The sequence below is a fragment of the Rhipicephalus sanguineus genome, chromosome 9 (genome assembly GCF_013339695.2).
Source record: "Rhipicephalus sanguineus isolate Rsan-2018 chromosome 9, BIME_Rsan_1.4, whole genome shotgun sequence".
Taxonomy (NCBI): Eukaryota; Metazoa; Arthropoda; class Arachnida; order Ixodida; family Ixodidae; genus Rhipicephalus; species Rhipicephalus sanguineus.
In genome coordinates this window covers 26,382,662-26,438,858 of record NC_051184.2, presented here as the reverse complement: position 1 = coordinate 26,438,858, position 56,197 = coordinate 26,382,662, and the positions used below count along the sequence as shown (strand labels likewise).

General features: G+C 46.7%; 1 protein-coding gene across 1 annotated transcript; it reads right to left on the bottom strand.

Moving 5' to 3' along the window:
- Positions 1–4,464: 4,464 nt before the first annotated feature.
- LOC119404817 (vitellogenin-6) lies at positions 4,465–52,183 on the bottom strand. The gene is made up of 25 exons (XM_037671488.2): positions 51,958–52,183; positions 49,187–49,329; positions 46,696–46,830; positions 45,428–45,565; positions 44,666–44,830; positions 42,640–42,779; positions 40,995–41,175; positions 39,678–39,874; positions 36,941–37,109; positions 36,241–36,405; positions 35,330–35,530; positions 33,654–33,871; positions 32,149–32,255; positions 31,464–31,738; positions 29,909–30,029; positions 28,657–28,876; positions 27,992–28,283; positions 22,520–22,729; positions 18,881–19,150; positions 17,980–18,117; positions 15,708–15,944; positions 8,832–9,126; positions 7,182–7,339; positions 5,885–6,121; positions 4,465–5,083 (listed from the first exon to the last, which is right to left on the bottom strand). Exons 1-25 carry the CDS (start codon positions 52,007–52,009, stop codon positions 4,925–4,927), a joined length of 4,623 nt encoding a protein of 1,540 aa, XP_037527416.1. The 5' UTR covers positions 52,010–52,183; the 3' UTR covers positions 4,465–4,924.
- Positions 52,184–56,197: the final 4,014 nt, after the last annotated feature.

Below are 56,197 nucleotides of genomic sequence, written 5' to 3'. Positions count from 1 at the left end.
TTGTCCTTCTTTTGCATCCCGTACACCACGTACGGCTCTGAACTGTTTTTTTTTTCGGTCTGGTCACAGCAATAGGTCTCTTGTAACGTGCTGCTAGAATAAGCTCTCTGCTTTAATCTCACTTTGAACTGTCTGCTTTATTTCTGCAACTGTTTACACACTTATATTTCACTTATGCTAACTGTTTTGCGAAGGCGATTTTCAAAACAAGATGTAAATATGTGGCCGCGCACTTAGTATCCAGTACCAAACATCTTGCTGACTGCTTAGTAAAACAGCGAAATTAAGTTTGAATTATAATTGTGGAAATAATTAGGAGCCACCTCAAGGTTGTCAGGAAGGAGATTCGAGAAACATTGCTATACCAAATGATCCGTTTTCTCATAAACGTTTTTCATAGGCACTAAATATTTTTATTTTCTTACACTAACAGGTAAGTTCACGATACTTCATGCTTAATTGTCATAGCTATTAGGGGCGCCGCCTGTATCATGTTTCAATACTTATTCACGATGAATGTTTCATACAGAACGGCTTTTCTATTTTATTTACATATATATATATATATATATATATATATATATAATATATATATATATATATATATATATATATATATATATATTTGTTCTCCTTTTTAGGCCTCCCTAATTTTTTTTACGATTACGAATCGCCAGGTAATCGGAGCTACAGGAGGATGTAGCGTGAATAGCAGCGGTGTGCTGCGACGATTTTTGCAACGATACTGCCACGCGCTCTTATTTCTTTATTTTGATGTGATTGGGTTTAAACCGCAAAAGAATTTGTAGCAGCGCTCGGCTCAAGCCGCGCCGCGATGTTTCCGAAGCTTCGCAGTTGTTTCAGATTGCTCTGTTAAGATTACACGCGAATCCCAGCCGCGGCGGCCACATTTCGATGGCGGCGAAATGCTCGAGGCCCGTGCACTTAGATTTAATAACAATAATATCTGGGGTTTTACGTCCCAAAACCACGATATGATTATGAGAGACGCTGTAGTGAAGGGCTCCGGAAATTTCGACCATCTGGTGTTCTTTAACGTGCACCTAAATCTAAGTACACGGGCCTCTACCATGTACTTAGATTTAGGTGCACGTTAACTAACCCCAGGTGGTCGAAATTTCCGGAGCCCTCCACTACGCCGTCCATCACAATCACATCGTGGTTTTGGGATGTAAATCCACAACAGTTATTATTCAAATTATACGCAGGATGCGAGAACTGTAGCACCATTCGGGAGCTTACGCGAGCACCAGCGGTAACGCTGGAAGGTTCTATCGCTGATGTGACCATGCGTTCCGCCGATGATCAGAATAACGAAGACCAACGACATTTATTGCTGCTATCAGTTTACAGCGTGCTTTGCTTGTATTATGAGTTACTTAGTTTTCTGAGCGCAAGTTTGCCCAGTGAGCAGTTCCGTCTCTACCAGAGTGACTGCCGCCTTCTTCATCGTCACCACCACGTGACAATACAATAGGTATTAGGTATTTCTGGGGTGCACACGTTCTCTCGTTGAAGAAAAATCGTTAAAAGATTGCACGGTAGTGAGTATATTGATAACGAACGCTTTACGCGAGCAGCTAAGTAGAACATGAAAAGTCATTGAAGTTTTATGAGCTCTATGTATACACAATGCGTCACGAAAAATGTCGCTATCAGCGTTGTTGCTGCTGTACACCGGTGATTCGGTATTGCGTAAACGGTCTTTTACAGGCAAGGTAAAACTCCACACCGGTATTTGCGCCATCGTGCGAAGGCTTCTTAATAAAGTTCTTGTGATTAGATGGCGACCGGCTAGCTGGTCGCCAAGCCGAGCAGCGACTCCCATCAAATACAAAAATGACAAGCAAGAGCCGCTGTTAGTGAAGAGCTGTCCTGTTGAGTAGCCAAAACAAACCACAATAAGTTCTGTCGGAAGTAAGAAGGACAAAACTTTTGAGATACTAACAGACATTTCGTTAAAATGAAACAAAATTGGTCACATTATAGAAATTTTCAGGAAAACATTTTCATCCATAGATGTTCGCTACTACATTATGGGGGTGTATAATAACAAATTTGCGAACGTATCGAAGTATCTTAAGATACAATTGGAAAGTATCGTATCGGATACAATTATTTCGGTAGTATCTTGTATCTGTATCTCCAATACTTCTTGCCTGAGTATCTTGTATCGTATCGCGATACAATTTCAAAGTATCTTTGCCCAGCCCTGATACTACATAATTGAATATTAAATACGCGAAACGTACGCTAAACTGGCAATTATGTGCACCATTAAGCATGTAATTGAACCGGTTGGTATGATTCATTATTTCATTTCGATTGGTGCATTCCTAAAACTAGTAGTCGGTGATGGTTACTAATCATGCAGTTAAATTAATCCCATCGATTTAGATCATAGGCAGTAGTTTCTGTCGAAGCTCTTCAGATGGCTATGGCAGAACGGTTTATCTGTAAACGATGTATTTGTTCTCTTTCTAGCGTTTGCTACGCGCCATGGGCATCCCCGGAAACCGCGCGCCATCCTTTGAGGCGAGCGCCATACTGTCGGCAATGGCCGCGACGCTGGTGCTCATGGCTAGCAATCTACTTCTTATTTATTATTTACTTCTTATTTATATTTGGTTTATATTCTTAGTGTCACCTTTTATAGCGGTATTGGTTTTCCTTTGTATCCTAAAATTAGCTTCTGTTGCTACGTGTTGCTACAAAAAGTAACGTAAAATGTGAAATCTCGTTTCGAGTTTCGTATTCGCAAAAATCTCGGACGCCATTCTTTACGTTTTTGTGGGATCCCGGGTGATGGCGCTGCATGTACCTAACTTCACTGTCAAATTTCTTCTATTTTACTTCACATTTTGCGTTACATTTAAATAGAAGCAACACGTAGCAAATTAACTATTTTTAAGAAACAAAGGAAAACCAATACCGCTATAAAAGGTGACAGCTGCGATTCGAACCCGTGCCTTTTGAGTGGGAAGCGGGCATTCTACCCCTACACCACTTTGGCGGAGCCGCCCGCAACTATAAAGCGACGACACATTGCAGACTACCGATCGCAGAACCACAAACGGATTGACCCCGTTTGGGCTTCACTTTTCGAAGCTCGTTCCGAGCACTCCCCTGGTCGAGTACAGCTTCATCCGTCTACCCATGGTCCTCAGCTGCCTTACGTAAAATTGCCTACTGAAGGTCGCAATCCTGATGCTTGCTAAGTGCTGCGCAAGAATTAAGTTGCAAAGTGGAGTCGCACTTATAGGACATATTTCATTATCCTCAGTCTGCGGCTCGCGTGAGGCGTGATGCTATATGTCACAGGTAGGATCCACTCCTGAAATGTTATTGACAACTGGGGAAACCGTAATCCCGTAGCATTTCTAGTAGCTGCACCTGGCGCTCACTTGCGGGTTATTGCCCTTGCTATACTTAATGTCGATGTTTGTTACAGACCTCGAGGGTTTCAGTAAAAGTGATTGTCATATACGCCAGGGGTCTCAACGCACGCGACTTCCCGTTAGCGGGCCGGCCCGCACATGACTATCTTCCTCCTAGATTCGTTCTTTATTTTCTTGATAAGTCCGTTCATGAGCTACACAGACGTGACTGCTGTCGAGCTTTTTTTTTTCTTTTTTTCCTGAGGCACACCATGCAGTCGCCGTGTGTTAAAGCATAATAGTGGAACCAGAACACTATATTTCAGAATCGCCGTCCACATTTTACCCATTCAGGAGATCGGTATCGATATGTTGCTGGAATCATGACCTCAAATACCCTTCAGAAATGGCTCATATATGAGATACGGGCAACACTTTCTTTCAAATGGCAACGTTAGCTGACATTTTGTTCAAGCATCCCCCTCCCCCCGTCGGCCCCCTCCTGGCTCCAAACTTCTTCACAGTCCCGGTCCTTGTAGGAGACAATTTGCTGACTGCGGCCCGTAGCTGAGGTAAGTTCGACACCTCTGTTATACACGCTGCAAAGATGTCGCTGTTTAGTGTTCCAGTCCTTAGATACAGACTGAAATGGGTACCGCGAACAGAATAAGCACACATTTTCGAAAATATTTCTTAAGAACACTCTTTATTCGTTCTCTTCTCCCCTTTTGCCTGAAGGGATTCTATTTCTCCGTCAAAAATAGTGTTTGCTATTTCCTACTTCTTTATTTATATATATAGACTACGGCAAATGTCTTGTCCTAGGCGAAAGTAACCTCGCACATTTCAGCTGGCATGCAGTAGCAACCTTTTGTAAGCACTGTCGTTTATTGTTTTACACTCGCTGCTTGTTCCAAGTTCTTCATATACCGTGAAAAGAATGCGTAGCGGCCACAATAAATATACCTCGCAAAGCGGCATTACGTTTACTCTGAGACACCTGGGTCACAAAGGAAAAAAAACAGAAAAAGAAAAGTTTCCAGAATTTTTTCTCATGCTCGAATCACAATTGTTATCTGTCGATCCTTTCAGTTCCTCTCATCTCTGCACGTTTTAATCCGGCTGCATCCCTTCTCTCAAATAAACAGGCCAGCAAGATATAAACAATACTGTCTTGTAATACATCTTCTGGGAGCGCAACACCACTACCGCGGCATGGGAATGATCAGTACGCGAAACTTCAGTGAAACGTACCAATCCCTGGCAGTGTTACATCTGTGTCACTATTGAAACCTTCCACTCCGATGTCGACGGCAGCGGTGACGTTTTCCTCGATGAATTGACTAACCCCGACGATAAAGGAAGGCGAACTGCTCGATTTTATGATGTAACGTTAAAATACAGGACGAACATTTGTCCATGCGTTTTCTATGTCACTCGCATATTTCACGCGCGTGTTTTGATGCCCCTTTAGAATGCCCTCCGCCTGTGGCTGACCGGTGATGTTTGGGTACGAAGCCAAGAGTTCAGGGTGGGGTGCAATGTCCTGAGGGCACCACGTAACTCTTGGCGAAGCTAAGGGTGTCATTGTACAGGTGAAGATTGGAGCCCACGAGTTCGTGCTGCCTGTCGTAGTTGTAGTCGCCGCACAGACCGCAGAGCTTGCCCCGGTAGAAAGGCGCGACCTGCGAATTGAAAGCGCGGAGCGGAGACGAAGCGTTTCAAACACGCGTAACGCTTTGAACTGCAGCCTTTTCTAAATTATTAAGGCGTAAGAAGAACCTCCAGCGGAGGTACTAACTCCCTGAACCGAATTATTTGCCATGAATAAACGGAGGCGCTGCACCTCGGACGCTAGCGAAGAGAAAGAAGACACCACAACTGCCAACGTGAACAAATCATATTTAGTGGGAGCCCAGCCTAGCAATCTGCCTGAAATTAACAAAAGTTTTTCTTTCTTCTTCTTCTTCTTCTTCTTCGTAGAGTTTGTAGTTTAATATCCGGGTTGTGTAAACCGCCAGGTAAGCAATAATGGAAATATTACTTCTTTTCAATTATTCAGCGCTGATAGGATGCAATTCTAGTATAGCGGCAGTTGAACTTCGCGTTCGCGAACGAAGGTGCACTCTGATCACAAGCATGCTAGGGGTTTCATTCCACCCTCGAGTAATTCAAATAGCTCTTCGATGACTAACCTCTGCTGAACTTAGTAATGAAGGAAAAAATGCGATCACATGACATGAACTATGGCAGGCAATATTATATGAAGTATGTCGCGGCTAACTTGCTTTAAAGTCTCGTTTATTGTTGTGCAGACGAATTAGACAACACAACGTGTCTGTGCAAGGCAAGCAGTTGTGCGTTTTACTGCGTGACGTCAAGACGACGAGTGCGGTAATAGATAGTAGAAATTTTTTCGGACGATACATGAAGATAAAGATCAGAAAGTGGTTATTTGGCCAATACAATAGATTGTATAGGCTCACCTGAACGAACAGTACTTTGCTGTTAAAGAAGACGTCCAGTCCGTAAGACTTGGAGAGCAACTCGTACATGCCGATCTCCTTGGAGACCGTGAACAGTTCAGCGCCTGCGACTGTGTGGGTGTAGGTTTCGCTGTCGCTGACGGCTACCGCGACTCCGTCCACGTTGACCCCGGCCAGGTCTCCTTCGCCCGCTGACAGGACCTCGATTTCCGTGTTGTGTATGTATATCTTCAGCACCTGTTAATGCAGAAGTTTGGGGGAACGTAGAAACATGAGGAGATGAAAAATTCTTGATCACGGGTTGTCGCTGGAGTCAACGTTTCGGGAAACGGACTTGTCGTCTTCAAGGCTACAAACTTAAGACAAGTCCACTTGTCTAAACGTCGGCCCAGTGACACCGCGTGTTCAAGAATTTTTTATCTCTTCAGATCCTGTTTCAATCGTTATAACAGAGGTTCGTGAACTTCGCAAGAAACGTTCTTAAGTTTGGAGGTTATATCCATCTGAAGATATTATTGATATGGGCCGAAAAAAAGAGATAACTGATCTCCAATGATGAAAGACGATTTATATTAAAAATATTCTAATTTTACGCTACCTCATTTGCTTTTCTTTATTTATATTTATGATGCAACATGCGCGGTTACTTCTTTACACACATTCGTTCAAGTGATAGATTAACGTGTTTTCGGGCTCATTTTGTTTAGAACATGCAGTCCTCATTGTCATATTACATAGAAACAGAAAGTGAATGTCTCGTTTTCAGAAACTGACAACATACCGTGTTTCTCTTCACGGGTACAATGTCGGCGAATGGTCAGTGTCTCAAAATAGTTGATACGCTTTTGTACGACTGTCAATACTTTCGCCTTGGGGAAATATCAATCGAATTAATCGTACGTATCTCCAATCGGTTCTGCGGATTCCGCAGTACCGATTCGCAATATTGTGTGTCTGTGTGCATCGACTTGTCGAATAAATCGCACTCGCGATGCCAGTTGCTACTTTCATTAGTAGCTCAATCGGTAGAGCGACCGCCCCGGAAAGGCGTTGGTCCCGGGTTCGATACCCGAATCAGGACGAGTTTTTCGGCTGCTAAGAAAGAAATCCCTGTTTCTCAGAAATCCCTGTGTATTTCCTTGAGACTTCCCGCTACAAGCGGGTGCTTGTCAATTTCCCTATAATAACTCGTCCGCCATTTTGCGCGATTTCGCAAAACTGATTCGCGATAGTAATGGTAGGCGGTGCGAACACTTCCTTTGTTTTAACTACAATGTACTGGTACAGGCTTGCTTACCCTTGCGAAAGATTGATTTGGCAGTTCCCTTGCCAAGACGACGAACCTCCTGTTGACAGAGCAGTCTCGGGCGACCACCGTGTAACAGTCAGTCTTGGGCAAGTCTACAATGACGCCGTCGAAAGTCCTCACGCTGTGGCCTTGAACGTCACAGTGCCCTGGGTATGAGGGAGGATATAACGCTTGGAATGTTTGCCAGGCTGTGTAGAACGATATTTCAATCTTAAGAAACGAAGTCGACGTGGTCGTATAATAGGAGAAATGAACCTATAGTAGATTGATGAGTTCTTTTATGTCGAGATATTTTATGTTCATGGATGTATGAAACTGAATGGCTGCTTTCGTAGTTTCTGGTGTTGAAAAACGTTCACTGTTCCTTCTTTAGTTCAAGAAACTGTTCTTCCTCTTCTGTTAACGCTGTGGCACGAAATATACGAAAGATCTTTTTCGGAGCAACATGGGTCTTGAAATTTGTTTTAAATTTCTGATTTACTTTGACTCAATTTGCTGAGTTTATGTACATCTGTGCGCAAATTTCAAATCTACAACTGTTTTCCTACTGCAATACGTAATTTTTTTAAAATATCAAGCATTTTGTGTGCTTTCCGAGAGCAAGTTCCATTTTTGAAAGTGAGCATATAGAACATAGTTATACCGAATAAAGCAGCATGCCGCAACAATCTGGAATTGGCGCCGTACGCAACAAAACAAGTATGGATGTTTTAAACATATTTGGACAAAAGTTACGATATCCTGAACATTCCCGGGTGAGTCAAATACAAGCTGGGATGCCAGGCTACGGGTGCAGCGATCAGGTCACTGCACATCACCCTAATCACTATAACGTAGTTTGTCTGCTCTCTGGTTTTTCGTGTCTAAGAAGTAATGTAGTGCGCAGCATGCATGGAGTGGGGCGGGAAGGGAGACAGGCCACAGCGCAGTCCTGTACTTTCGTTGTTCTTCACGTAACTGCGCAGCACATTACATCTTTACAGTGTGAGCTAACAAGAGCTTGAAGTAGTTGGATGATTGGCGAAGGAAGGGGTTCGAGGGTTAGATTCTAACGCCAAAACTTGCTTTGTGATCAGCACTACGTGCACATGTAACATACCGCCCTCTGTAACACGGGCATTCATGCAAGCTACCCATGCGGCTCGGAGGACCCCTTTTTCTTCGTTCAGCGAACTGGGAGCGCGGAAAAAACACAAAGGACGAAGCGAGGAACCACATAAGACGAGCGAGACGAGGAGGACCCTTCCCCCCTTGAACAATGTTCTGCCTCGGCCTCCTTGAGCACAGGGCGGGCTCAAATATCAGAATCAACTAGTCCTCAACGAAATCCTGAACGACGTATACTTCTCCCTTCCAGCTTGTAGCTTGTGCGCAGGAACATCTGCTGTTATGCGGGTTCGGGCGCCCCCTTTGAACAATTCCCTGCCTCGGCTCCTTGAGCACAGGGATGGCTTAAACAATGGAAGAAACTGGCCCTCAACAACCACACTTCTCGTTTCCTGCTTCGAGCTTGTGTGAAAGAGCATCTGCTGCTGTGGAACGCTGCGAACTAGCCCAAACCGACATACACTGAGCATTCTTGCATACACTACGCTCACTACAGTGCAGGCTTCGGCTGACGTATTAAAAGGAACTCACGGTGCCGGTAGTAGGGCGAGTACTCGGCCAAGTTGGTGTAGCGGAAGCCGTAGAAAATGTGCGGTTCCAACAGGTGCGTTTTCAAGGGCACGTTGTCGTAGTGGTGCGAGTGTCCACTGGGATCGGTGACCACCACGTCGGCGTGCGGCTTCTTCGCGGAAACCGGCACTTGGGACTCGACGTGAAGCTCGCCAGACGGTGCGGTCATGTGCGAGAAGACGATGCTCAGGAAGCCCGGGTTTACGCTGTGAGGCCTCGTGTACGCCAGGTAACGCCGCAGCATGTGCGGAAGTAGCTGCGCGGAGAAGCGTTTCTTTAGTTACAACGGAACTTCGCTATAACGAATTAAAAGTGACACAGACCGTTAGGTGTAGAGGAACTTGATTCAGTGGAAAATGAAGACTTGAGGGCCTTCGAGTCCCTTCTGTGGTGCTGCCTGTCTCCCCTTAATCGTAACTTAGCTGAGTACTGCGTCATTTGACAAGGGGATCACCTTCATTGTGTAAGACCAGCTCAAACGGCACCACGCTGCAATTAGTTCAAACGTTCGTCTTTTTCTGTTGAATTTGGTGATCCACTTCTTGATTATTATTGAAAAATAAACTGGGTGGTCATATACTTTGATATTTTTTCAGCAAGTCATTGTTTTCGGCAAATAAAATTAAGCAAACACTAGCTGCAATCGTCACGTAAAACAAGGAAACAACTTTGCAATGCTTTGTAATCGTTTATTTGGATTATTATTATTATTATTATTATTATTATTATTATTATTATTATTATTACACCACCTTCCGCCGTGACCGAGATTTCAGTGAAACCAAACAGAAAGGCGGTGGCGTGCTGATTGCCATTGACAATTCACTGAAATCCGTTAGACGGAAAGACCTAGAAACTATCGAAGAATCGATCTGGCTAGAAATCAACCTTGAGCGCCGTGAAAAATTGTTGATTGGATGCTTCTATTTACCGCCCAGCATTTCCCCTGCCTCGTTTCACGATGTCATGTCTTCTATTGAACTTGTGATATCTTCTCATAGTGGGCACAGAATTATTGTTCTTGGGGATTTCAATGCACCTGGAATTGACTGGAGCACGCTTACCTTTTCTCATTACAATCATTTCACAGAGAAAAAGTGCAGCCTGCTCTTGGACTTTCTGGCGTTTAATTCCCTAGTGCAACATAATTCAGTCGTCAATTCCAGTGGCAACGTCTTAGACCTGTGTGTGTCAAACGATCAACCCCTTGAAGTTTCCCGCTCCAACATCTCTCTTGTACGTCCGGACAAATTCCACCCACCACTTAACGTAAGATTATCTGCATCAGCCGAAACAACGAGCTACAGCAGTTACGTAAACAAATCTCCAAGATTTGCGTTCAAGCGAGGTGATTACACGGGCCTCTATCATCACTTGTCCACCGTTGAGTGGTCACAGGTTACTGACAAACCTAATGTTGATGACCAGGTTGATCGGTTTACGGAGCTTGTACTGAGCAGCATGCTTAATTTTATTCCCCAATACACACATAAACAACGTAAATATCCCCACTGGTTCTCATCTGAACTTATCAGTGCACTGAAGCATAAAGATCGCGCACACAGGAAATCTAAATGTTCTCCATCGAGCGAGTGGAAGGAAGAGTTCAGCTTTTTTCGAACTCTCGCTAAACGCTTATATAAACGGGATCATAGTTCGTATATTGAATTCTTAGAAAAAAGCGCTTCTGACAGGCCAGCTGAGTTTTGAAAGTATGTACGTAAACGGTCCAGCAAAAGCGGAGAGTCTTTCAGACTACTAGACTCAAATGGGGTAGAAGTGCATGCCGTCGCTGACTGTTTTGCCGCACATTTCTCATCCGTTTATAAGGCCTCAGACTCTAGCACTGATATCAGACAGCCTAAGGCAGTTCGCTCACCCAGTGCTTTGTCGCTGGATGAAAATCTTCTCTGCGAATGCATTAAGTGCTTAAAACCATCCTTATCATGTGGCCCAGATGGCATCCCCTCCGCCATACTAAAAGCTTATAGTAGTATATTTGTCCCAGTACTGACTACGATATTTAATAACTGCCTGGACACTTCCACATTTCCTAGCATGTGGAAAACCAGGGTGTCGGAACGAAATGTTTTTCGTTTCGGTTTTGGTTTCGTTCCACCGCAAAAAGTTTCGTTCCGTTTCTGTTCCGAAACGAAAAAAAAACGTTCCGTAACGGTTCGTAACGTTTTTTTTAATGCAAAAATTTGAATTAATGTACTCATAAAAACATGGTATTTGTGATATAGTTACTTGCCCTCCTCTTAATTAAGAAAGTGGCAGAAAGGTAAAACACGTTCTTTCTACGTTCTTCAGAGGAGTAGAAGAAACTCTACCACGAATTCCTACCAACTAGCACAAACCAGTACTATACCCTTCAAAGTCATAATATTTATTTTCTCAAAAGTCAATTAGAATTTTTTTAGCGGGCTCAATGCTTTGGGTCAAGGGAGTGAGCACGATCTCAAAAGCAGCACGTCAGTGAGTGCACTCTCTGTGCGAGACCGCTGACCTGAATAAAAAAACGCCAGGCCTGCGCTAAAACCGCAGCACAGTCACAGCGAAAGCTGGAAGAGCGGCGTTTCTAGAGCCCGTTAAGCTCTCTTGGGGCTACAATACAAGTACACTAGAAAGGTACCCACTACGCCATAAATCACAATTTTTGTGAAGTTTGGAAGCACCTACTAAGCCATTATTCGTCATTCTGTGGAGAAGCGAGGCACCAGCTACACGTCTGTAAGGCATTATGTGCACTTTGTTCACGCGACGACTGATGACGATGAAGAATTATGGCGCAGCCCTTTGTAATGGGTTGGAATGTTTAAACGGCCCACCAGTTATGTAATTTGCATTGGGTGACGCCCGGTCGCTATTTCCCTCTCCCGTCATGCTGTATAACATACGTTGACGTGGGAAAGAGACGGGGGGGGGCGAAGAACTTTACTGAGACCCCGAGGAAATGTATCATGCGCTTATGGGCTTCCTTGGCAACCAATACAAGTGCCCTTGCGAGGAACCCACTACGCTATAAATCATTGTAATTTTACTGAGACCCAGAGGAAGTGGATCATGCGCTTATGGGCTTCCATGGCAACCAATACAAGTGCACTTGCGAGGAACCCACTACGCTATAAATAATTGTAATTTTTGAGAAGTATGGCAGCAGGCACTCTGCCATTTTTCGTCATTCTACGGAGAGCGTTGGTACCTGCTAAACCCATGTAAGGCATTATGCGCACTTTGTTGATGCTGTGCCTGATGACGATGAAGAATTATGGCAGGGTCCTTTGTAATGGGTTGGAAGCATTCAACAACCTACTCGTTGCGCAATTCGCATTGTGTGACGCCTGGTTACAGAATTCGCGTTGTGCGACGCTTGGTGCTTATTTTACTCTTCTACCACGCTATATTGCATATGCTAATGTGGCTCCTTTCCGACATGAAGCCTGTATAGGACCTTTTAGCAAAGCAGTTTCAAGCACCGGCATGGCTCAGAGGTTGAATACTGGGCTCCCACGCAGAGGGCCCAGGTTCGAACCTCGTTCCATCCTGGAATTTTTTTCTTATTTAGTTTTTTTTTTTCTTATTTCGAGCGATACTGGTTACGGACACCAGCGGCGGCGGCGGCGGACAACTACGGCGCCAAAAACGGCCGGTGAAATGATCTCATAACAGCTTTAGCTGTAAAAATTCGGCAGGCCTGCGCGGAACACGCAGCGCAGTCACAGCGTAAGCTGGAACAACAGCCTTTCTAGGGGAAACTAATACAAGTACACATGCAAAGTACCCACTACGCCATAAATCATAATTGTTCTGTAGTAGCGAAGCACCCACTATGCCATTTTTCTTCATTCTTTGGAGAATCGTAGTACCTGCTGCACATCTGTGAGGCACTATATGCACTTTGTGCTGTGGCTATAATGACGATGAAGAATTATGGCTGAGCCCTTTGTAACGGGTTGAAAGCATTTAACGACTGACTCCTTGAGCAATTCGCATTGTGTGACGCCAGGTTGCTATTTTACTCTTCTGCCACGCTATATAACATATGTTAACACGATTCCTTGGCCGTCATGACGCCTGTGTAGAGTATTTTTGCGGAGAAGTTACAAGCAACAGCGTGACACTGTGGTGGAATACTCGACTGCCACGCACAGGGTGCGGGTTAAAATCCATTCGAATCCTAGAAATTTGTTTCTCATTTCATTTTTTTCTTATTTCACGCGATAGCGGTTACGGACACCGGCGGATGGTGCCAAAATCGGCTGTTCTGATGTCATAACAGCTTTCGCTGTAACAAACTTCGGTGCCGACTATGCCCTCTCCACGCTGACCTGCGTGACAGGCGCGCAAAAGTCCCCTTGCGTTAATATAAACATATCTGGTTGCCACTGTTTTCGTTTTTCGCACAATTTCAACATATCTTTCCTTTGGAACTCCTGCCTAAGGTACGCGCTAATACTGTACTCTGAGATGTGCATAATTGCTCACGTTGCATGACCTCAGTTCGGCATTGCCAAGTTTTCTCGTGAACCGAAAAACGATTGAAAAAAATTTCGGTTTCACTCCGGAACGAAATAATAGATAAAGTTTCGGTTACGTTTCCGTTCCGGTCAAAAATATCGTTTTTTTCGTTTTTCGTTTTTGGTTTTCGTTCCGTTCCGACACCCTGTGGAAAACTGCTCGTGTTTTCCCAGTATTTAAGTCGGGCTCTAAAACAGATGTTTCTAATTATCGCCCGATTTCTCTACTATGTGCCACATCAAAGATCTTCGAGCTGGCTCTTCACAAAATATTGTCTTTTAGTGTTAAAAGCTCATTGATTCCTAATCAACATGGTTTTCTCGCTGGCCGCTCAACTACCACAAATCTTGCTAGTTTCATGACGCAGATCTCCACACCTATTTCTCAGAGAAGACAGGTTGACGTACTCTACTGTGACCTGAGCAAGGCTTTTGACGTAGTCAGCCACACACTGATTATGGTTAAACTTGCGCAATTTGATGTTGACCTGTCGGTTGTGAATCTCCTGCAGAACTATCTGCTCAATAGATATTGTTATGTAGCGGTAAATGGCCAAACGTCTTCTTTGTATAAAGTGACTAGTGGGGTCCCTCAAGGGTCAGTATTAGGCCCACTCCTATTTTTAATTTACGTTAATGATGTTTCTTTTGCCATTCGTAATTCTTCTTTCCTCTTGTATGCCGATGACATCAAGATTTTTAAGGAAATTCATTCAGTTAACGACTGTCGCTTGCTGCAGTCAGATTTGCGCTCTTTTTCCGAATGGTGCAACGCTAATAACCTTTCTCTGAATGCCTCGAAGACAAAATTCATGTCTATCACTCGCAAAACATCTAGCGTGTCATTTCAATACTCTGTCAATTCTGTGTCCTTATGCAAGGTTTATGAGATCAGTGATCTTGGTGGTGTTGTTGATAGCACGTTAAACTTTTCTGCTCACGCTAAGCGTGTTGCTTTGCGGGGTCTTCGCACCCTAGGCTGTGTTTGCAGATTGTCTAGAGAATTCCGTTCTCCTATGCCCTTCCGAAAATTGTACACCGCGCTGTCTTCCTCAACTGGAGTATGCGTCCGTGATATGGAATGGCATTGCTCAATCCAGCGGTAACACCATTGAACGAGTCCAGAAAAAATTCCTTAGCATATATAACCATCGCTTTGCTAAAAAATCTCGTTCAAATACTGCTGAATTATTATCATTGCCATCACTTCACTGCCGACGAAATCGTTCTGATCTCTTGTTTCTTTACAAGCTAGTCCACGGTATCATATCCTGCCCTGTACTTCTCAATTGTGTTAATTTTCGAATTCCGCGTAAGTTAACCAGAGAGAACAGACCGTTTCATGTACCCGCCTGCTTCTTCCAACACTCTACCGTTCACAGAATACAAAGTCTCTATAATGTTAATTTTCTTGATCTTGACATTTTTCATAGTCCACAATCATTGTTTTTATCCGAGCTTTGTACTGTTTTGACATAGTATGGCACAATGTACAAAGTCTTCCCTTCTCCGTCTTTCCACATAGTTGTATATATGCAATCTAATTTTTCATTCCCCTTCAATATTTCTCGTGTTGTCTTATTTTACTCCTCCCCTTTTGTGTTCATTTCTCTTTGTCTACGTGTATTTGCTCTTTTTATTTCTGAAGACTGTCTGTATTGTATAGTTTATTTTTATTGTTTTTTTTTGCGTGCGCCTGCACAAAGACCTTACGGTTGTTCCTGGGCACGTTAAATAAATGATTGATTGATTGATTATTATTATTATTATTATTATTATTATTATTATTATTATTATTATTATTATTATTATTATTATTATTATTATTATTATTATTATTACTATTATTATTATTATTATTATTATTATTATTTATTTGTTTGTTTATTTGCTAAATACATAAGAGCTGAAAAAGGAGCAACAGTATAGAAGGCGGTGACGACACGACACATGCGTAGGTGTTGTCGCGTTCATGTCTCTTCTCCTAGCGTCTCTTTATTTATCCGTGAACTACCAACTCCTTTAGAAGTGCATCCTTCAATTTTATTTTGAAGAATAGCGACTCATTTGCACTGTTATCTTACAATAGCATAACGTGTGCTACCACACAGAATACTCAAATATGCCATTACTTACTCGCGTGGTTCTTTTGGAGTTAGCTTATTATGTGCTCGTGACGCAGCAATGAAAAAAGGACTTCAAATATTCTGCAGCGAAGCATAGCTTCTAATCAAGCTTCCATAACAAAAAATGCTCTGCTGTATATCCGGCGTACAGTGCAGTCTTAACGGTGCCTAACGTAATGAATAACACTTACCGGTTTCGGGTTCCTGTACTGCACGTCGAGGATGAGCTTTCCGAGGCGGCTGCTGCGGTACAGATAGTGGAGGCAGTGGTGACCCAGCGGAATTCCTTGCTCCCTCTCCTTCGAGCACTTCGCGTGCAGTTCTCGCAATCTGCTAACTCGCTTGGAAGTAAGCGCAGCACCAGCTGCGTTGGCTTGTATGTCCTTGGCGTCTTCGTCGGTGTGCGTGTACTTGCCGTTGAAGTAAACCTGTAAAGAGATTCGAAGCAGCGAGGGTTTGGATGCGGTAGGAGACTACCTTATATGCACAGCGAAGAAAGTTCTTAGAAAGGTGGTTATGGTCGGTATATGCTTTGATCTTCCTATCTTGGTGATGGTTGTGTGACTGTGACGTGCAGTGCGCCTGCGCGTGCTATAACGCGGCTGCATATATATGTGCCCATCTCTCGATCTAAGCGAGAAAGAAGCTATCTTTTTGAAAGATAGCATTTAGACATGTAGAGTTTAGAATGTGCGATATTCTTTTTACCTCTCACTAGGGTTGGCACGTGTTCACAGGTGCTGGCATGTTTTCATAGTTCGATCGCGTTAGTGCAGTTCCGGCGCATGCCTTGTCTCTGTATTTATGGCACATGATGAATTGTTCTGCGATGTCTCAATTTCTGTTGTGGGATTACCTTGTTCGGCAGCGTATATAAATCGGCGCGGTTTCTGATAATAAACAGTTGGAAGTTGGCGCCCGTGTCTGTCTGTTCGTGTCTTCGCTTCATCCCCGTCTTCTTTGCGTCATTACAGTTTAACCTCAAGTTATGAACCAACTAGCTCAGCAACAAGCCCTGTTATGTAGGGAGACTTTTCTGAGTAAAGATTAGTCGCAAATAGCGCTTGTCCTGTGCTTCTGTGTTCTTTCCTAGTACCGTATCGACTTCGCGCTATTCAGTTTTTAAGACCCTATTCTTTCATGTGTCATCGTGCTTTGTCTAGCATCTGTAAGGTATACAAAGAAACTAATAAGTATTCATTACAGTACTGTCCTGTGCTTCTATCGTGAAGCTCTCATTGTCTCCTCACGGCATGGTGAGATTTTTTTTTTAAGTTTTCATCGTGATATAGTAGCAAGTTCTGTCAAAACGTGACGTCAGGTGTCGTTCCGCGCGTTACTGTGTGTGACGTGCGTTCAGCGCTTACTCTATTTCGCACTCAACTTAAAAAGCGATCGATTTACCAAGCCCTAGAATTCTCATCTCGGAGTAGGAGACGCTCGGAAATGCAGAAAAATCCAGACAAATACCTATCCGCACTTGGGCCTATGGCACGCAATGTGGCCAACGGTATACGCCGGTCATGTCCATGATGCGGGGGGGGGGGGCGTCTCTTCCCCACATTATGTGGGAGTGTATGTCTAGGCCAACAAACATAAACTCTCCTCTGGTACAGACCTTACTCAGGGAGCCTTGGGAGGCCGTCCTCGCTCGAGCCGCCTTGAAGACCCAGAAGGGTCTCTTGGGTCAGGCTAAGCGTACAGCAACGGCCACTGGAGTCCTGGACTAGGGACCCACCTTTGCTGCTCCCTTATCTCTCTTATTTATCGAATAAAGTTTTTCAATCAATCAATCAATCAATCAATCAATCAATCAATCAATCAATCAATCAATCAATCAACAAAACGTGAATAGCGACCTTCGTCGTCAGCGTCAACACGAGTGATGCAAAAAATCGTCGTGTCGTGACGTCACCCTATGACGTTATCACACGACGGTGATTTCACCTCACAACTACGTCATATGGTGACGTCACGGGAGCGTGAAGGGGTGAGCAATACAGTCGACTGAGAAGAAAAGAAGGTGGATTTTACCTTTGAGTCGCCTTAAGCGAATGCGTAAGGGACCCTGTTACTTTATTTTTTCTACACAACGACCGGAATTGCGCGCGGGTCGGTGGATTAAAAGATGCGTAGCTCGAGGGCCTGTCTCCGATCCGTACTAAAATCTACTGCAAGTGTACCGTAGACGAGTGGGTTAAGGGAGGTAATTTCGCCCCATTACACACAGAAACATCTGCGCAGCGGGTGTTGGCAATCAATGGAGGGCGTCCCCATGCTGTGTTAGAAAACAATAAACGTGCTAGTTGATTTTCTTTTTTTTTCGTAATGATATGGAATTAGAATATGTGAAAGTAAGCTTACAACATGGGCACGATTTACCCAATGCGTGATTATTTCACAGTACGTATAAGCAAGTCGAAAGTTTCTTTGTTTTCTTATTGTGTGGCGTCTGTTTCTCACCGAAGCGTCGTTAACGCAGTTGCTGCCGTAGTAGAGCTTCGCGAATGCATGGATCTCTTTTCCTTGGTGGAAGGCCGCGACTTCACCAAGCCTCGCTGCGTCCGGCTTCGGGAACTTGGCGGAAGCCTCGAGGCATACCTGAAAAGAGCAGCCGAAGGACAACAGCTCTTACATCGCTGTTTACATCGCTATCTATGTATAGTGACGTCTCAGAATACAAGTATATTTATTTATTTATTATTGCGATAGCAATTATGCGCACACTCGAGGCGCATTTGTGCCGGTGCCGTCATGTTCCGTATAAATCGATAACGTCGCCCCGCGCGTCGTATGTTATATATGTGCGCGTGAAGCTCGCGAATGCTGCAGAAGGGCACGGCTCAAGCAGAGATGAAGTGCACCGGCCGGCTCCGTCGGGTGAAGGAGCATGGAGGGGTGCCGGTTAGGGGAGGGGGGGGGGGGGCTCTTTTGCCCGTGCAGCGACTGCGAACTTTGATCAAAGGGCGCGGTCGCGCGCGCTATGCCTACAGATATGAGTGCACGGCTCATAGCTTTGCACGTGTTGTGCTTTTACCGCTTACTTCGCGTTTAATCACGAAAAGAGACAGCAAAAAAGCAGCTTCGCTCACTGGAGCGGCCGTATTCGCTTACGCCATCGTTTTGTAGATTTGCGCTTGATCGGGTCCTAAGGGAGTTCCCTGCTAGCCTTGCTTCGTATAACATTCCAATTTGTTGCTATCGCATTCATTGATTCGCCCCTACGGCGAAACCGTGACTATGTTTTGTTTGCTGCGTTTACTTATAGCGACGATCGCCTTATTTGACAAAAAGACTGACGGACTGACAGTTTTCTCATTGAGTCATAAAAATTCTCACGCAGTCGAAGAAGAAAGAAACACACCTTTGTGTGGTTATGCTCGGATGGTGCGAAGGGTTGCCTGTCGTAGTAGAACAGCAGCTTGTGGCGGAACAGGTCCTTGCTGAATGAGTACCGCAGCTCCCACGAGAGCTTCTTCTCCCAGCTGCCGCCCCTGTAGGCTAGGCTTCCCAGCAGCGCGTGCGTGTACGGACGCTCTTCGCCTTCCGAGGTGGGCACGTCTTCCAGGCCGAACTGCGTCACCCTCTCCGCGTCCTCCGGCTTGTAGAAGTGGTGAGACAAGTCCAGCTCTATCTGCGAGAGGGCGCATTTCCAGGTATATACGCACTCGCACACTCAAATGTGCTTCTATCAACGTTGTGCATTCATCAACAGGTAAAAAAAAAAGGGGTGGGGGGGGGGGGGGTGCTGGGCTGGGAGTGAGCAGCACTGAGTCGTAACCGTTCTTCAAACAAAGCTTGTTATGAGTTGCAGATTTTGGGTGGCGGCGTTGTCGTAGGCGAAAAACGTGGCGCTAGTGAGCGTACAGAAATGCGGACCTCGAAGGTGCGCCGTCACACGCGTGTTTGCATATCTCTCGATAGTGGGCTTGTGGGCGGTCAGCAGCTTCTGATATGGCAATTTTTATCGAAGCGACTTGTCATTTCATTTGTTGCTGGATAGGAACTCATGAGGTCACGTTGCGGCGCCGACACCGGAACGTGAATCATGAGGTACGATGCAAAACTGCGCAGGCGCGCCCTCACGTCATGCCTGCAACCAATCAGAGTTGTTTCGATTCGGTCGGGGAAAGAAAGAAGAAAGAAAGAAAGAAAGAAAGAAAGAAAGAAAGAAAGAAAGAAAGAAAGAAAGAAATGTAGTGCGTCAGGCACGCACGCTCCAAACTACGCGTGCCCCCATTTTCCCGATAGGGGATGGGCTCATGAAGTTTTTATTGCGATAGCAATTATATGGACAGTCTCGGCTGGAAAATGCCCGTCCCCGTCGCCGTCATTCACCGTATATGTATAAGTATGTATATATATATAGAAAAGCCATAAAGAAAAATAATTCAGAAATTCTTTCCGACGCGCGGAATCGAACGGGCGACCTCTCGCTTTGCAGCCCGCCGCGTTAGACGTTAGGCCACGACAGCACCGTCTTGCAGCCTGCTAACGACGAGCTATTTATATACACCATGTAATTCAGCATGCTTTCTTAGTGGCCACATAGATGGCGCGACGTGTGCGCGTGTGGCGCGCTTGAAAGATCATCGCCCCTCTTCTGCGAACGCCGTTGCTCTTCGCTCTACAGGGCGTGGTCGCTTTCGTGCGCTTATCTCGAGGACAGAAGGGGCGCCCGGTGGGGTGCTTCGCTTCGCTCGCTGCAGCGGCTGCGTTTGCGAAAGGAGCGCGCTGTTCAAACAGAAATAAGTAACAACTGTGACAATTAGTTCGCGCTCGTCTTTTGTGTACCTGTTCGTTCGTTTCGTGCGCCCTGCTTTATGTTTGACCAGTGCGCTTCAAGTGTCGAGCTGTGACGCATTAGTTCGCGCTCGTCCTGTGTGCGTTCTTTTCGTGCGTCCTTTGGGCTCGAGCGACGCGCTCAATTTCGAGCTGCTTTCCGTTCTTCGCGTTACATTACACTTTATTGCTATCGCATTCATTGCTTCGCCGTTGCGGCGAAACAGTGACTTTTTCTATGAAAGGCGCTGTTTCCACAACCACATGCTAGGGAAGTTATCTTGCCCCTGTCATTCTGTTCAATAATGTTTTACTAGTGGCTAGTTTTATCTGTTCCATATTTTGCTTAGCGACATGCAGTGCTACTAGTTTGCACACCACGACTGCACTTAAGTTCATGACGTCACTTTTACTTTGAACGAACGATTCTCAGCATACTTCTTTTCACGCTTGTATCAGCCGGCGATAGTCTTTTAAAGTGTGGATAAATTCGTGGCCTGATCTACATATTTAGATCTTTCCCTCATTGTGTATTGCACCCATATTGCACCCGCCTTGTTACGACCCTCAGTTATGCTTCCACATATTTTTACCGATCCTGTTCGGCGACCGCAATCTCAAAACTTACTGGCCCTCTCTTCAACTCTTCACTCGTACCTAGAAAACACGTCAATCGCATGACGTCACAAATATTGTATCTTTTCAGGCTTCCGAAAACTCTCAAGGTGACTCAACCACCTGAGTTTTTACAGAATTGCAATTTACCAGTCCAGCTATACATTCCTATTTTTGAGGTTCCTCTGTACCGACAATGAGCGTCGCATTAGAAAAGTGTTTAATCTTAGGCACAATTTCCCCGATTTTTATTGCTTTGCTCCACTAGGAGAATGCTCAGCGAGGTCTGAACGTTAACGACACTTCGTTTGGGGCGAAAAAAAAATGTTCCAACACTGTTTACAAAGCAATGTGCCCCCTTGAATGGACGAGTAGTTCGTAGAAATGTTAACACTGAACACGTTTCCTGTCACATCGCAACAGACCAAAAACGTTCCCCGCTGTGAAGAAGGAATAACATCACAATAATATTATAATTGTTGGGGTTTAATGTCCCAAAACCACGATATAATTATGAGAGACGCCGTAGTGGAGGGCACCGGAAATGTCGACCACCTGAGGCTCTTTAACGTGCACCTAAATCTAAGCACACAGGCCTCTAGCATTTCACGTGGCACGCCCTGGCAAAGTTTTCGTATAATGGGCGATTGCTAGTATATATCTGGTTCAGTGATCATCTGGTAAGGCGCGGAGCGGTTGATTTACGGGTAAACGTAAGTAGTGTGTGTGTGTTTCTTCCTCTCTTCCCGTCATAAGCACTGTTTTATACTTCGTCTACAATACACCAGCCAGCCCAATCAAGCACACTGCTCAAGATGGGTAAGCACACATTAAAGACATAGTGACGTGGAGCCGTTCCAAGTATGGCCAAGAAACAAATATATTTTTACACCTTACGCACCGAAATTCGCGTATGACTCGCACGGCCGACTTCAGCTCTGACACATCTGAATATTTCGTGTGAATTATACGCGAGAAAGTGCGACAACCGGCTGAAAAAAAGATGGGCACAAACTGATCCGTTTGCTCTTCTTGTGGTATGCTAAGTGAAGCTGGTTCCAACTTGGCGACAGAAAGAACAAAGCACTAGACAAGAATCAACTACGCTCTTAGTCATTGTGTCCAAAGACAAGATGAACGAAATCAACCAAGCCCGATATCTCGCTTTAACTCAGACTTCTGAAAAAGAAGTCAGACATCAGCAAACAACAACAACAAAAAAAAACTGCCCCAGTTTTACTCAGTGGAAAATCTGCAGAAACAGCGGAGCTGCGGTTCACCTGTGTTTCCCTTGTGATTTTCTGTGATTTTCTGTGATTTTCTGTTATTTTGTGTGGGTGTCTGCGAATACGTTATTTGTAGTGCAGGATGCACGGGAAAGGTCGTGTGGCAGCCCTGCACCTGCTATACAGTGCCCAATTCACGCTCGAGCCGCCCTTCCCCGTTTCACTGTGTGGCTGCCGCTTCGTTTGCGACCGAAGCAATCATATGCCACCTATGCGTGTATCTGGTAACCGGAGCGTGACATGCGACGCGGGCGCTCATCTGTCGTCAGGCCCAGCCCTGCAAAAACTCCGCTGCTAAATGTTTGATTGTCCGCACTCACCAAATTCACGGGGTCGGGATCAGCCGGAAGGATCCGCATGCGGAAAGCCCGCGGACTCCAACGTGGGTTGACGATGAGGTACTCGAACTTCTCCCTGAAGTCCATGCCGTGAAAGAACTCTCGCAGGTTCGCCTTGAGGTCCTTCTTGAGCGCGTATCCTTGGAAGTTTACGGACGCTCCTATGGAGCCGTTCAGGTAGGTCCTGTCGAACTGCAGCGAAGAGAAAACAAAAGAAAATTAGGGGTCTCCCGTGACCGAGCATCCCTCTGCAGCAACGCTTTCATGCTTGAACTCTATACGTTACATAGCCTTCTCCCCTTATTTTTGTTTTTCTTTTTTTTTAACTCTTAACAGGAGCAGCATGTAGGCTTGTGTACTTCACGTCACTGAAATGGGCAAATGTGAGTGAATAGAACGTCTATGCAGGTTTTCTCTGAGTGGGGCAGTGATGGCTATGGGTGGAGCTTGTATTTATGCTTAGGCTGTAACCGGCTACAGGCAGCGAGGCTTGCTTGCTAAGCAAGCTTCGCACGCGTAGATACTCGCTTTAATTTTCGACCGCCGCGGTTTTCCTGTCCGGCGTTACGAACCATTCTGCCAGCGACTGTTCTTCAAACAAGTGCATATGTGTTCTGAGACGAACGCTCTAAATGCGGGATTCAAATCAATGTTTTTCGCCTGAACTCGGCAATTCAGTGACGCTTGAAGTATAGCCGATAGTTACACGAACCGAAAGGAAATTCACCGAAGGATGAGAATGGGCTGTAGCTCATTCCGCAGGCACTCCCAAAAAATAACAGGAAACCTGCCCCTGCCATTAAAGCGAAAAGTATACAATCACAACGACATGGAGGATAACAAAGTAACCAGAGATAAAGTTAAGGTCCACGCAGTGTGCAGTGGAAATAAAAAACGCCAGGCCTACGCTGAAACCGCAGCACAGTGACAGCGAAAGCTGGAAGAGCGGCGTTTCTAGAGCCCGTTGCAAGCTCTCTTGGGGCTACAATACAACTAGACTAGAAAGGTACCCACTACGCCATAAATCACAATTTTTGTGAAGTTGGGAAGCACCTACTAAGCCATTATTCGTCATTCTGTGGAGAAGCGCGGCACCAGCTACACGTCTGTAAGGCATTATGTGCACTTTGTTGACGCGACGACTGATGACGATGAAGAATTATGGCTCAGCCATTTGTAATAGGTTGGAAGCTTTAAATGGCCCACCAGTTATGTAATTTGCATTGGGTGACACCCGCTCGCTATTTCCCTCTCCCGTCATGCTGTATAACATACGTTGACGTGGGAGAGAGACGGGGGGGGGGGGCGAATAACTTTACTGAGACCCCGAGGAAATGGATCATGCGCTCATGGGCTTCCTTGCCAACCAATCCAAGTGCACTTGCGAGGAACCCACTACGCTATAAAGCATTGTAATTTTACTGAGACCCCGAGCAAATGGATCTGCGCTTATAGGCTTCCTTGGCAACCAATACAAGTGCACTTGCGAGGAACCCACTACGCTCTAAATCATTCTAATTTTTGAGATGTAGGGCAGCAGGCACTGTGCCATTTTTCGTCATTTTACGGAGATCCGTGGTACCTGCTAAACGCATGTAAGTCATTATGCGCACTTTGTTGATGATGTGCCTGATGACGACGAAGAATTATGGCAGAGATCTTTGTAATGGGTTGGAACTGCGGCATTTCACAACCTACTCGTTGCGCAATTCGCATTGTGTGACGCCTCGTTACAGAATTCGCGTTGTGCGACGCTTGGTGCTTATTTTACTCTTCTACCACGCTATATTGCATATGCTAATGTGGTTCCTTCCCGACATGAAGCCTGTATAGGACCTTTTTCCAAAGCAGTCTCAAGCACCGGCATGGCTCAGAGGTTGAATACTGGGCTCCCACGCAGAGGCCCCAGGTTCGAGCCTCGTTCCATCCTGGAATTTTTTAGGGGCGAAGCTCCTTAAGGCGGCACCCGTTCGTCCCTCGTAGTCGTCGTGGTCGTAGTAGTGAGTAACAAGTCTTACGCTTTGACCTCCAAGGTGGTTCCGGTGGGAGATTTCTCCTGTGCGTTGTTGAACAATAAAAAATTCGCAGCGTGCGCGTTAACTAAAATCCGAATTCTTCTGTCTCTCATTCCCCATTAGCAGCCATTGGCATGTTCCAGTAGGAAACGTTAGTAGAAGTAGAAGTGTAAGTGTTAGCTAAAAGCCGACTTCTTCTGTCTCTCATTGCCATTAGCAGCCATTGTTTACCTCCAAGGTAGTGCCTGGTGAGATTTCTCCTGTGCGTGATTAAACAATAAAAATTTTGTTCAAAACGCCGTTGATTGATGAAATAAACCAACGAAAGACGCCAGATGTTTTGTAAAAGCAGAACGAAAGAACGCCAGATGTTTTTCTTAAAGTGTAGTAGTAGTACTTGTATGTAGCCACCTCGCCCGATCGTCAACGGGCGAGGTGGACCGGCAACGGCGCGAGGACCCTGCCGTACGAGAGTTAAATCACACTAAAAGACATACTTTGCGGGCGATACACTCTAGTGAGCTTTCAACTTTTCGTCTTAATGTACATGATAAAGAGATTATTTCTACGAAAAACGCAAGGCACACCTTGAGCAATATGTTTGGTTTTGGGACGCTAAATGGAACCATGAGGCGATGCGAAGCCGGAGCACTTGCACGATCGCGTTCCGTTGGCTTTCGTTGGGCATGCTACCGACCTCGCGTCGTGGAACGCGCGTCCTGTCTTCCCTCTAGCCTTGCCTTTAATTCGCACAGGGCGAGCGGGGAATGCGGTCGCTCTTTCGCTCGGGAGCGGACTTCTTCCTTGCATTTCACCGATCACAAGTGATAATGAAGGGACCACGTAAACCAACAGTACAATAAAAGTTTGATGTTTAATATATACACGATGTTTCACACTCTTTATATTATGTACTGGGCGCATTTCACGGAAGAGTTTCACGGTTTACAGATGATTCCCTCCGTAGCTTCGCCCCACTCATCATCATTCACCCCGTGGATATGCTGTGATTTTTTCTTATTTCGTTTTTTTTTTCTTATTTCGATCGATACTGGTCACGGACACCGGCGGCGGCGACGGCGGAGGACAACTACGGCGCCAAAAACGGCCGGTGAAATGATCTCATAACAGCTTTCGCTGTAAAATGTGTGGGGAACCCTCGATAATCGCCAGATCACCACCATCGCCTATGTCAGCACCGGCGGTGACAAGGCACAGCAACAAGGGCCACTACGCATGCGCCCGGATGCAGACCACCTTCACAAGCGGGCACGGAGAGCTGTCAAGGGGGAGTGCTCGGCGAACTTGCTTGAGGTGTGCGTGTGTGCGCGGCGTGCGGACCGCCGCGGCCAAGGTTAGCGGGACCGGCGCGGAAGTTGGGCGTCGAACCTAGTAGTAATCTTATTATTGTGTTTTGCCCCTGTTGCCATAACGTTACAGTTCTTACTAATAGTTTTCTTAAGGCATCCCGACGTCGACGAACGGCCCATTTCTTGGAGTAGACACCGAACCCCACAACTGGCGCCCAACGTGAAATCGGCCCCGTCTACTGCCAGCGATAATGGAGGCCGCACTTCAAATGCTGCTGGAGACGATGGAGCGACTCGACTTAGCTTCCGCAGTGTACTGCGCGGCGAGGGGACACGCCGAGTCCGCTAGCTACCTAGCAGCAAGGGGCGTGGCGATCCCAATCATCGGCGTTGGAAGAGGGCTGCTGCGCTCGCTTGGGCAACCGGGCACACCGGCGCAAGAGGTGCCAGAGGTCGAGGTGGTCGACGTCGCGAAGAAGGACGATGCCGACGGCGGTGACGCGGGAATGAACAAGGGCGAGTACGACTCAAAGGGAAACGACGGGAAGGCCGCCAGGGAAGAGAACGTTTTGGCTGCAACAGAGGGGGGAGACATCACCGACGAGGCCGAACCGGCCTTGGTGATGCTGGCCGTCGACAACGTCGACTTGAACACGGGCGTGGCCGGGACGATGCAGGAGGACCTAGCCGCCGCGACGTCGAGTGTGTCGACGTCAACACCTGTCGCTGCTTCCTACTCGAGCCCGGACGGCAGACCAGACCAAGGCTCTCGTCAAGGCACGGCGCCTCCGGTCGGTCAAGAAATGGTGCTGAATTACGAGCCAGAGAACAACATCAAGGACGGCGGTGACGAGGAGGACGACCAGGCCGCATCGACGAAGAACGAGGGTACAGATACGTCGGCACCAGCCGAAGATGCCGGCGGTGACACAATGGCCACAAAATGGCTGCAGCTGTTTTGGAGGCCAAAAAGGATGCCGCTGAAGCCGGAAATGCCACGACCAAGAGGACCACGGCGCCAGCGACAAGGGCTGCCGGTACGTCTACTAATGCGCGGCTCAACGCAGCAGCGGACGAGGAGCCCGTGCGCAACCTGTGGAGCAGTGGTATGGCCAAAGCCAAGCAAGCAGCCGACGTGAAGGCACTGTTTTGCAAGCGCGGTAAGGTGGTATCCACCAAGTTCGGCACTATCGACAACGCACCTAGTTTCGGCTTTCGCACAGAGGAAGCGGACGACTACATTCAGCGCTGGCACCGCACCGAAGTGAGCGTACAAATGCTCTTCTTCGAGCGCACGAAGCACGAGACCAGTGGTGCCCTGCTCGAGCCACAGCCCATGACCGAGACCGGAGCTGCTGCGTGGGACACCGCCAACACCGAGGACGTCGTCAAGGGAGGCGGTGAGGCGACGCCTTCTTTGGAGAGGGGGAATGTGTGGGGAACCCTCGATAATCGCCAGATCACCACCATCGCCTATGTCAGCACCGGCGGTGACAAGGCACAGCAGCGAGGGCCACTACGCATGCGCCCGGATGCAGACCACCTTCATAAGCGGGCACGGAGAGCTGTCAAGGGGGAGTGCTCGGCTAACTTGCTTGAGGTGTGCGTGTGTGCGCGGCGTGCGGACCGCCGCGGCCAAGGTTAGCGGTACCGGCGCGGATGTTGTGCGTCGAACCTAGTAGTAATCTTATTATTGTGTTTTGCCCCTGTTGCCATAACGTTACAGTTCTTACTAATAAATTCTTTTCTTAAGGCATCCCGACGTCGACGAACGGCCCATTTCTTGGAGTAGACACCGAACCCCACAAATGGTAGGAGTGGATCGGAGGACGGCAGAATGAGTCGGGAAACAAACAGAGGTAGCAGATATCCTAATTCTCATCAGCCGAAAGAAAGGGACCTGGTCTGGCTACGTAATGTGTACAGACAACCGGTGGACAGTAAGAGCAAACAGAATGGTTACCAAGGGATGGAAAACGCAGTCGAGGAAGGCAGAGAGTGAGATGGAGTATCAAAATTATGAAGCTAGCAGGGGTAAAATGAAATCAGCTCGCACGGGTCAGGGTAAAGTGGAGAGGCCTTCGTGCGGCAGTGGACTAAAACAGGCTGAGAATGATGATGATACTAACCAAGTAGAGGTCGTCGATGTTGTGAAGCGCGAATCCTGGCAGCGACGTGGGCTCCTCGATGGAGCTGCGATCGTACGGAAGCTGGAAGGTGAACGGCACAAAGTGGTAGTTGAACAGATCGACGGGAGGCGACACGTGTCGCTTGACGCTCAGCTTGCGGTGCACCGGGTCCAGGGTGAGCTGCAGCTCCAGGGGCAGCGATAACAGCTGGCGCGAATCGTATCCCGAGCCCAGCGACGTCCGGTTGAAGGTGAGCGCAATGCCGAGCATCTTGTACGACCGGGTCTCGTGCCTGCCGAGGTTGTGGGGAAAACGAAAGTATTTGAGACGCGTTGAATGAAACGGGATTTGCGGCGACACAAACACATCATGGAATGTAGTCATAACATGTCCTGAACAGCAGGGACACTAAAGTGAAACGATGAATTGGTTTAGATTGATACACTTTGGAAGATAGTTTTAGAATGATACACTTTGAAAACTCTAATGGCTTTAAGTTCACCATGATAGGTTTATTAATAAAGAATGAAATCAAGGCCATTTTTAAATTTGGCGCCGAAATCTCCGATTGTGACGTCCCGAATTTTAAACTATTTTTCTTATTATTTGTACTTGTTTCGTACTCGGGGATAGCACTCATGTGTAAATCCAAGAACAACGCTTACACAAAGTGCCGTTTGAAGTCCACCACGAACTTGCCGTCCTCGGTGTGCTCAAAGTCCAGCTTAGCCCGGTTGCCGTAGGTGAACTCGGCCGTCTTGATGTCGAAATAAGTGGGGAAGCCAACTTCGGTGGGCACTAGGACGATCAGGTCTTCGACGAGGTAGAAATGCTTCGAGTGTTCCTCCTCCCCGAGCACGTGGCCCAACGCAGCCGCCGGGGGCTCTGCGAAGACGACGGCGAATCTGTCACCCAGCCCGCTAATGTTGTAAAGGTAATTTACTTGCGAGGAGGTATACTATAAGTAGATAGCTGCGAGAGTGTGCTAAACTCCGAGTTGAATGATAAGGAGGCCCGAAAGTCGCGGGTTCGATCCTGGCCGCGGCGGCCGCATTTCGGTGGAGGGGAAATGCTAGAGGACCGTGTACTACGCGATGTCAGTGCACGTTAAAGAACACCAGACAGTCAAAATTCCCGGAGCTCCCCACTGCGGCATGCCTCATAATCACATCGTGATTTTGGCTCGTAGAGCCCCATATGTTATTATTATTATTATTATTATTATTATTATTATTATATTATTATTATTATTATTATTATTATTATTATTATTATTATTATTATTATTATTATTATTATTATTATTATTATTATTAGCGCGGTATATTTGCAAGATCCGAAAAGCAGGACTACGTGAAACTGCCTAGGTACTAGAGCGGCTCTTCTTGTTGCTGCTGGAGTTGCTCAAAAAAACACTGGCTGATACCCACGAGGGTTAATTATCACCTTGCACTCGCAAACGATGTTATCATGATGATGATATTCCACGTCAGTGGCTCACGCCCATCCCGGGGTGTCGCCCAATCCTGTTCTTGTTCACTTTGACAATCGCTAAGCTGCTAGCTTTGCCTACACGTGCGTCTGTTATCTACAGTCATAATTATAAAATCATGCTGAATAGTAATCATGCAACTCTTCCTTGCCGAGTTGCGTGCTTCTTTCTGTCAGCAGCGGTCGTAGTCGTTGCATGTAAGGCGAGCTAGACCATGTTCCTGGCTTTTACTAAAGAAAAAAAAAACTCCGTTCGCTGACTGTAAAGCTGCCTCCGATGGATGGTGTAGACATACGCGCACTAAGCACCAAATCATTCCAATTCTATACAGAGTCGTGCTCGAAGCTGCGCGTTTACATTAATGACACCCGAAGCTTTTCTGTACTCGTGAAGCAAGAACGGCCCCTACTAAATGCTTTCCTTACCGTTAGACTGTACCGCTGCGAGAGCTGACTCGTCGAAATGCATCAGCTTCACAGTGTGGCCAAAGAGTTGAAGGTTGAGCCGTCCGTACACTGGCTCGTAATCGCGGTCGGCGATGGGAAGCTGAAACCAAGAAAAACGTACCACTCCATTATAGTGATTCTGACTCGTCAAATATCCCTTAGTTTAATAATAAATCATAGCACTGAAGCTACGTGGACCAGAGCAAGGACGAGAACGCGCGCTTCCAATGGACCCAGGACACGGTTCGATAGCTTTGTGGTCCTTGTGGTCTCTTTTACACGTTATGATCCTAGTAAGAGCTTCTAACCAACCTCAATATTCGCTCTACTTAATTCTTAACGTAGTTTGTTTCGCATATTCCTAGAGCCAGAATATATAACATGGTTGATAGCACTATAAACTATCTATATATAACATGGTTGATAGCACTATAAACTATCAATACATGGCGATGTAGCCTATGTTACACCTATTAAAGGCTTCGCCAGCATTTAACCTCATTTCCTAAAGCTTACTCCAATGTGTGGGGAGGCACGTTATTTCTGATGACGCAAAGGCACATTGCTCATACTTTGTCGGGAAGTACACGAACCCTTGCGACTCGAAATCGACTATGAATAGAAAGTGAAGCTTGACATCGGGTTAAAGTAGGTGGGAGGCGTGTCTGCCACCGTGTAGCCGCTGTAATATTGTTGTTTGTTTAAGGTAATCATATTTTACCAATACCCTCAAGTGTCAGAAACGAACGTCTTGAAGCCGTGTATGATGGACGTAGTTCCGTTTCGTGGTTTTCTTTCTTTAGCGTGCAAGTGAGGCCCTCAGGCACAATCAAGCTGCATGTCACCGCTTTTCGCCTGGAGGACCCTCCGGCAAATGTGTTGGAAGTGCATTCTAATTGTGAGGTGTTTGAATAGGAATTAACAATGGGTCAGACTGGGTGCAAAGGCGTACCAAGTTCTGATCAGTACTAATAAAGACTTCGAAATTGAATGCTCTCAGACTGTAATCTGGGCCCCTGGACATGAGGGGCGCAAATTACACCGGAAACCCATGTGCGGACAAAGCAGCTTCACAAACCACCGAGCCGCCACGGACACTGCAATATAGGACCCAACACCCACAGACCCCCATTACGCAACAATTCATAGAGAATAGAAGGTGTACGTGGACTCCAGACAGAAACATATGCAAAATTACACAGCCTGCATGTACTGTACCGCACAGCATAAAAAGAGTTGGTGTGGCCCCGTGGTGTGGGGCCACGCCAACTCTCTTCCACATCACGTGGGAGCATGCACATTGCATACTGAAGAACATTGCAACATGAACAATAAGATAGAACATGGAAGGCACTGCTCTTCAGCCCTGCCCTTGAAGACCAGTTTAGGCTGGTCCAAAGGGCAGAGAGGATAGCAAAGACCAGCGGAGCCCTGGACTAGAGGTACCGACCATAGGTGACGCCCTGCCATCAGGGGCAAAACAACTTCTACGTGTTCAGTTAAAGTTCTCTCTCTCTCGTTCTCGGTGTATTACCGCCTGCTCGACGTGCTTGCGGCTCGTCTCCGAATCGCTCCTAGTGAAGCGCCGCCTGCCCAGAACGTTCCACAGGTTCCTCGTGGATCCCGGATGCGGTCCCAACAGTGCGTTCACCAGCCTGTCCAGTCCCCACTGCTCGAAGCTCAGTGCGAACACCTCGTATACGTTGCCAGCCGCGTACGCCTGGGTGCCGGCGTAGACGCTGTGCGGCAGGAAGCTGTCCTCGGAGCGAATGATTGACAGGACGCTCAGGCTGCCGGTGTCGTACTTGCCTGCAAGACGAAGCGCGAGATGAAGTTCGCAAGAGTAGCAGTTTCAGCGAGTCGGTGCAGCAGGGTGTTTAGGATTCTAAGGCATCTCGGACAGTGCAAAAAGGAAAAGCTTTATGTCCAGCTTTCTGCCAATTTATTCACGTTCTTCCTTTCGTCTTCTTCCCAAGAATGGGGCAGCTTATCAGTTACGTCCACGCTTAGCCTCCGAGATTCTTCGTCGTTTCAATCTCTGTCTCTCTCCCTCTCTCTTAATAAAGTACAAAAGGGCGTCATAATTGGCACACGGGATTGATGTCGAGTCCATGACTAAGCTTTGGCTTTAAATATCTAACCCGTTTTCTTAGCGAATACCGATGCCGAATTTCAACATAAAGCATTTCAAACTCTGAAGTATAGGTCGATCAACTTACGGTTGTATCCAGAACTAGCGTAAATGGCAGACCTCGTGATGTCCACTGGCTTGGAGAGCCGTGGCACGTTGTCCCACAGTGGAAGTACGTAGCGCAGCTTCTCCACCCTGCATGGCATGGCATTGAGTGAGTGAGTGAGTGAGTGAGTGAGTGAGTGAGTGAGTGAGTGAGTGAGTGAGTGAGTGAGTGAGTGAGTGAGTGAGTGAGTGAGTGAGTGAGTGAGTGAGTGAGTGAGTGAGTGAGTGAGTGAGTGAGTGAGTGAGTGAGTGAGTGAGTGAGTGAGTGAGTTCTCGGCACATAACGTGAACAGGATACGATCCAAAGCGCATTGTTTAGAAGGGCTAATTTCCTTTGCTAGATGGAAGGGAGCGCCAAGTCATCCTTACACATACCTTTACTCAGTCTTACCTGTACCGTCATTGTTAAATGTGTAGGTTTTTCACTATAAAGGCAGCCGAGGACCCTGATTTTGCATTACAAGAACTGTTTACTGCCCACCTACGCCTCCGGAAAGCCGGGCACTAAAGTCAGACCGGTTTGAGAAACACGTTATCGCTTCATTTTCATTTTTGCTTCATTTTCTTTTAACACAAAAGTTTTTATACCGAGGTCCACCAAGACTTCACTGACGTATTTGAGTCACGCATATGACGTTGTAAAATGTGCATTAACAGATTATAAAGAAAAAAAAAACTAGAAGAAAAAGTTCCGTGACTGGGAATCGAGCCCACAACCTCTCGCTCCACAGCGCTAATCGAATCGACTCGGCCACAAAGCGTACATTCTCCAGTACACTAACGGCGAGATATTTATATATACCATTTACCGCTGGCGGTACTCAGAGCTCGGTGGTACTTCAAAGTGTTCGCGTTATCACCAGCGAGATGGCGCGAAGGGCGCGCTTCAAAGGTCGTCGCCCCGCTCGTTGCAATGCGCGCGCGCCTCCCTACATACAGGGCGTGGTCGCCCGTGCGCGAGCGCTTATCCCTGTTGGGGGGGGGGGGGGGGGGGGGGATTGTACGTTTCGTGCGTTCACCGGAAAGCTTGCCTTGAAGTTACAGAGCGCACGCAAATCACTTCGCTGGCTGCTGCGGCCGCGTTTGCGAAAGGAGCGCGCTGCTCAAACACGAAAAGGTAACAACTGTAACAGTTGTTAGTTCGCGCTCGTACTGGGTATACTTGTGCGTTCCTTTGTGTTTGATGGTGCTGTAGCTGCCAAACACCAGTAGACATTGTACAAGCTCTCATATATCAATGCACAATAAACGCTCGTCTACCTCTGCGAACGCACGTTTCACTTTCGTGTTATACCGATTCCTATGACGAAGAGATCAAACATGTGTTTTTCAATATCGCTTCATTTTCATTTTCGGACTCTCGGACTCCGCCTATACAGCCTATACATGGTGGGGTGGGGGGTGTTGCGCTGCGCTGAACCGCCGCCCCCGATGGAGAACCCCGCGCATGCCTGTGGTTCTGAGCTAGTCCGACTGAACCGTACTCACAGGTCCTGAAGGCAGGGGAACTTGGAGTCGGCAACGGCACGTAGGGCGCTGCTGACGTAGGAGACGAGGTGGTCACTAGGATCGTCGATCAGACTTCGCGCTATGTGGCGCAGTATGAAGAGGTCCGGATTGCTCAGGATGATGTTGACGAAGGCTGCTGCTCGGACGACGTGCGGCTCGCTCGTGTTCTCGTAGATGGGCAGCACGATTGAACGAACCTGCAGTAGCCGAGAGTCTTTGCTGTGCCACATTTATCACTTGCTTTTCTTCAGAGCACTATCCGCCTTTTTCATTTTCCTTTGCTGCCCTATGCACTTTTGGTAGGATTCTGGTTGGGGCCGGGACAACTGGCATTGCCAGAACGAAAGCCGCCGAGATCGACACGTGTTTCGCGTCTTTTCCGCTAGGGGAATGGAGCATGCGCGATGTTATCGTGGAAAAAGCGGATTATGAAATGTCGTCTGTGGTTGCACGACACGTTTTTTTTTTTTCTTCGACGCTGGATTACAGTACGACGTCTAGAGTTGGCAGCGTCCCTGTTCAAGTTATAAACTGACATGTATGTAAGCATAACTAAACTTACGATGTCATTTGTTTACCGTCCTTCGTGGCTAATCATTTGGAAAAGCAGCAGTACACGGTATTCTAAACAGCCCTGCCCTCTGTTGAAATGAGAGCGGGTAACTGGGTAAGCTTTGAGGCACTTACCTTAGGCACTGGCAGCGTGACAGCACCCACACGTCTTAGAGCATTGATTAACCGGCGGCGCTAACTGCCTGCAGCGGCATGACTGGAGTACCATGCCAGGCAATCAGCGAGGATAATATCTCCAGCTTAGAGTTTACGTTTGTTTCTCACTCTCTCCGATAGTTTAGTTACTGTTCAGTTTTTCGAGCAGGGTAAACGTTTACGATTACGCTCAACATCTGCGAATCTGCCGAGATGCTCATGGTAATTAGGTAATGTTGTGATTTTTATATCCAGTAGATACTTAACGGCTCTTAATCACAGATCTCTTAAACTACTGTTATGCGTATTTGATTGGTGAGATGTGTTTTGCTTTGAATTTGTTACTATCGCATGCCACATGGCACGTGATTTCATTCGTTGTAGTGACTTCACAACATTGTATAATTGACAAATTGTATAACGCATTGTATAACACTTTATAAAACTGTGCGACACTGTATAACGCTGTATAACACCTGCGTAAATTTTATGCTGCAACTGCATGTACCTCAACTACCCAAGGGAACTTTGGCTTTCGTCAGGTGAATTGAAACACCTCTAGCCTAATTTTCCTCGGTCTGCAGTACACACCATTGGCGCAGCCGAGAGAGTAACGGGGTTGGGGGTTCAACCCCCCCCTAACGGGGTTGGGGGTTCAACCCCCCCCTAACGGGGTTGGGGGTTCAACCCCCCCCCCCCGAGGTTTTTAAATTTTTTTCATGCGCATATATACAGGCACACATACAACCGAACGTACAAACATACATCAAGTATGGTTAAACCTCCCCCCCCCCCCCCCACTCCCCTCCCTCCCCCATCCCAGAAAAAAAATTCTGGCTACGACCCTAGTGCATACTGTGAACCGAATAAAGCTCTTCTTGTATTTTGAATTCGTAAAGAAATGTTGTTCAGAGCCACCGTAGAGTTGGCTGCAAGAGCGCACTCACGAGGCTCGGGTTCAGGGGCGCCGCGCGCGTCAGGGCCCACAGGGCAGCCGTTCTGCGCGTGACGGGCTGGTTGTGTCGCGAGTCGGCGAAGCGCTGCAGGTAGCGCACCGCCCCCGACGTGGCCAGGTTGCCCGCTGCGTTGATGTAGTAAGCCACCCGCTGCTCAGACCTGGACCGCACTTCTTCCGGCGTCACCGAGTACTGCGGACGAGACGTACAAGAAGGAGACCCGTGTAGCAAACGGCAGTGGCACACACTTTGTACGCGTATAATTCCTGACTTATAAAAGAAAGGAAATAAGCATAGAAAAAAAAGTAGAGAGAAGAATGTGCCACTGCTTAAAGTGTGTCTCTACTACCGGTTATCTGGAAGAAACACTACAACGCTTTCAAAGCCTTCTGCTCTGAGGATAGTCTCGGCCAGTGTCCCAAAACCCTTTCCTCTGACAATCATAGGCGTGCGCAGAGAGCCCCCCCCCCCTAGTCACCTAAGAAGAGGGGGGCGCCACGATGAACCTTCGCCCCCCTTTCCCCTGAAGGAGTACCCTGCGCACGCCTATGTTGAAAATGATCGATCCCCAAGCCCATCTAACACTCTTGCATCACGTGCAGAAATGAACAAGACAGCGGAAGGGGTCAATGGCCGCTCTCGTAGCAGAATTTGCAGTGCACCGTACGCCTAATGCGGAGGTTGCGGGTTCGTATACCGAACGGCGACAAGTTGCTCTTTCGTCCGCTTTCGATTCCCTTTATTTCATAATTACTGCAATTCAATTGGCGTTCCTTCAATTAATGTTTGCAACTGTCGCAACGTTTCCACTGAATGCAGAGAAATCGAACGTGAACTTAACGTTGGTCTTAGCTCGCTCAAAAAGAGTTCACGCGTGTTTTCGTTAATTGCCAAACACTCACGTTGAAGAAAAGCTCGACAATGTGTGGCGAGCACAGGCCGGAGTCATCCTCGAGCAGATTGGTGGCCCGGTTGCATCTGGCTCCACCTGACAGGGCACTCACAGCCAGGATGCACGTTGATCGCAGCGACTCACTCGCAGTCACAAACTCCGAGTGGCAAACGTTCTGATGTAACCGGAAAGTGGGGAAAATGCATATCACTCTATTGCAATTGATAAGAAACAATGAAAGCTATGGCCACTTATTCCAATATGCCCTCTTAAGATATGAGACGCAGGCAGTCCTTACATAACATGCGTGCCACAATTATTTTGGTTTTGGTGCTTTTCAGTTTGTCGGTAGAAATAATGAAGAAGAATTTAGAAAAAAACTTGGCAAAACCTATACATAATGATAACGGCGTTTCCATTCTGTTTTTTTTTTTTTCTTGCAGAAATATTTCCTTCATTCACAACGTGACCGAAAAAACATCGTGCACAAGGTAAGTACATGTTTGCACTACAACTGTAGAAAACTAGATGAGTTTCTACGAATAATAACGCAACCAACTACGCACAACTCTACAACACGCAAGTAAATTGAAGCAGCTCGCATTCGCAAACGCAGACTGTCAGTTGCGTGCACCCGTTATAAACGTCCGTGCGCGCGCGTGTGTGTTACGGCTGTTTGCTGTTGAGTGATTGGAAGTTGTCGTACTTACGGCTAGCTCGCTCACGACTGCCACACTAAATTCCTTGAGATTGTTGGGCAGCTTAAGCAGCAAGCGGTCGGCTTCGTCCGTGCTAAGCTGGCCGGCGTTGATGAGCTTCAGAGCGAAGGAGATGTGGGGGTTGTTGCCTGCGGCCGCCAGTAGGTCGAGGAACGCATTCCTGTAAAGCGGTACTTTGTAAACAATCTTTCTTTTTTCACGAATTGTAGCGCAAAAGACAACATGAAAAAAAAAATTGGCCGCGTATCTGCGTGCTTCGCTGCAAATGTCGTCTAAAGACGATAGAAGAGGCGCTGCGTGAGATATGGACGCCATCTGGCAATACGTCGGGAAACACGAGTGCTGTGTTGCGGGCTGGTAGTCCCGGTGCAGCGGCAGGCGAAGACCGGCGGTGACCAACGCGACCGGTGGGGACGCCGGCCAGCCCGAACACGCTGTTTGGCGCGATGCGCCGAAGGAGAAGAAACGTCCGCACTCAACGAGTACTCTCCACAAACTCTCTTACTTACACGTCGCCTGGGTAAAACAGGAATGCCAGAGCGGCGCCCCCTGTCATTCGTACGATGCAATACTGAACCGAAACCGAAACACAACATGAGCTTGTGCAAAGGGCACGGAGGAAGACAAGTTTCAGCGCAGTCGCATTTTCAGCGCACCTTAAGAAACTAGGGTTGTAACATTGTAGGGCGAGCAGGGCCAGAAGGACCGTCACGACGAAAACCTGCCTCCTCAGTCGTATTCGCCTGTAACGTTGGTGTGGCTTCGCGTTCCCTCCTCCGCTCCTGGCCTTTCCACAAAGCTACTGCCTAAGTACGAAGGCCCCTACCGCGTCCTACGTCAAGCATCCCCAGTTAACTATATGATTGAGCCTGTTAAATCATCTACGGACCGCCGTCGTCGCGGCCGCGAGACTGTTCACGTCGATCGACTGAAGCCGCATTATGACCCACCAGTTGTACCTGTTCCTTAGGTCGCCAGGAGGCCAGGATGGCTCCTTTTCCGCGGGGGAGTGATTTGTAACATGGTAGGGCGCAGACAAGAACGCCTGCGAAAGAAGACGACGAAGACGGTTGTTGTTGGCGCTCGCGCTTGCTCGGCTTGGACCGCTGATCGCTTCAGCTGTGGCAATCTTTTAATAAAGGCGTTACTGTGTCAACGTTAAACGCATACCATCAAGGTCTTTAAAATTGCGTATCTATGTATTTTCTGTTAAAGGAACACACCGCCTAATACTTACCTAGTGATGTTGCGCCTCAGATATGCGTAATGTTTGCTTTTTGATCAACAATGTACACAAGTATGAACCTATTCAGCCGTTCACGATGGCTGGCCCTTGGGCAAGTGGTTCAACTTTGGCCGAGTGGCTGAATCGAGGGACGTGCCGACAAACAGAAAGACAGACAGAAGGACAGACAGAAGGACAGACAGAAAGACAGACCAAAATTTCTGCGTTTAAGTTCCCCAAGAAAGACTATCGTCTTTAAAAATGTGCATACGCACACGTCGTCGCTACCTTCTTTTTGTGTGTGTGTGTGTGCCTGCTCTAGAAGAATAGAAAGCTAGATGTCTCTATTTTCGTGCTGTATTTTCTTGCGTTAGTGTTTCATATGCTCAACTTAACAAGCTCGCTCAATTTTTTACTCTAAGCATGATGTCATGTAGCGAAGGTTTACAGACTACCGCGAATTGATTCGCGATACTAAAGAGGTGCGACGTCCTGCAAATTGTTCTCCCATGCAACGCTGAATCGCCACTTAGTTGTTTAACAGCGTCTAGACGACAGAAATGGCTGACAAGTGCAGAGACTATAGCAGCGAACTTTTCGTACATCATAACGAAGGATGGTGGATAGCACCAGAGCGTAACGAGAAACCAGGACTGAAATAGCACTAACCACAAGAAGCCTTTATTAAAACGAAAGCCTTAGATGCCTCATCAAACGCGAAAAGTGACCGTCGGTGTCAACACGAGTGATGCGAAAAATCATTATCGGGTGACGTCATCATGACCTCACAGATCGACAAAATTCGTTACGTTACACAACATGACGTCACACGATGACGCCATCACACGACTTCATCGCTTGGTCCAAGGTGGGCCGATTATAGAAGACAAACCACGCGAGTTGCAGAAAGCTTTCAGAGTGGGTGTGGGGAGGAGGTGAGAAGCAAACGAAGATGGCGTTCACCTTCGACCCGTGTTAGGTGAATGCCTAAAGGAGCCTGTGAATATTTCGAGAAAACAACAGCTAGTATACATATAAGTGACATCACGTTGCAGCACAAATCACCTTTTCAGAGAAGAGTCTGGTGTTGGGCCTGTTGGTACATAGCTTGAAAACGAAGAACCCAGCCTTCAACTGACACGCACACGAGAAGAGAAGAAAGACGACCACACACGCTGGGTCTGCACAGGCAGGACACACCCAGCGTCTGTGGTCGTCTTTCTTCTCCTCTTGTGTACGTGTCTGTTGAAGGCTGGGTTCTTCGTTTTCACCTTTTCAGGATGTCAATCTCTTTATCAGGCAACATCAATGACGGAGTACTTACACAGTCTGGGTGGAGTCCTAAAATCAGATCGGCCTCCATAATGTCGCACGTTAGCCGGTAGCGATGTTTTCGAACAACAGCGCATGCGTCAGATGAAGGCTGCTTCAAGTGTTTAGATGCGCAGGATTTCTCAATTCTCGACACTTTTAAATTAGTTGAACTGAACGAATGAAGCCTACCTGATGTGCTTCTTGGCTCCGTTGGGCGCGTTGAGAACGTGCTGGTTGTAGATGTCGGATATCTCGTCGTACGTCAGGGTCAGCATGTTTGAGAACAGCTGCAGAAAGAGCATGCTGGCGCTCGGCTTGTCACGCATGTTCTTGTAGTCCTCGTCGCTGTACTCGACAGCTGCCAGCCTCTTCAGTCCCTCGATGAACTGTGGCGAGTAGGACAAAAAAAAAGATCATGAAGTGATACTTGCTTCGCTAACTGTGGTTATGTTTATCGCGGAGTTTCTTAATGACTTTTGCTTAGATTATTTTTGTAATGCGCGAGGACGTCTGATGAGTCGGTAGAAAACCTCCACGTAAAGTCAAATAAAGCACGCCCCGTTTACACAACGTTCACCGAACACTTACAAAACGAAAGACAGAGAAGACGCTACACAAGGTACACGTAAGAAGGGAACACAAGACGAAGAATATTCATATATTGACTGTAAATAAGAAAATAAACGTACGTGTAAGTATTTTATGTAAGTTTGTGCCATCGTTAGTCATATTGCAAGGACAATGCAAACACCACGCCTATCGTGTTATATTGTGCGCATTAAACATTATCTTAAACATTTCCCGTTGATGGAGGTTCTGTTTAATATTTTTTTCTTTTGTTGAGTTGTAAGACAGTGAGCGAAAATTATTTTGTATGAGTGCTATAGAAGCGCTGCATGAGGTCTCTACTCTCTTCAAGGTTGCTACAAGGTAATTATGTTTTGGGCAGGTGAAGTAATTTGTAATAACATCTTTAGAAAGATCCTATATGAAATTATTTCTCAATGAATGCTCAGCAAGTATTGCAAGCGGGGCTCAGCGCAGGGTAAGGTTATCAAGGCGAAAGCCTTAGCTCCCTCATCAAACGCGAAAAGTGACCTTGGGCGTCGGCGTCGACAGCACGAGTGACACAAGAAAGCGTCATCATGGAGTGATGTCACCCTACGACGTCGCCAGGACGTCCACGGTCACCGAAACTTGTGACGTCATCATGACGTCACTGTGACATAACATAACTTGACGTCACATGATGACGTCATCACATCACATCGCCGCTTGGTCGAACGTAGGCCGATCCCGGAGGCACTGCAATACCACGCTAGGTGCAGAAAACGTACGAGGAGGGGAGGGGGGGAAGGCTGGGGGGGGGGGGATCTATACTATCGACTTGGAAGAAAAAAAAGAAAGAAAAGGATGGCTTTCACCCCTCATTCGTCTTAGGCACACACATAAGGGACCGCGTGACTTCCTTCCCGCCCGTTATCCTGGACAACCTACGGGTCTTACAGTTTCTCTGCTTCCGGTGAGTCCGAATTCATGGACGTAGTGGTTCGGTGCGTGCAGCTCCAGGCCCGTGACTGCGTCCTCTGCCTTGGGAAAAACGTGCGACAGCCGCTGGTGGCTTTCGAGCTCGGGTAGCGCTATCTCAGCAGCACTGTCGTGTTCCCCGACAAGCGTAGCCGTGTTGCTGCAAAGAGAGTGCCTCGGTTATTGCTTACTCGATCGTCGCAGTACTCTTTCGGACGAATGCGCGCTGCAGTACGTGACGCCTTTATAGTGGGGTCTGAGTTTATGTTTGGCCTTGCCCTAGAAAGAGGGCCACCACCAATGCCTGAATTGAGCTTACGGCACGAACCACACGTTGAATTGCGAGGCTTCCTTATATCACAGAGCTCACACTACTACAGACAGGGGTTTACCTCTGTTCAGCTAGCGTTTCGGTTTATATGGATATATCTCCTGACTGCCCGGACTATGGGTCTGTGTGTACATTTAAGAACATGATGTGGGACTTCCCCCACATACCCAAGGAACTCAAGGCACAGATCATCCCCTGACAAGGCTTTTATTCCGCCATCATAAGTGTGGCTCGTCGCTGTCAGCTTCGGGCAATCCAAGGGGCTCATGATGCCGCGAGCAGCTACTACCTGCCTGCCCCAACGGGGGAGCGGCCTGCAGGGAGGTCGAGGTAAAACCCGGCTCTCCGTCCGTCCGTCCGTCCGTCCGTCCGTCCGTCCGTCTGTCTGTCTGTCTGTCTGTCTGTCTGTCTGTCTGTCTGTCTGTCTGTCTGTCTGTCTGTCTGTCTGTCTGTCTGTCTGTCTGTCTGTCTGTCTGTCTGTCTGTCTGTCTGTCTGTCTGTCTGTCTGTCTGTCTGTCTGTCTGTCTGTCTGTCCTAATCACAGACTGGCGATGCCTTTTTATTCTGAACTTCATGAGGACACCTTTTACCTTTCACGAAGGACCTGGCCTCAGTGAATAAATTAACGAAGTTTTTGCACCTGCCTACAGCAACATTATTTTTCGCTCGCTTTTCTTTCCCATTACCTCATCAATTGTATATTTAGTTAAGCGATATAAATTACCTTCCCATGTGTTTCATTTGACGTCACGTGATTTTCATTGTTTGGCTGTGGCTAACTCAAATTTCATCGTATAGCTATGGCTAACAAAAAATTGAGCCTATCGGATGCCGTCATTGTTCTTACCCATGTGCTCGAATATATGTACCTTGTGTTTGTCAGATGGCATATTTGTATGATTTCGTTTGCCGTTCTCTTCGTCTTGAGTAGCACTTTAGATATACCGCCACACAAACCTCTGAAACGCTTGTGAAAGAACCTGCTTTTCTACGTATTTAATCTCTTTCTCTTAGGGAGTAGCACGATGCGGTAAAACCAGGACTCGCAAAGGACGACAACAAGAACCACCGTTCTATACAGTCTTAGTAAATGCTCGGTGTGTAGTAGTATAACACACGTGTTGCTACTCCTATTCTTAAAGCCTCTCCTCTTGATTCTACAGTGCCTTCCCAGAGTACTTAAGTGTGAACTGTCACGCGAGGCAATACTTCAGTCACAATACATTCGTATCTCAAGTATCTTGGACACAGTGCGCAATGTATGTTCATTTTACCATCACTGTCACTCCTTACTTGATTTGCACGTGGAATTTCTTGCCGTCTCCGTAAGGTGCGAGCACTTGGTCGGATGTTCCGCAGGCACAGCCGATGACGTAGTGCTCTCTCGTGCCCTTCAAGCGGTACTTAACCTCTGACGTCATTGTGAGCGGCAACTGCGGAAGAGACAACACGGTGAATTAGCAGAGGTGATTGCGCAAGAAAGTGCTGCATTGCACTTGACCGGGAAACGGTGGATGAAGAAGCGTCCATGAAACTATGTCTCTTTGAGGAAACTTGAGGTTCTGGTTGTGTATTTAAAGTCTTGAGGCATACTTGACTAGGTGGTCCGAAGGTTGTAGGTTCGGTCTCTAGCGGCGGCAGATTTTCTTTTTCGTCCACTTTAATGCCTTTCCATTAATGTAATAACTGCTGTTCTACACTTAAAGGCTGCAACTAATGCGCCCGTTATGCCTTACTTGACTTCATTGTCTTGGTTTCGTTTAGCTGTGTCTGACTAAGAAACGAGCCCTTCATCCCTTCGCCTTATTTCGTTCAGGGCAAAAATAAGACGTTGGACGAGACGAAGAAACTAAAAGGACACAGCAACGTTTGTTGGTCTGTTCCTATGTCCTTATTGCGCTTGTTAGATATGTATTTGGTCTATTTTGAATATTAAGTTACTGTGATGGGGCATATTTGCGCATAGTATTTATCATAGTTGAAATCAAGAAGAAGAAATGGACATGGGCCGGGCACGTAGCACGCCGGCAGGATAACCGATGGTCATTAAAGGTAACTGACTGGATTCCAAGAGATGGCAAACGCGTGAGGGAGAGACAGAAAAATTAGGTGGGTAGATGAGATTAAAAAGTTTGTAGGCATAACGTGGCAGCAGAAAGCACAGGACCGGGTTGATTGGCGGAACATGGGAGAGGCCTTTGCCCTGAAGTGGGCGTAGACAAGCTGATGATGATGATGATGGACAAAGCTTATGAGATATCCCCACTTGAGTAGAATATGTCATATAAACTCTACCCACGACGAAAAAAAAAATTCAGAATCAGCAAATATTCAACGTAGGTCGACCATCCTAACAATTGAAGAATGTTTACACCGAATGGCTAGATCACAAAGAAAACATTCGGGAGAAAGAAGCGCGGATATTAACTGACAGAAAAAACGCAATTTTAGAATCTCAAAAACCTCTAAAATGTCAACTACAAGGAGAGAAGGTGGGCACGTACATTTCTAGAGCACGGTTCGCGTGTTTTCACTTCTAACAATACGAATCAATTGAGTGTTCACCATAATTTCAGTATAGGAACGTATTCACTGAATTATTGAAACATGAAACGAAATCGAAATAAGCATGAGACAAAGAAATAAATAGACAGCGTTCTTTTATTCTTTCTAGTTCTTGTTAATGTGTTTCTTTTATATTAATGTCATGTTGATTGGATAGCCGGTTCTAAAATGGCCTGCCTTTCCATGGTTTTCATATATAAATGAAAGTAGCATTAATCAAGAGCCTGAATTGTTGCACTCAGCACTACTGCTTGTTTAGCCATCGCAGCATTCCTTATTCAGGCTTTAAAAAAATGAAATATCCTGTTTGTGCAGAGGTTCTAGAAACTGAACCTTGTCGAAACGGAAGGACCCAAGAGAGAGAAGGGAAAAGTATAGGTTTCCGGTTTGCTACCGTGCACTGGGGAGAAGGGAATGTATGGCAGCATAATGACGGATGGGAGAGGATGATCATAGTTTTGCGCTCGTGCCTAACGCTACTCAGCGAGTCCGTGATAGAAAATGTTCAGACGAGGATAAATTCCCGACGTTAAAGCGAATTAGGGATCTGTTGATAGTTAAGGCTGTAATTTGCATCCGGCGTGCAGTCGTTGTTCAAAAATATTTGTTTTCCCTCTCACGTTGATCGCTTGGCACCTCATAACTTGGCTCATAGAAAGATCTGAGCCTAACGTGAGCCTGTTTTCGCAATTCATTACCACTGGTGAGACGGTTTCCTGTGTCATTTAGGCCGTGAATTGGATGGAGGTCTTACCCATTTCTGAGACTTGCAGTTGGTGCATGGTTTTCCCTTGAGCGTTCCCGTGAAGTGGTACGGTCGCTGTTCGCACTTCTCGATGTCCTTGATCTTGGTCACCTCCAGGCCTTCACCTCCCTCCGACACGACGTAAGTGGTCTGGCATTGACCGTTGAGACCATCCTGCCGTGGTACATGGAAGAGCTTAGTGCTGGACTCTTTTGTCGAGTTTTCTTTTTTTTTTTTTTTTGGCGACATTCATTCGAAACTCGTAAGTCAGTTTCAACAAGTTGACGAGTTGGGCTAGTTGGGATAGTCCGCGTCTTCGGTGCCCTTCAACCTCATTTTTAAACGGGATCGTAAGTAAAGCTGGTTAAATGCTTTTTTTTTTCGTTTTCGCCGCAAATTTCCAACTTTATCACGAGAAGCCATCATTGGGGAAGATGGCCAGCACATCGCGTCGAGCCGTCTTCGCTCAGAGCTGTATACAGATTTGTGTGGCAGAGTAAACTCGCCTTCTAAAATTGGTGTCAGTACTCCTTTAATTACTGCATGTGCATATATAATACTTGTTAACCGTTTCTCTGCACAAGTGTCTCTGAACCTAGGGTAAGGAGATACATCCGCTCCAGATACTGTCCTGCATCCAGCTGTCATAATCGTGGTCGTTCAGTGTGATAATTCTCCAGGGTATACTTGCAGGTTACTGCACCAAACGGAGAGGCGGTATGTTATGACGCACCTGCGAGCGAATAGGTCAAAATACACTGGAACACATACCTCAGCCACGACGAACTCGTTTCCCAGTGGGTTAATCTGGCTTCGCTTGGACAGGTCCAGTTGGAACAGGCTGATGAGGCCCTTCTTGACGTTGTGAGACCAAAGGGGCTCGTCCTTGCCCAGCTCAGCGTGCTCGAACTGCGTAGAGTGACCAGGTGCCAGCGTAATGTACGAGCGCATAGCACCGAAGCCACCCAAAATCATCACCGTGCGCACCTTGTTGAGTCTTGCAGAATTTCTTCGCTCAAAAGCACCCATCGTAAATACACCGCAATGCGTATCCTGAGGGTACTAAAAGCGTAGGAACTTGATATTTCGTTTATTTATTATTACTCAGAGCAGAGGACATGGTAAGAAAATCTCAGCAGAGCGCGACTATAGGCTTCCCAGCCTGTTAGAGTTCGGCGTCACGCAGTGACAGCGCACACATTCTGTGCAAATAACAAAACTGAGAACATTGATTATGTACGCATACAGTCTTCGAGAGTTGCAAGAAATAAGCACATACAATAATATATCATCACCGCGGCCACTTCACGTTTCAAATTGCAGATGTAAGCCTCATGGGAAAAGGCTTCAAGCTCGCACCTATATTGACTTAATATGTTTTTTGAAGTTTAGTTTTACTTTGGAGTATAGTGATGTACAGAAGAGGACATTGAATTGTGTCAACGAAAGGGCTTGTGCTTGCTTATTAAGAATTGTTCATTTCCTGGTCGACCAATCGCATATCGTGGCCGTTTGATTACGGCCTACGATTCACGCTTGACAAAATTACACAGCGTCAAACGAAAATTGTTTATCGCACAGCAAGAAAGGAAAAAAAAAACATAACTTCATACTGAAGATCAATAATTTAACCTAGAGATGTTGAGTTTCATTTGCGTATACCTAAATGTCTGTAGAACATCGGGCACGTGGTTCAAATCTAGCTGCAGTGCAGGGGTTCAGCCAGGTTCAACCATACTCATGTATGTGCGCGTCTGCGTTTGTATGTGTGCTTGTATATATACACATGTAAATTGGGAAAAGATTTGAGGGCGAGGTGTGTTGAACCTTTCCTCCCTCCCCGCCCCCAGGCCACGCCAGTGCTTTAGTGCTAGTCTGTGGTTGCCTTTGAATAACTAATCATGCCGTTTTCGATAATCAGATTCCTGGCGCAGTTAAGTCGTCTCGATCAGTGATGTAAGTTGGTTGAAAAGATAAGGTGCCACAGCACGGAGCAGGAGAGTACGCATATCTTTCTGGATAAGCTCGACGTGCCTTACCCTGCCATCCTTGAATGCAGCGGCGAAGGGTCGTTCCAGGTAGTTGGTCAGCTGTTCGTGCGGTTGATAGTTGAATGTGTGCGTCTTCAGGTCAATCGTCTCAGCGTGGAACAGATCGACTACGAAGTCCGAGACCTAGTTAGGACCACGTGGGTTGAAAGGCAAAACAATATTAGCAAAGCAGGTGTTACGGGTGTGTACAGTATTCATTGAAATGTAGTTTAGAGAGAAAACGATGCCTGGTCGACCGCTTAAGCTTTCAACATTATCGACAGGCTACATACACCTCTTACGTTGACCGTAACAGTCTTACGGGAACGACGAGAAAGCGATACGTAGTCCTCATCACATTCTCGTGTGAGTAATACCTGCGGAAGATGAACTCGGTTACAAATTCTTGCCAGAAGTGAGTGACGTTTTAGTTAACTTGTTTTGTCAACGAACCATCCGCAGAGATATTTGATGCTTCTCAACTTGTCCTGAGAGTCTACATGAAATCTTTTCGGGAGTCTATAGAACACTGTTGGCTCAGTCAAATTTACTTTTCTTCTACTGCCTGTTGAACACAAGTCCACTTTATGGCTTCTTCAGGCCCTGTGTCCGCCCATGAGGGCAGTAGCTAGCTTTTTTTTTTCCGTTGTCAAATAGGGAGTGATAAGCTAAAAAAATACACTTCGACTTGAAGGTACATCCACACGAAATTTCACAGGCCGAGTGTGTAATGATTTTATTGCAACTGTAGTTTACGAGAAAACCGACACTCTGTCAGACGTACTGCTGCATCCTCAGTGACAAGAGGAAACACTATAATGCTGTACACTTCAAGTCCCAGTGCCAGATGACGCGGCAGTCCAGGATAGCAAATTAAATTGATAAACTGCATTGTGCTGTTAAACTAGGATGAGTATGTTCACGAAAACAAAGTATATCTTTTATATAAATGACCATAAAAATAGACTCTATTCATATCTACTATTCAGCTGATGAGGCGCGCAGATGTCTGTAGATTGTGATCATGCGAGCATTTTTCATTTTTATTTTTGGAATAAAAATCATGCGATCATGCGCCACAAATTAGTTGACATTGAGAAGAGACTTTAAGAGTTGTTGTATCGCTGTGTTTTTGTTGGATCTGAGGAAAATATACCCCAAGGACTAATTTACAAAAAAAAACTATCTACAAAAAAAAAACTATCTACAAAAATTCATATGTAATCTAAAGAGCATAAGTACATATTATACGGTCGAAAAGATTTAGAATAAATCATTAGAGGAATGTACAATGAGAAAGATCATGTATTTCTCTTATTCCAAAGACACATTTCACTTTTCACCGCACTAGGTGGTGCTGCAGAATTTATTTTCAAACATCGAACATGATCGGCAGGCATTACGGACATTTATCTTGTACGCATACCTCTTTACTTTACCGTGTTACCGGATACCGGATGGAATCTGTGCATGTGCGAACCTTTAAGGGCGAGACAGACGGTACGATTTTCCATGCGATGCGACGTCCGACTCGGCGGTGGGGAAACCGGGATGGTGACCTTTCATAGCATCGGACAGCCACCATTCCCTCTCCCCCACCGCCGCGTCGGCCGGCACATCGCATGGAAAATCGTACCGTCTGTCTCGCGCTTTACGGAACGTTAACTACCCGCCGGATAGGCTTTACGTTTACGGCCCCATATCGCAAATACACCTTCTTTCGTGGCTACTCGCGATATCCGCTTTGCGGAGATTCCAGCCGCCGAGTCAAAATAAGCCGAAGTGCGAGCGCCACTTACGAACACCTTGTTTCAGCCGGATTACCGAGGCTAGAGCGACCTAGAATACCGAATCCGCAGACGTGACAGGCCTAAAGCCCCTGACATGTTGGATAGGTGTCGCCATCTAGCGGGGCCAAGGTGAGCCAGACAAGCACAAAATTGTTATTGCAGAAATATCGGGCATTCTACTTCTAATGTAAATGCCTTGCAACGGCATAATTACGAATGAGTTGCCTTTCTAATCATTTTTCCCTCAAAAACACTAAGCGAAAACAAACGTGTCCATGACTGTGGTTGCACGAAGCGTCACAAGATGTCGACACCATCGTCTGGTAACCCGGTATTGCTACACCCCTTTGCGTATACCGGGATAGTGCACACGCTAATAAGCTCTCATGATTTTGCCGCAGCGTAATTTAATATTATCTAAATTAATTGCAGTTTGAAATGCAGTTATCATCACCATTTAGTGTTTGCGCAAACGTAAAGGTATACGTTTACGTACGTACGTAAACGTTTACGTATGGCGAGCTAAAACTTTTCTAAAACATGCGTACCTGTAACACGGTAAGCTCAATCCGGTATTCCGGTAATACAGTAACGTTAAAGAGTATAAATACAAGCTAAAAGTCCCTATCAGTCATTGTGCATATTGCCGGCGTAGCCGTCTCACGCTGTACAAGTGTTTGACACTCCACTTTCCGAAGCAACGTTCTTACCTTGAAATACGTGAGATCACCTTTGGGCTGCAGGGATACTTTGCTGCGGAAAGCGAACCCGTTGGAATGCCGCGGCTGATCGAGGTTGATCGTTTGAATCTTTCCCTCGTAGTTGTACACGTACTCCTTGCCATTCTCGAATCCTGCGAGGCAAGTTTGACGCGGTCACCACCTGTGACGTGGGAACAGCTGTGCGAATGTCGGTTGTTCTTGTTCTTGTTGGCCTATTAACTGCGCCTCACATTTGCTCGCTTGTTCCTTAGTGCAGGCTCTTGCGCACTATCGGGGATTGGCCAAGAAGCCGATGGTTGAAGTAAATGTAAAGGCAGGGCAAGGGGAAAATTCTCATTTTTGGAAATAGAAATTTGTAATGTGAGTCATATGGAAAAAATAACAAATAATAATAAGAAGAAGAAGAAGAAGAAGAAGAATCCCTAGCACTTGATTAAAATATTGTTGGCTTCCCAAAGTACCGAAAAATTGATGCTGATCAATGCATTGACACGGTATTCTCCTTGAGTGATCCAGTAATTCTCGGAGGGCGCCGCAAACGTTACTGTTGATATGGTCCAATGAAGCAGGCTCAAAATAAAGAATATCTTGAGAACTTAGTGCAATTCTTAAATTTTTGAATAAAATTTCGAATGACTTTTTCTTTGATGTTTGAAACGGTGACAGTTTATTAGAAAATAGACCTGAACCTGAACGATGTTTTTCAGGTTCGTTACAGCTAGGACATAAAGGGGATGTCACCACAACAGACCTGTTTAAATAAAAATTAAGCCCTGGAATACTGCGTCGTAATTTTGCGATGGATACTCGCAATTTACGCGTGGGCCCGCACCAACTGTGCGGTTCTCTATATTAAAGACGATAGTCTTTCTTGGGGAACTTAAACGCAGAAATTTTGGTCTGTCTTTCTGTCTGTCTGTCTTTCTGTTTGTCGGCACGTCCCTCGATTCAGCCACTCGGCCAAAGTTGAACCACTTGCCCAAGGGCCAGCCGTCTTGAACTGGTACAGCTGTTCATACTTGTGAACGTTGTCGATCAAAAAGTAAATATCATGCATATCGAGGTGCAACATCACTAGGTAAGTATTAGGTGGCGTGTTCCTTTAATAGAAAATGCATACATACGTAATTTTAAGGACCCTAGTTTCTTAAGCTGCGCTGAAAATGCATAAGAATGGAAGCTTGAGCGAGTTGGTATGCGTTCATCTTTGTTGAAACAGCGCTCACTAGACGACGACGAAGTAAAAGAAGGCACAGGACAGGCGCTGCCTGTCCTGTGCCTTCTTTTACTTTGTCGTCGTCTAGTGAGCGCTGTTTCAACAAAGCTGAAAATGCGACTGCGCTGAAATTTGCCTTCCTCCGTGCCCTTCGCACGAGCTCATTGTTGTGTTTCGGTTTCGGTTCTGTATTGCACTGTACGAATGCCATGGGTTGGTGTTGAAAAACTTTAGTTTTGAGAAGGCCAAGAAGGTGAAAAAAAAATATTTAAAAAATGAAAAAGCAGCGTTGTGGGCGGCCTTCAGGCTGCCGGTTGTGGGCGCCGCTCTGGCGTTCTTGTTTTACCCAGGCGACGTGTAAATAAAAGAGTGTGTAGAGAGTACTCTTTGAGTGCGGACGTTTCTCTGCTTCAGCGCTTCGCGCCAAACCGCGTTTTCGGGCTGTCTGGCGTCCCCGCCGGTCGCGTTGGTCACCGCCGGTCTTCGCCTGCTGCTGCGCCGGGACTACCAGCACGCAACACAGCACTCATGTTTCCCGACGTATTGCCAGATGGCGTCCATATCTCACACAGCGCCTCTTCTATCGTCTTTACACGACATTTGCAGCGAAGCGCGCAGATACGCGGCCAATTTTTATGTTTCCTTTTCTTCTATATATCTTCAGCCTCAGACGTGGCGACACGATGTCACTGAACCTTTTCACTGCACTCTGTTTTGCCACGAAGTCATGAAGTAAACTACGGAACAAAGTTTGCCCTTGCTGTCGTCTGTACACGCGAAATTTGGAATGTCCCAAATTTTTACGAAGAGTTCTGTTAACGTAGAATTCTCGTAATTCAAGATATACTTGCTATATTACCAGGTATTTCAACAAGATCTGCTGCTCTGGAAAAAATGAATGGGGTATGAGCACTCAATGTACCCTTTTACGCTCTACATGGTAGGGGGTCTTAAATTTCCATATCTTAAACCTAAAGATTTGCTTATCTTGTACTTTATTTATTCTGTCATAATTGCGTGTAGTTCTTTGCCTTTCAGACCTAGAGACCTTACTCGATTTCTCAAAAGCTTTCGATCGTCTTCCTCACGATTGACTAACTATAAAGCTAATGAACCTTAACATACACCCAACCGTCATTGGATGGGTTAAGGATTTCTTCTCATCCAGGGCGCAATACGCATATCTTAACAACAGCACCACCTCATCAACCAACGTAGCCTCCGGTGTTCCGCAGGGCACATTTCTTGGCCCTTTACATTCTTGGTCTGTAATTATGATTTGCCTAACTGTGCGTCCTCTCACATCAGCCTTTTCGCGGATGACTGTATAATACATCGAATAATTTCATGTGATAATGACGACAATATTCTTCAAGCTGAGTGCAATGCCTAGATATTTCAGACGTAGAGATTCTTCGAGAGAAGTCAGGGAATTTTGGAGTTGATCATGTCTCCTAGAACATCATGAACGCAATAGCTTTACTTTAGTTATCCACCGCTGGCCGCTCAGATTAAACAAACGACGATAATTGCTAACACTCACCTGTCACAGCTTCCGCGCTCAGCAGGAGCGCCACCGCGACGAGGACCTTCATGACGGGCGAGCCCGCCTGTAACGCCACAAAGAGAAAAGCCGATCCCGGTGACCGGAGCCCCCTTAAGTAGCCTTGGCCGTGAGACGGTCCGCGACGAAACGGACGGCGGTGCTCTGGAGATGATAGCCGTCTCGACACGCCGCCTGTGTCGCTGAGATCCCCAACGTGCTGGTGTCGCGAGCGCAGCTTGCAGACTGTTTGTCACCGAGTGTGTGGTCGAAGCCGGGCTGCCACTTGAGCGTCGCTCCTTTCCCAGCGGGACTAGAGATACTCTTAGTGACCGAAGATTGTTCTACGATTCGCTGGTCGCTTCAGTTTTCCTGCTGCGTGGGGAGGTCAATTACGAAATGGCGTTTTTCAAGGAGTGATGCATGTATGGCGGCTGTAACGTCACCGCCACCGTATCGTATGACCTGATTACGAGGACCATAGGGAAAAAACAGTTCTTCGTTTCACCAGAAGCATGTGGCGTCTGAGCACGAGGGTGCATGTACGGCACGACGGTGCGGCTGATACGACGTTCAAACGATCAGCACATTGCATGAGCTGGCGCAACGAACAGTCAGCGGAGTGTGGGCCTTCTGACGTAAACGTAGGGCTGAAAACTCAGATCTTGTTGTGTCTAGGGGTCAGCGGTTTTCTCTTTCTTTTGGTTGGCCTTGCATCACTCTAACGTGGTACAACTCCGCAACTCTCAGCTGACTTGTGCCCTCACAGATAATTTACTACGCACGCCTTCCGCCCCACCACGGTGGTCTAGTGGTTATGGCACTCGACTGCTGACACGAATTATTATCGACTGTCTTCCCTACATGTACTTTTGCTCAGATGAAACAGGCATGAGGTTACGGTTATGACCGGTTACATTTTCAGGGTATCGAAAGAATTCGGGAAAATTTGCTAAGCCGTACGTTCGACACCTTCAATTTCTTTTTTATGGAATACGTCTTAGAATATTTTGGCATTTCACCACGTCGGCCCTTCGCAAGGACCCACCTTTTCAGTGGCGCACGGCATCATGGGCGTAGCCAAGGGTGGGGGGGGGGGGTTGAGGGGAGGTTCGAACCCCCCGAAATTTTTCAGTTTTGCTTGCGTATATATACACGCACACATACAAACGCATGCACGAACATGCAGAAAGTATGGTTGAACCCCCCCCCCCCCCCCCCACCGAAAAAAATTTCTGGCTACGCCCCTGCACGGCATCTACGATTTTGTACCAGTCTTCAGTTTTCTTAGCCTGAACATGTATAGACTCCCGTTCGCCTGCAGTCCAACATAATCTCAAGCTGTAGCAGTCACCGTAATACCGGCAACACTTCATGCAGAGGTTTGAAGCGAATGGCCAGCGTACTACATGTAGTGTGCAATGTGCTGCTCGAAAGGCCTCCATCACTTGGCTGCCTAAACATTAAACATTCACCCTAACACTACGCGATACTGCCATCACAGAGGCCCACTCTGTGCCGTGTACAAAGATTGTGGTTTGTTCCATCAAGCGATTTTAAGTCCACTACTTCAGCGCGTCCTACGGGCTAAAGTACATCTCCGAAAACCTACACGTGTTGCTCGTATCTTGTGGCACGAAGCAGCGATAAGGTTCTAGAAGCGAGGGCCGCACTTGTGTGTCATGCACCGGCTGTGTCGAAATACTGAGGGCACGATATATTAGGCTAGTAATAATGCCGATACGGGCAATTTCATTCTTGTGATTAGTTGGCGCCCTAGCAGTTTGCATGTCGTGAGTTGCTGGGTGGGGCCTCAATTTCTCTCAAAGGCTCTGCGTTACCTTTAGCTTCCGTGTATTCTTAGAGTGCTGTATATTCCTAGGGTCCTAGGGTGCTGAATGTAATTATGTAGAGGGCTGCTACAACATCTCGCAACGTCAGTTAGTCCATGTCACCAAACTTTTAACAACTAATAATGATAATTGTAGGGCTTTCACGTCACAAAACCACAGTATGATTATGAGAGACGCCGTAGGGGAGGGCTCCGGAAATTTCGACCATGTGGGGTTTATTAACGTGCGCCTAAATCTAAGCACACGGGCACCTGGCATTATGCCTTCATCGAAATGCGGCCGCCTAGGCCGGGATTCGATCCTGCGACCTTGGGGTCAGCGTTTAGCAACTGGTATCACTCACAGGGGAAGTAAGACTGGATAACACACTTCTATGCGGGCTGTGATAGGGGCTTTCGGAAACACTGTGTTTCAAAGCTCGGGACCTGAAGGCCTTCTGCGAACCTCTTCAGGAGCACTTCGCTTTCATCACAGTACTTCGAGCACTGCCAACAGGAGGGTTCAGAACCTTCTGCTTTGCTGTTAATTCAAGCCCGTAGGAAGGCATGGTTTCCGTAGGACTTGTAGCGGTGAGGCATCTTACAAAGCAAGCTAGAATGGACATGGATATGGATGGTAGGCCTACGAACTTGATCGCGGAAGGCTCAATTTCTCCTTGATAAATCCGGGGTCATTGAGCGCGCAGCCTCAGATAATGTCAGATGTGAAAGGGAGGAGGGTACCTGTGACACAATTGGAGGAGGGCACGTGCGACACAGTGTTGCCCAGTAACACTTCTTCTTGGGCGAGTTGGTTTCTGGAAGTCACTATAGCGGGAAAGAACACGGAGAGAGGAAGGACACGAATTTGTGCGCATGCGCTTCACTGTGTTCTAAGCTGTCTGTTATTTTTTTTTTCTGCGGCTACCCAGTAAAACAGTTGCGAGTTAACGCTTGTATAGTGTTGTGTCCTTCTTCTGTCCGTGTTCTTTCGCGCTACAATGACTTCTGCACAATGTTGCCCGTAGCTCGCGCGGAACGTGCCTTCGTGAAGCGCTCTTTTCTTGAACTCTGCGTCGATATGACATGCCGTGCCAGAAACAAGGCCCCCTGAGCGTTTAATATTTTTTTCTCGTTTTTTTTTCTCTGTCTTCGTCTCGAAATTAACGGCGGTTTCGCTGATAAAGTCTCTGGATATTGCACCGGAGCTACTCCGTGGCGTGGACGTTGTCGACGGCAACCGTCCGCGTTGCCTTACCATGGCCCGCTTGGGTTACACGCCCTGGTTCTCGTGGCCGACGCGCGATACAGAGCGCAGCCACGGACTAGCTGATAAGCTGGGATGTCATTTTTGTTTTTCTCTTTTTCGCTGCGGTTCGCGATGGAGCCAGCTCTGCCAAGCTGCTTTACTGCTTCCTACGCAGGCATGTAGCTCTCCGCGGAGGCATGCAGCTTTCGGAATTTCCCGAAGCGGCACACGTCCTGTCGCTTTCTCTCTCACATTCCGTGCCTTCTTTCAACTGTTTGAAAAGCTTTAAGAAAAGCCAGACTAGCAGCACATGCGCGGTCGCCTGCTGTTCAGGGAAAAAAGATTTTCTCAATATTCACACATGAACAGCAGCTCAAGGTTTCCCGCGGCGCCTCATTTTTTACTGGCACAAGCACCGAGCGGCACACTTGTGTGTGTCTGTGTATCTTTTTTTTTTTTTCAAGCATATCCGGTTGAGCACTTTCTTCCGGCTTTCCGAATATTCATAGAAAACGTTTAAAAATAGAAATAGAAAGTTCTGGTTCAACTTAAGAGTTATATTGGACACGTACGATATCAGAGCACGACTTAAGACGATGACCAATTAACTCTCAGGGTAATTAATCAAAATTAATTGGTCGATATAAATGAAACATTAGAAGCGGCTTGGATTGTTGCGACACCTGGTGGAGCAGATGTCAACCGTGCGCTTCTTTCTGCGTGGCCTCTGAGATCCGCTTCGGCAGTGCACGATACATGAACTTAACCCAATGAAATTGACAGACAATTAAGCGACAACTAAGCCAATCAAGACAATTTAGCGACAGACAAGTAAAGCATAGGGGATATTACTTGTGGTTTCTGAGCTGCATTGTAATGATTCCCACTTAAATTGAAAGAAATTAAAAGGGACGAAAAATCGCCCTTTCCGTCGGTGGGATCAGAACCCGCAACCTTCGAGGTTGTGGGTTCGGATCCCACCGGGGAAAGGGTGAAGTTAAGCGAGAATCAGTACAATACAGTTAAGACACCACAAATACTGTCCCATATGCTTTACTTGTCTGTCACTTAATTGTCTGAATTCGCTTAATTGTATTAATTGTCTGCTGGTTTCATTAGTTGTGTATCATACAGAAAACTAGCCCCTCGGTCGATTACCC

Excerpts from the sequence above, each read along its gene's own strand:
- LOC119404817 (XM_037671488.2), bottom strand. The coding sequence starts at position 52,009 with ATGAAGGTCCTCGTCGCGGTGGCGCTCCTGCTGAGCGCGGAAGCTGTG. Across the intron at positions 35,531-36,240 it reads TTGTCGAGCTTTTCTTCAAC|TACTCGGTGACGCCGGAAGA; the intron begins GTGAGTGTTTGG and ends TCTCGTCCGCAG. Across the intron at positions 15,945-17,979 it reads ACTGCGTTAACGACGCTTCG|GTTTACTTCAACGGCAAGTA; the intron begins GTGAGAAACAGA and ends ATCTCTTTACAG.